At 40.3% G+C, this 71,878-nt stretch overlaps 1 protein-coding gene and 1 long non-coding RNA gene across 2 annotated transcripts; one reads left to right on the forward strand and one right to left on the reverse strand.

The window, feature by feature from the left end:
• The first annotated feature begins 300 nt into the window (after window positions 1-300).
• Window positions 301-52,832, forward strand: CRB1 (crumbs cell polarity complex component 1). The gene is given in 16 exon segments (XM_088799306.1): window positions 301-617; window positions 619-758; window positions 5,416-5,611; window positions 6,585-6,706; window positions 10,642-10,686; window positions 10,689-10,823; window positions 37,122-37,436; window positions 37,439-38,066; window positions 42,825-43,382; window positions 44,864-45,002; window positions 45,004-45,031; window positions 46,177-46,577; window positions 46,579-46,724; window positions 46,726-47,085; window positions 49,556-49,680; window positions 52,519-52,832. Coding segments are annotated over 16 exon segments (3,894 nt in total). The 5' UTR covers window positions 301-315; the 3' UTR covers window positions 52,773-52,832.
• Window positions 31,752-35,698, reverse strand: LOC148758191 (uncharacterized). The gene is made up of 3 exons (XR_016021640.1): window positions 35,328-35,698; window positions 34,996-35,102; window positions 31,752-31,805 (listed from the first exon to the last, which is right to left on the reverse strand). It is a non-coding gene; the product is annotated as an uncharacterized LOC148758191 (long non-coding RNA).
• Window positions 52,833-71,878: the final 19,046 nt, after the last annotated feature.

Raw genomic sequence — 71,878 nt, forward strand, 5'->3', positions numbered from 1 at the left:
ATATTTGTAAAAATCATCGTTAATGACAAAACTCATTGTTAGAACACACACAGCGATGTATGTGTCCCACTAATGAGTTTGTTTGGCATGGCATGAGGAGTGGGAAAAGATGAGTTCTGTAATTTTATCCTCAATCATTTATTTGTAAGCTTTATCGACATTTTTCATTCCCTGGTAGATTCCCTTTACAATAAAAATGACTCCAGGTGCCTCTCCAAATCTTGCCCAAACAATTCAACATGCCATGGTTTTGCAAAAGACAGCAATTGCCCTTGTTTAAACACAGCCATGAATTTGGACAAAGATTGTGAGACCATGACAGATCCTTGATTTCCCAACCCCTGTCAAGGAAATGCCACTAGTGTGAACACCCCAGAAGAAAGGAGCTTTCTGTGCCAATTTCCCCTTGGGTATCATGGGATGACCTGTGAAACCGCCAGCAGCTCCTGTGGCTCCTGTCAGCACCAGGGGACTTGTCCCAAGGACCCTGTGCATCCTGTGTGCATCTGCCCTGCTGGATATGCTGGAAGATTCTGTGAGCTGGACCACGACGAGTGTGCTTCCGGCCCTTGCCACAAGGGGGCAGTGTGCCAGGATGGACACAATGGCTGCTCCTGCATGTGTCCCTGGATATCAAGCCAGGCACTGTGGCTTGGAAGTGGGTGAATGTGTCTCAGATCCTTGCAGAAATGAGGCTACGTGCCTCCACAAGTTCGGAAGATACACTTGTCTTTGTCCCCGAGATTATTCTGGAAAGTGTAATTAGATTTGAATCCCAGATAATGTAATTCACTTTCTGTTTCTTTAATGTAACAGAAGAGGTGACGTTTTATCGCCCATCCAATTGCTTAGGAAAATTAATCACACGATAGAAAGCTTCCTAAACCACTACAAATCCACTGAGTTTAAAGGTTTGTGTACTGTCACCGTTGTTGCTCCACATGGAGCCCTACATTATTTAAAACTCAGATTCAGTCTGGAGGCAGTGGGTTCTCTGGGACCCAGATTTCCAGGTCAGGGCCATTCACGGTCCCAGCTCAAGTGTGACCTCTACTGCCCAGAGCCCAACATTGCAGCCTGCTGGAAAGGCATGTATCCATGGATTGGTTGGGTACATGCTGAGGGCTTCTAGAGCTGGTGTGAACAGCAATGACAGCCAGACTGATGGAGCACGGCACGTGAGATAAGTTCTGATTTTATTAAGAAAGAGGTCACTTCTTGTTTAATCTCTTGAAAATAGCAAATGAAAGTAGCGTGCTTTTCAAACATAGAATCTCGCACACTCTGAAATGGGTTAGTCTGAATGAAACTTTATATATATTTTAATATTAGTTTAGTCCCTGGAAGAATTTTTGTGACAGGATTTTACAGTTAAGATGTTTCTATTTCTTACAGAATCAGCCACAGGAGCTGTTCGCTGTAACAGCTTTCAGTTTACTGTTGCTGTTTTTAGCTACATATAGTTATAAGGATACGGCGCCATAAAATGAATGTTTCCACACAGAATGCACCACACAGTTCTGGTACTTTTTGAAAGTCAATTAATTGTATATATTTAATGGCTATAAGCAAGTAGCAATAAACATCCAAATAAAATATGAAAGTTATAGTCAGTTACCCAGATGTTTTATCTGTGAAGCCAAGCATCTGGAAATACAAAAACATCTGGATGACTGACTGTACTTATCACTTTTCACTCAGCTAGTTTGGCATCATGCCCACACAGACCAAATCGTTTTTGTCTCTATCAGTAGCAACGAGCTACCATAAGAATGATGTTAAATAATATTAAGAGTAATACAAATAAATCTCCCCAAAGTAAATCGTTGCTTGAAATTGCATCTGGGCTTATACCATATATCAAGGTCACTTTGAAGCCAAAATAGTTGAACATATAAATGGAGCTTCAGTACTTAAATAATGGTTTATAACGTCTGTCTTAAGCATTAGGAAGCAATCTGGGTATAGACCTCCGAGTATGGATTTTATTTAAATTAAAAAATAAAATTTAGAAAAGTGTTACTGTTTGAAACCACTGATTTGGCTTTCTATGTTAACACTTTCCAGAAAATATAGATGACTAAAATACCAAAGGACGTAATCCAATGTCATATAGGTAAAGGCACCATGGAAAAGTGGGTTGACAAGGTGGACAGGAGAACACAGGAATAGCAGAAACATTTTCATGTGCACAGGCAAGTCAGTGTACCTTACATGGATTAGGATGAAACAGAAGAAGGCATATGAAATTACCTCCCTCTGCCCCTGCATATGGTAGGTGTTTAATAAGTGCCAGTGGCTCCGTTCAGACAGCACTATGGGAAGTGCCCAGAGAGCACTATGAGAACTACCCAGAGAGCACTATGGGAGGTGCCCAGAGAGCACTATGGGAATTTACCCAGAGAGCACTATGGGAGGTGCCCAGAGAGCACTATGGGAATTTACCCAGAGAGCACTGTGAGAATCTACCCAGAGAGCACTGTGGGAATTTACCCAGAGAGCACTATGGGAGGTGCCCAGAGAGCACTGTGAGAATCTACCCAGAGAGTACTGTGGAAATCTACCCAGAGAGCACTGTGGGAATTGACACAGAGAGCACTGTGGGAATCTACTGAGACACCACTATGAGAGGTGTCCAGAGAGCACTATGGGAATTTACCCAGAGAGCACTATGAGAACTACCCAGAGAGCACTATGAGAACTACCCAGAGAGCACTATGAGAACTACCCAGAGAGCACTGTGAGAATCTACCCAGAGAGCACTATGAAAACTACCCAGAGAGCACTATGAGAACTACCCAGAGAGCACTGTGAGAATCTACCCAGAGAGCACTGTAGGAATCTACCCAGAGAGCACTGTGGGAACTACCCAGAGAGCACTGTGGGAACTACCCAGAGAGCACTGTGGGAATCTACCCAGAGAGCACTGTGGGAATCTACCCAGAGAGCACTGTGGGAATCTACCCAGAGAGCACTGTGGGAACTACCCAGAGAGCACTGTGGGAACTACCCAGAGAGCACTGTGGGAATCTACCCAGAGAGCACTGTGAGAATCTACCCAGAGAGCACTGTGGGAATCTACCCAGAGAGCACTGTGGGAATCTACCCAGAGAGCACTGTGAGAATCTACCCATACACCACTATGGGAGGTGCCCAGAGAGCACTATGGGAATTTACCCAGAGAGCACTATGGGAATTTACCCAGAGAGCACTATGAGAACTACCCAGAGAGCACTGTGAGAATCTACCCAGAGAGCACTGTAGGAATCTACCCAGAGAGCACTGTGGGAATCTACCCAGAGAGCACTGTGAGAATCTACCCATACACCACTATGGGAGGTGCCCAGAGAGCACTATGGGAATTTACCCAGAGAGCACTATGAGAACTACCCAGAGAGCACTGTGAGAATCTACCCAGAGAGCACTGTAGGAATCTACCCAGAGAGCACTGTGGGAACTACCCAGAGAGCACTGTGGGAACTACCCAGAGAGCACTGTGGAAATCTACCCAGAGAGCACTGTGGGAATCTACCCAGAGAGCACTGTGGGAATCTACCCAGAGAGCACTGTGAGAATCTACCCAGAGAGCTCTGTGAGAATCTACCCAGAGAGCACTGTGGGAATCTACCCAGAGAGCACTGTGGGAATCTATCCACAGAGCACTATGGGAATCTACCCACAAACACTATGGGAACTGCCCAGAGAGCACTATGGAAATCCATGTTGACCAAACATTCCTGGGTGAGCATAGGTCACTCTCCTTAAAGTCATGATTGACCAGTATCATTCTAGGGGAGGTAATTTTGTACCTCACAAGTACTGAGTCCTACCAGGTTATAGTTTTAGTGGCTATATATGTTAAAAAATAATTATATAAATAATTTTTCAAGTATTTATCATTTCTGTTTTTCATTCCTTCCTGGAAAAGTGAAAGAGGAATCTATTATTGTATTATTTTACATGGCAGAAATAAAGATGTTAAAACAATACTGAAAAACCATTTCAGAGAGAGAACTGGAATGAGCATGCACGTCTTCCATCAGCCATTTCAGGGCTCTTGCCCATAATGTCACTGATGGAAATTCTTCACAGACAGGGTTAGAAATAGCCAGGCCTCAGATGGCAAGCCATGTACCTGGCAAGCAAATACTATTCTACAACATACCATTTTTACTGATATAAAACTTAATTTTTAATTCTTCTTTTTCTTCTCAAAGAAGAATCAAATTTCATATTCTGACGTCCCTTTTAACTTAGGTGTTTGTAGCATCTAGTCACAGTTGTAAATGGCAGGTGAAGGTACACTATCCTACTGCATTTTCTATCAGGAAATGGGGCAAAATCAATCAAACTACTAACAACTGATGAAAATCCCTCAATATCATTTTAATACATAATTGATTATTTTGGATTATAGGCACAGAAATAAAGATGGTTAAATGTAGACAGTCCCTCTTTTGTATATTTTACAAACTATATGCAAATTTGATTGTGGTGTATCAGATAATATTTTGACACATTCAGCAGGGTAGTTTGTTATCTCAGTGTGACTACTTTTATAAATCTTAAACTTATTTTGCTCAGTAAATAATCTTCATCTACTATTTTTTGGGGGGTAGATATAGAATTTTAAAATGTAACAATATCTTAAAATGAAGAAGCTTCTAATAATACCACTAATTACATTAAATTTAAGTCACAAACTGAAGTAGTATTTTACAACACTACAGAAGATGTGGACTTACAAATGCCTATGTAAAATCTTTTAGCACTTAGGGAAATAAGAGCACACCATATCTGTACAAGAAATGTTTGTAGAAAGAACAAGTATTGTTTTTGTTCTTTAGCAAATACTTTGTATGGACCAGGTACTGTGATAAGCACTTTAGGACAGATTGTATTTATAGTAATAACCCTATGAGGTTATTGCATCTATTGGAAACAGAGATATGGAAAGGTTAAGGAACTCACCCAAAGTCATACAGTTAATGAAAGGCCAAGATCCCAACCCAGGCCATTTGCTTTGTAGTCTGAGCTTTTTTTTTTTTGCTTTTTTTTTTTTCCCCCCTGCTCTATATGACGCATAACTAAACTGCTTAAAAATAACTGAACAACACTGACCAGTCCCTTTTAGGCTTCCAACCAAAGTACAGTTACCAATAACTTTGTCCTAAAAATGACTTGTTTCCACGGACTTAAAAGCTACAAACTGTTGTATGCAATGGCTATTTGTCACAGCCGCTCTGTGCCACCCCTCACACCCGTGCCAAAAAGTTACTATCATTACAATTAAGGAGGAAAATTATTTTTGGTAACATAACACTTGACAAGAGCTTTGGCAAACAAAGCATTGCCAAGTAGCTAGCATATTAACACTTTGCTAAAACTTTTCTTCTGTGTTGACTTTTTGAAAAGGTGTAAACTGTGAGTTGGAAGTTGATGACTGCTGGTCCCAGCCCTGCCTAAATGGTGCAATGTGTCAGGACGCTCTGAGGGTGTATTTCTGTGACTGCACCCCTGGGATCATAGGGGAGCATGGCGAAGTCAACATTGATGAGTATACCAGCGAGCCGTGCCTCCACGGGGGACTACGCGTAGATGGAGGCAACAGGCACGTTTTCACCTGTGTTTGGGTGACTGGCTTAGAACTCATTGGCCGGAACTAGTATTGCAGGTGAGTTTGGAGATCTCACTTCCTTAATTTCAAATTTTCAGATTGCTTTATATTTTGACAAAAAGTTGTAACATTCATATTTTACTCAAAAATGCATTCTTCATTGGTCATCAGTCCAAAGAGTGAAGATTTTCCAAGTCACTGTTGTAACAGTTTGGAACTGTTAACATTACAGACAATTGCGAGCTTTTCAATTCCATGAAATAAGCCTGTTGTTGATAGGGTAGGTGCAAAAGCAAATCTAGAGGTTGTTCTACATGTGATTATAAGGTTGTATTTATTTAACAAGCATAGAAATCAAGTGGTGAAAAATAAATCCTTTAGGAATTTTACATAAACAGTGTTATTAAATTAATTTAAAGCAAGAGAACATAAGTCATCATTCACATAATGAGGGCTTTTCCTGCTTTTTCATAATTTATTGTTTCATTTTTCATAAGGGACCTTATTAATGGGCTCTCCATATAAAACAATGAAATGATGGTATAAGTCATTCTCCACTGCCTTCACAAATATTAACAACTCTATTTATTATTATTTAGTAATTTATTCAGTATTTCTGATGCTTGACATCCTGTGTCTATTCTTTCTATGCACATTCAATTACCACGATAACCCGGTGACATATTTTCAATTTATGGATGAGGAAACTGAAGTAAACAATCATGATTTCCAAATAATTCTGCAGGAAAAATTAAAATACAAAAGCTGTATTGAAGATCAACAGGTATTCATGTGCAAACACATAAATGATTTCAGGCTTATAAAGATAATTTTCCAGCATTTTTTGAGATAAATAGTAAAAACATTCCACAGGTCTCAGATTGATGGACAGGTGAAGAGACAGAATAAAGATATTTGCTCTCAATACGACCAGGAGTTGATGTGATCATTTCATTTTACTCTCCAGATACAGCTGTAACTGCACAGGGACACACTGTGAAACCTTGTTGCCTTTATGTTGGTCAAAACCCTGTCACAACAATGCTACATGTGAGGACAGTGCTGACAGTTACACTTGTCACTGGCCTGGTAAGTGACAAAATATCGTCCACCATTTAAAAGAAATTTTTTTTTTTGGCTTAGAATAGAAACAAATCACTTACAGCAAATTGAAACTAAAAATTCTTATTGTTAAAGGTTTGAAACCAACTCATTCTTCTAGTTATCACTGTGTAATTTAATTGTATTCTTCAGTGCTCACACATACCTGCTGCTACACTATGCATTGTCTAAAGTAGGTTACCAAGCTACCCAAGCACCAGAACCTTCTAAAGGAATAGAGAGGAAAAAAAAAAATCAATGGAAGAATCAATTTCAGAATGATCGTCATGGAGAAAAATTCACTAGAAGAAGTTTCCTTTTTCTCTAACATGTTTTCTTTGACACCTAGAATACATCGAAACCCATGAAACAGTATTGAAATCCTAGGAGCAGGGATCATAATTCATGAAGTCGGTCAACATGATTGTGATGGTCCCATAGAGGATGGAGAATGATATTCCAGAAATAGGAATATCCCCCTAAGCATTTATCATGTAAAGGAGAATACAAGTTAAACATTCATAAGCCAGAACTAAAAATTACACATCAAGGGTAATTCAACTTGAATGTAGCAGTGACACCAGACTCAACAGAAAACAGTCTGTCACATTTTGAGTCATCAGGCCATCTCTTAATATTGATGTGAATTTTGGAAACAGCCTGCTTGACCTAATTTTAACCTAATTCTCCCTGGGATTGCAGTGATAGAAATGAAAGAGCATTTCACCTCTCTTCTTTCTTGGTCCACTGGAAAAAAAATGATAAAATCTTGTGATTATTTAGTATCGAGTTGTTATAAGCTTACTGATCACCATCTCCATCTCCCCATTCATTTTATTGTCTAAAGAAAGGAGAATCCTGTGGTCGAGGAGGAAACCTGGAGACCGGGATCAGTCCACTATCTCCATGTTCAAGGGATATTTAACATACTTTGGTTAAAAATATTTTGTACGTAAAAAAAAAAAAAAAACAGACATGAACAAGGAAGTGAACGTTTCTTCTGCAGCTCAGAAATCCGTGTACGTTACATGTCTTCCCACTTCAGATAATTAATAGGGCATGTCTGTGATCCTTTGGTCATTGGCTCAAATACTGAAAAATTTCCCAAACGTGTCGTTCCACATCCAGGTCACCAACCAACACTCAACATTCAACCGACATCCTGGACAGGACAGCCTCTAATTGGGGTGAGTCACCTCTTAATTCTTAAGTTCTTCATCTGCAAGTGAGGGATAGAAAAACAACTTGCAGTCGTATTGTTGTGGGAGTAAAATTACAAAAATAGAGCCTGGCATATCTTAGGTCCTCAAAACAGGCCCCGACTGCTACATAGTACGTTCTATCACAGGGAATTACGGGAGAGATGGCTTGTCGTGGAGTCAGGCGGTTAAGAAGACCTGCCTAAAAAAAGACAAACCAGGATGTGTTCCATTCAGTCATGGATTCAGGCATGCAAGCCACATGGATTCCAGTGCCAGCTAGTATATACCAGGGATCTGGGGACCAAAAAGACACGGCCCCTTCTTCCAAGGAGCTTAAGTTGTAGTAGGGAGAAAGCAGGGGAATGCGTCTAGCACAATAAAAAGCTGTAATACATTCTATAGAAGGAAATGAGGGGAGAAGAAGTACAGGGATGATTTGACAGAGGAGGCACCATTTTGGAAAACTGGAAAGATTACTAAGCATATCCCAGAAACACACTCAGAAGCTGTGTGACTTTAGACAAATTACTTAACTACTCTGAGCCTCAGTTTCCTCATCTATAAAGCACAAGTAATGATAATATGTCCACCTCATAGAGTTGCTTTGAAGCCAAATCCAGTAATAGATGTAAAGCTCCTATTTGGAGACTAGACCCTGTGGCTAATACATACTGTGTTTACCCGAAAATAAGACCTAACCAGAAAATAAGTCCTAGCGTGATTTTTCAGGATGACATCCCCTGAACATAAGCCCTAATGCGTCTTTTGGTGCAAAAACTAATATAAGACCCGGTCTTATTTTCAGGGAAACATGGTAGTAGTCTATCATTTATTCAAGGAAAGATGAGAGGAAGGAAAAGAAGAAGGAAGAAACGGCAGCAAGCACACGCGGGAAAGAACATGCAGTCGTGGAACTCTGAGTGATTGTTCAAATGTGCTGGACTCTGCAGGGCTGGTGGCAGAGAGATGGGCTGGGAGCAGATAAAACAGAAGCCAGCTCACAATGCTGCTTGTCTGCCCTGCCAACTATGGGACAGGGAGGTGACACATTGGACTTGTTCATTGAAAAAGAACTCTCGGGCGCTTTAGAGGAAGATGATTGAGAGGAATAAACCTAAAGGCAGGAATCGAAAGAAAGAGTTCTCACTAGTTTGAACAAGAGAGAAATCTATTTGCCAGAATGAAGATGAGCGTAGCCAGGGTGCCGCTCAGGGAATGGGCAGCCACGAGGCTCATTTAGGACATGACATGACGTGGGCATAAAGATAGGGGCACAGATTTAGTACACTCCTGCTTCCGACTTTCTTTCTTGGGGGACTGGATGGATGGTGATTTGGCCTAGACAGAAAATTCAGAATGTCTTTGTCCCTCTGCTCACTGTTGTATATAAAGAGAAGCTTTGATGCTGCAAGCTATTCCATGTCGAAGAAAACAGCATCGCTTTCGATCACGAGACCACTGCCATTAAACACAAGGCAAGTACCCACTGTGATCACTGCATAGGGTCCTCATTTCCAAAGTAATTAATTACAAGATGTGTCAGTCACTTTAAATGCTTATCTTAAAAAGTTCCTGTTCCCCAGATAAGATTGGATTTGTTTAAAAAAAAAAAAAAAAAAGTAAGGACCCTGGGGACTTGATTCAGTATCATATTGTTTCTTTGTACAGAGTTTTACAGAAAAACTTGTCAAAACTATTGAATAGAGCCTTGCCTGAAGGGGTCTATTTATACACACGGCTAAAGGGAACAGCAAACAAAATCCCCACAGGCCTCAGCGGTGGGGACTGGACCGGCAAGACTATAAATCAGAACGGAGCGAATAAGATAATGCATGAACCAGAGAGCAAAAAAGGTTTTAGAAGGTTCTAAATGACTTCCTCACCAGGTCGGTGTGTGAGTCTTGAGACTGAGAAGAAAAATTGAAAATAGCTGGATCTTTCCTCCGTAAGTCCTCTGGAGCGCAACAAATGCCAGTTTATAAAAACTGGTTGTGAAACCATTGCTGAGTATTTGTACTTATCTATTCTTAAGTATGAATTCAAAGTATTTAAAAAGTAGATGTTTAGATTTAAGAGACTGAGGATTCCTGGTGGGAGGGTCACCACAAAGGATTGTGGGATCTTGGTCTCACATGTGTTTTCAGTTTCCTTTTTCAACTGTAAGTTTCTTCTTCAGATGCTTGAGAAAGACCCCAAAGGTCATATGTGACAAATGCATTGTACTGGTGAGCCCCAGAATTTATGTTGTTGTTATAATTTAACGTATGACCCTATTCAGGTTTTTATTAAAATTACAGAATGAGCAATCGTATCATATTCTCATTATTTGCTTATTAATAGTCAGTTCTCTAGTTTATTTGCTAAACTAGGATTATAATCTAAATGGTTGATGAATACTATTTGAATCTCATTCAGTCATTTTAACCTGCAGTTAAAATGTTCAGGTTAACCCCAGCTTATCCTGAAGTCCCATTTTATTTCAAGTCCTATTAATCACATATTTAAAGAAAATGTCAGTCGATATATCAATACAAGTGAGTCCACTGCTCCTGCTATCTATGTCCATGGACCCTCCTCCTACGAGCTTCCCCTTCTGGCTTCTTGAGGGTGGCGCAGCCTCTTGTCACGTGGTGCCTGGACGGTGGCCCCCCTTCTTTCTGGCATCCGTTCCAGGGTTGCAGAGTGTTGACTCAACAGCCCTTCTGAACGTGTATCCTGCAGGATACACAGGTGCCCAGTGTGAGACCGACATCAATAAATGCATGAGTGACCCTGCCAGTCTGGTGGGGAGTGTGTGGAGTTGTCCTCAGACAAACAACATGGCCACCTGGCTGGGCCGCCTTCCTCACTCAGCATCCCCGCAGCTTCTGGCTACATGTGCCTCTGTCCACCCGGATTCACAGGTGAGGCCCAGGAGGTGGACAGGACTTTCTAGCGTTTTATGGTAGATCAGGCATTTAACCAAATGGTGTATTAGCAGTAAATCTGTGCTGTACAAACTCGGTTGCTATGGTGCAAAGGGTCCCCCTTGTGGGTATGGAAAGTCTTGTTTCACAAACCATAATTCCTGAAATCATGAGGAAAATGTTACAAATAGGACTAGAAGAGGTATATGAAGGGGGAGAGATTTTTATACATTATACTGGCAGTTGGGGCCCAACTCAAATTCTTCATCTTATAAACTTTCTAGAAAATGTTGGAATTTTTATGTTACTAATTTTTATAGTGGTGTTAGATTTTTGTTACTCACATTTGCTTTTAAAAAGTAATGTACTTATTTATATTTACACTGAGAACAATCATCTACTTTCAAGTAATCTTCCTCAACTATCCTGTAGCTAAAATTGTCCCAGTATATCAAACTTAAATGACTCATTTTCTACAGCATTGTTACTCTAAAACCCAGAGGAAATTTTCAGGGCTTCCTCACTTCCAATGATTATTTGTGTTTCTGTCTGCTTCTATGTTGTGAAAACTTTCAGAAGTTTGGAGACTGTACTCATATTTGGTCATGAATAGGAATTTACTTACAATTGCCTAGATGGCACAGAAAAAACTAATTACAGTCCAGATTTCTATTTTATTTCTTTCTCAATAGATTAAGTGACACCTGAGAAAAATATTTCAGTTGTCACTGGGGATTTCTGAGGAAAGTAAATGAGAAATTAGAAAAAAATGAGGGTCTGTTGACAGTACTCCCTTTTTCAATGTATCAGTTTTGAAGTTTAATGATCTTTGATTCATGGTAATGTTTGCTGTAAGATTGCTCTTAGAAGATGGTATTTCCTTCCACTGTCCCCTTTTTGAGGACACAGGAGAAAGGCCTCTCCAGTATCCATGTCAGGATAAGTAATATTTTTCCTGAAAAACTTCTAGCTTGCATGCTTTTTCCCTTAATAAAATGCATGCAAATAAATCTTTATAAACGATAAAGAGCCTAAAATAAATCTTGGAATACATCATATTTTCCAGTCATATAGGCTGCTAGAAATCTGTAGGTAAGGTTGGGTTCTAATAGCATATAGCTTTTTCTGAAACATATTTATGTATTTACCTCACCCCTGGGATTATTTAAATTTCCTTTCTGTTTCTTATGGTTGCCTCTTTTTAAAATTTCTTTCTAAATTATTTGATCTTGGTAGAGCGTATGTATTTTTGTCAGCTACTTTTAAATCCTTCTTGGAACAAGGTTTGGGGGGATTATAATTTTATTTTAGTATTAAATTTAGGGTCATAAAGAGAAGATTCTATTGAAGTCCAAGGCCATTGCTAATATTGCCTCATCGGATAAAAGGATTTGGTTGAACAACGAATCTGCAAATCCCAACAGGAGAGGCAGTGGAATGTTCCATAAAAGTGTATTGGACTTGATTTCTAAAGATGTGCCAAGAATGACTATATGAGTTTAGAAGTCCTGGCTGCCCCAAATCTTCATGGTGTAATGAAATAGTTGATTTTTTTCACCCATGTGAATCCCAAAAATGGGTTATCATGATCAATTGTCCTCCAAATGCCGATTCAGGATCACAGGCTCCTCACTTTATTTATTTTTGTCATCTTCAAAATGTGGCTTTGTTTTCTTTGGAGGGATTGTAAATAGTACTGTATTTTTCATTTCAGTTCCTATATATTCATTGCTGGTATATAAAAATGTGATTGATTTGTGTGTACTGATGTTGTATCCTGATACTTTGTTGAACTCATCTAGGAGTTTCCTTTTTGTCAGTGCCCATGGGATTTTTCTCCACAGACAATTCTGTGATCTGCAAACAGGGACACTGTTATTTCCAGCAGAGGTTATTTAAAATTAGTGCTGATTCTTCTTTAAATATTTTGGAAGAATTTTCCAGTGAGAAAATACATGCACATTGCCTAGAAGGGGTCTTGGTACAGGAAAATCTCAGCATTTTCCACCATCACGCGTCCCCACTGGGGACTGTGGGCTCATCATTTTCTTTCCAATCCCTCAGACCACGCTTGGTGCAGACTTGGTAACCAATAAACTGTGGGATAAATGAATGATTTTATCATCTCTCTTGTTATTTTTTTACAGGTTTATAAATTTCACTGATTGCTTTTTCGAAGGACCAGCTTTTTATTTCATTGATTTTCCTATTGTTTTCTGTTTTTAATTTCATTGACTTCTGTTCATTACTATATCCTTCTTTTTGTTTGCTTTGGGTTTATTTTGTTCTTATTTCTTCTAGATTGTTGTTGTTGTTGTGTTAATAAACAACAGAAGTTTATGTCTCACAGTTCTGGAGGCTGGAAGTCAGGGTACCAGCATGGTTCTTTTTCTGAGCAAGTCTTTATTGTCCATTCTTTCCCAGAGGATGGTTTGTTGAATGTAGAATTCATGACAGACAGTTCTTTGCTTGCAGCATCTGAAAAACTCCATCCCACTTCCTTCTGTACTCCATGGTTTTAAATGAGAAATCTGCTGTCACTGCATTGGTGTTCCTGTGTAGCTAATGCATCATTTTGCTGGCTGTTTGTAGAGAGAAAATAGGAGAGTGATAGTACCTTCAACTTTGTCTTTAGTTCTCAGATGTTTATTTATTATGTGTCTTGGTGTCAATTTATTTTATTTCATTTTTTCCCTATTTGGGCTTCATTCAGCTTTTCAGTCATTCATCTGTGGATTAATGACTTTTGCCAAATTTCGAAAGTCTTTATCTAATTTTTCGTTAATAGTTGTGCAGCCCTGCTTTCTTTTTCCACTCCTGAGACTTTTATAATACAAATTATGAGCCTTTGGCTATTTATTTTTTCACAGGTCCCTGGGGCTCTGTTCATTTTTTTTTTCCCCCAGTCTGTTTTCTCTCTGTTGGTTAGATTGTGTAAATTGCATCGATCTGTCCTCAGACTCACTGATTTTATCCTCTTTCATTTCCTCTCTACTATTGAGCCCACCCAGGTAATTGCTATTTCTCCTATCGTATTTTTCACCTCTGTGATTTCCATTTTATTCTTTTTTGTAACATCTGTTTGTTTCCTGATATTTTCTATTTTTTCATTCACATCAAGAGAATTTGTAAATGTTTATGAAATCACTTTTATGATGGCTACTTTAAAAGCCGTGTTAGATAATTCCAACATCTGATTCAACTCAAGTGTTGACATCATTTCATTTTCTTTTATCATTCACGTTGTGTTTTTCCTGCTTCTTGCTATGGTGGGTGATTTTAACTTGTATCTGAATATTTTGGATATTATGTTAGGAGACTCCGAGTCTTACGTGAATTTTATTTATTTATTTATTTATTTATTTATTATTTATTTATTTATTTTAATTTTAGCAGGCAATCACCCATTTAGGTTTGGCAAACATCTTCTGGCCTACTTTTGTAGGATGTAGGTCCAGTGACCAGTTAATTTTCAGAGTCTTTGTAGTGTTATTTTGGTATTTTTTTTTCTGGTGCCATAGGGGCTCCCACCGGTCTCTGATGATGATAGAAATGACACATTTTACTTTTTACCAGCTATCACTTGTTAGATTAAAATAAAATTTCCATCATGATAAAAATAATAATTGTATATAACACATTTAATGACAGAGCTCTAGTCAAAGAAACCATTAGGATTGGCAAACATGGCTATGAATTACTCCCTGTTTTTTATTATAACTCAGGATGTGTTCATTACTCTTTAAGATGGGTACAGTTACCTTCCATATTGAAAATGGTTGTATATGGAGCTTAATTTTTCTAACTTTTTATAATCAAAAGTGAAACAGACCACAGTAGAAATTAACTGAGAATCAGAAAACAATGCTCAAGAAGACAGAAATACGAGAGCTTAAGTGGAAAATGAGAAATGGTGAAAACATAAGCGCAGGAGGCAGAAAATGCTGTTGAGAGGAACCCAGCTTCTCTGAGGGAGGGCTAGCTTTCGCGAGGGTTTCTTCTGGGATTTCCAGAAGGCAAAGCAGGTATCTTGGCCCAGAGAAACCAAGTCTCATTTAATGTGATAATTGAGAAAAGTCTGAATATCCATTTAGGTATTTTAATGATTGGAACTGACCCTTGGAAACTCGTGTTTAGACGCAATAATGGTTACTATTGTCTAATTCCTCAAAATCATAAAAAATTTTTCTTTGGCAAAATATCCTCACGTACTGCCATTGACAACTTTGTACCCACTGCTGCCACACTCAATGTGAAACGAGAATGGTGCATAAACATTCAATTGAAAGTTTTACGTGCTTACTTAAGCCCACATAGTCACATAACTTTAATGGTAAGCTAAATAAATCTGTACTAGGAGATGGCCTGTAGTTGAATAACACTGCTCAGTTCATTCCAAAATCAGTAAATTATCTTTATTTTGTACAACCATCCTTGACCGTTACTGGAAGGAATGTTGGCTGCTTCTTTCTATTATGTTTTAGCTGTCCAGTTTGGGGCACTGGACTCAGTTTTAGGGATATAATGATGAAAATACATCATGGTCTCTTCCCAGAGGAAATTGAAAGAACATGAAGGAAAAGATACAGAAAAACACAAGATGCCACAGTGAAGCCATAAAAAGGTCATCAGTAAGGTAGTCAAACAAATCAGGAAGAAGGACCAGTTTATGCTATTTATTCCAGACAGAATTTAGTGGAAATTATAAGAATCCCAACAACTTGATAAGTTAGCATTTTTTAACACAAATGACCATGTTCCTTCTAAAAATTAAGAAATGACCTCATGACCTGTGTGCTTACCCTTCAAGCATCCTGTTCTAACCAACCAAGCTAAATTGGAAACAATTGACTAATGTTTTTCATGTTAACAATTTGTTTCTGTTTATCAAAATATGGTAGTGATAATACCTTTCACAAGTTTCCCAACTGTCTCACAAGCCAAGTCCAATTTTCAGTTCTAACGTTCACTCACCAACTCCAATTAGCATTTATTCCAGCTAAAATCAGCATCTCCCGGGGCTCTGGAACGCTACACTGTTGCCTCTGACGCTGGGTTTATTCCTTCACCCATCTGCTCAGAGGATGGAAAGAACTGAGGAGTGCCGCAGGGGGTCCAGGCTTCAAACCTCAGACAGAAATAGCAGGATTCTTAACAAGAAAAGCCCGGATGAGAGCCACCTGGCAAAGGGACTGCACACACACGGGCTCCATTTTCAGGTTCTCCAGCCTCAAGCACAAGGTGGCTACAAATGAAGCGTTCACTTTTCCTTAAAAATTAAATCTTGTCCTTTGACCTAAATCTAATGAAAATAGTCAGAGAGGGCCAAACACGAAACATAGGAGCGTCGGGCTAATGAAGCCATGAAGTATATGGGACATTCAGTAGCTCCTAAGAAGAGTGTAGGGGAATCTATGCATTTGCTGACTTTCTGTTTTAGGCTCACGGTTCTGAGAGATGCCTTTTTTCCTTAATTACAGTATCAAGTTTGAGAGTCTAGATTCTAAGTAACTTGAACAGATATTAGATGCACTTACAAAACTTTTTTCCCCTCTGTTTCTTCATCTCTGAATGCTGGCCTTCCCTGGGATTCAGTCCTTGGACATCTTCTCTTTTCTATATGCACTAACTCTTGAGGAAATCTCATGTATTCCCTTGACTTTAAATTGTATATACAGGGGGTGCCAAAAAAAATGTATACACACTTTAAGAAAGGAAAAAACTATTAAAATTGTAATACTCAATATATACCGATAACAAAAGGTGAATACAAGTCACGTTTGACTTCTGCAATTATAAGAGGTGCTCAAAGTGGTTACCATCAGCGTAATTTTAATAGTTTTTTCCTTTCTTAAAATGTGTCTACATTTTTTTGACACCCTCTGTATACGTGTTTATGACATCAGCATTTGTATCTCCAACTCTATCCTCTCCTGAACTTCCGTTAACTTTTCCATTTAGAAGACTAAAAATGATTTTCAAACATAACATATCTCAAACAAACCTTTTTATTTTCTACCTTCATGCATTCCAAAAAAAGAAAACAAAACAAAACAAAACACAATAATGCAAACAAATGACAACAAAACAAAGCAACAATAATAACAAAAATACTTCTCCTTCCCCATCTCAATAACGCTAACAACATATTCACCCAGTTTGTGAGGGTAAAAATATAAAGTCTTATTCATTTCTCTCTTTCTGTAATCATGCATTCAATTCATCTACAATTTCCCTGTTCCAACTTTGTTCTTATCAAGGATTTTAAGATTTACCAAGAAAAACTGAAATGCATTATAAGAATTTGTATTTTGGTGAGAAATCCTTTTGTTAAAATAGAAATCCTTTATAGTTAGATTGAACCTTTTTTATGATCTCATGATTTCTTTCTTCCTTTCTTTTTTTTTTATGGATCGTGCCAAATCTGTAGGAGGTATTGGCAGGGGGTTTCCAATCGTGTGTGTCTAAGAAACCACTTCACAGCCTAAGGCAATGTTGCCCTCTCTGCCTGGTTCCCTCTGACATTATCTTTGAGTCCAAGTGTTTTCATTTCACTGCGTTGTGACAAATGTTTTAGTAGCACTGCCCTTGTGGAGTTAGCTTCTCAAGGTAGGGCCACAAGATTCTGTTGACATGTAACTATATTTTTTGGTTGTTTTCTTCTATTTTGACTTCCCTGCTTTACCTCCCATAGTGTGTTTAAAAAAAAAAAAAAGATAGGAGAAGGGTAGGCCATTCTTGGTACACTGAAATTTTCAATACTTTCCGAGTGTGGTACAGATGCTAGCCAACTGTTGAAGACTTTTAAAATCCAGCCAAGCAAAATTGCATGCTCTCCACAGAGAAGTCGGTTTTTGTTTAATTGGATTCACAGTTTAGATCAAGGTCTGTTTATTATTTGACTGTTTTTCCAGGCAGTTATTATATATAGCTGTTTTGTAGATATAGATTAGCCTGATTTACTCCCATCTTTCTCCATTCTCTCTCTCTCCTTCTCTCTCTCTCGTCTCCCTCTGTCTCTCAACTACAATGGTTCTTAATAAATTCATTAAAATTTTTTATGAGGGATTTCCCAATCCAACACTCTGTCAACTCTTCCTGACAAAAGAGGAAACAGACTCACTTTTGATGCCTCTGAGATGCAGCTACGTAAATTTCAGGCTCATTTTCAACACTTCTCATGGTGGCCTGATGACAACAAGAAAGGTCTGAATGAAACATTTCACAGATGTCACAGATACTCTCTACTGCTCAAACTATGTTTCTTTCTTTCTTTAATGCGTTTTCTTTAAAAGCATCCCTCTCAAAAATTACAGTTTACCTTCTACTGAAAAACCACAGGAATCTAGATCTGGTGGTCCCTCTTCCTTTTTTTGCTTTCTTTTCTTAAAAAACATTTACTGAAGTATAACAAACAAGCAGAAAAGCATGCACGTCAAACACTTAGAGCTCAAATTTGTTACAAAGGGAACACACTTATGCATCAAGTACCCAGGTGAAGATAATGATTGAATGTATGCTACTTTTGTTTTGAAGGAGGCAACTAGAGTCAGTGTAGGCAGTAACAGAGACAAATTCAGCCCAATAAAAGGAGTGACTTTCAAATAATTAAAGCTAACTGCAAATGGGACAGGCATCCCTGTGAAGAAGCAAAGGTCTACATGATAGGAATGGTCCATGCACAGGAGATGAGATCATGGGCTGCTGCGTTGAGTGGTAGGTTGAATGGGATGACATCTTTCATTCTTTTCAACTCTAAGAATATATTCTTAAAAAAAATAAAAATAAACTGAAGATCCATGTCCCAGTGGTAGTGTCCAGGCAATTACAAATGTGCATAATTAAATTCTATTTTCCAATTATCAGTGAAGACGGTATTTAGATCTTTAAAAATGGTTTTTGAAGTTCTTTCAGTATGGACATTAAAAGAATAGTGGGACAGAATTTTTTGTTTTCAAATTCGTAGCATATTTTATTGTAAGTAAAAATACTATCAATAAAGTCTGGGGCAGAAGGTTAGAATAATTTTTTTAAGATGCAAGATTTACGGGTGAATTTTGGCAAACAGTGAAATTGTCATGTCTCTTCTTATTAAAGCTAACAATTTTATTTTAACACAAAGATGTTGCCTAGATGATTATAAAACTCATGTGTAACTGCGCACCCGAATTCAACAATAAAATCAAGATTTCAATCTTTAATGCACTTTTTTGTAATGAGAAATATTCTTTCATATGTGACAATTTCATTTTCTGACTTAAATGTTTTAATATGCAATTAATTTCAATAATTTGAAAAAATTTCAATAATAAACAAAAAAAGGCAAATAAAGATAAAAACTATCTAATTTTCTACTTAACACCTGGGTTCTGCAGAGCCCAAGATGATTAAATTGAAGGCAGCATTCCTTTTGAGTCACCTATTAAGCAGATATTCTGGAATAGCATCAAAAGTTTTGGCAAAGAAGAATCATTTTTTGGATAGGAGGTTAAGCAAAGGCCAGGGCCTCGAATTTATCTATTTCTCTGAGTGAGTTTTAACACCATTGACCTGGCCAAACTCCAATCCCATTCATTATATCTTGCCTGTCTCCGCTGCCCTTGAAATTTTAATAAGGGCCTATATTTCTTGTCTTAACCCACTTATATTGCTTGGAGCAGCCATCCAGCTGTGGTCTTTCACTGAGGGAACTAGATTTGTCTGCAGTTAAGGCATCCTTGTATCTTTTATTCCCCCACAGAAGCAGGAAGGCCACTCAGTGAATTTGTCCCAGTGAGAAGATTTGAGCAGCTTAGGCAAGTAAGTAAGAAAATCCAAGGAAGATAATCCAATTTCTCATTGTGCATTCATTAGGAAAAATGATAGAGGCTGGTACCCAGCTGAGCGCTTAACTTCAACCCTGGTTAAATTCTGCAAAGCCCCCAAAGGTAAAATGCTACAAGAAATTAAAACACTGGGAAATTTTATACCCAGATACTTTCCAGATCATCTGAAGCCATTTTTGCCTTTGAATTCTCGCAGTTGGCTCTTGGGAGCTTTGATCCATCCTCTCTGAACACATCACCGTGCCACGTTCCACAAAGCAGCCCAGCAGGACGCACACGGCCCAGGAGCCAGCCTAGCGGTGTACCTGGCACCTCTCCCTGCTGAACTGTCCTTGTGGGGTGAGGGTTGTTAGGATGAAATTTATGCCCCAAAAGCAGTAGGAAGAGGGGAAAGGTTCCTCAGCTCCTCCCTGTTTCTAGTGAAGGATATATGTCCTTTCGTGGTCCCGATACGTCCTCTGACAACCATTCCTGTTTGAGTATTACTCCTAGATCCTGAAAGATCATTAATTAATAACAGCTCTTCATTTAAGCATCTCCTCACTAGGACCTGCCACTGGCTTCCATTAAATGGGTGCTTCATTCTGGTTTTCTCTAATTATCCCCCTTTTTAACATTATAGCCTATGCAGGCAATGCATATTGGAGAAGAGAATTTTTCAGTGATTTTTAAGGAATATATTATAATAGAGAAACAAGAGGAGATTAGACTATGGCTATACTTGAGTCTTTTCCGATTGTCTGCATAACACCTATTTACTCCATATTTCAAACACACCGAGAAAATAAACAAATAGAGCAGTCTACATTCAGTTGCACAGAATAAGTAATTATTTTCTGTAGGGCTTTAACAGTGATATCTTACAAAGGTTTTCTCCATGGAGAATTCATACATCAATTTAATTTGTGTATGTGTGACTAAAAGTGCTTCCTCAACAAACAATTATTTTTTGTCCTTTGCAATAAATTCTGTAGCTGTAATGTAGAAAATTGATTTGGTCACACCAAGCACCCTATAGAAAATGATTAAAGACACAGAGGTTATACACACAGCCTCCAATGTGTCAGATGGCAGCATAACTCATCACAGTAGTGATAATGAGGATTGTTCCTGTCTCACTATAAAAAACTTTCCACGGCCACTTAACTCCCATGAAAAATTTGAGAAATTTACACACTGATTGGGAAAGTAGAACGCATACCAACCACTGAGATAGTTGAACTTAAAAATGTTCTGTACTCTTTAATGTGAGGGAGTCAAAAAATTTATGGGCTTTAGGGAGTAAATTGTTCCCTGCAGATGTGTTTGATGCTTTCCAAACGGCCTCTCGTCCGTTAGGCCATCAGAGGTTTCACTCGATATGTAATTTTCAGGTCTGTCCAGTGTGCCTAGCTCTGAGCTGGGCATTTGTTTATTAAGCTGAGTGAAATGAAATGGTGACAGTGTTCGGAAGTATGGGCTGTGGAGCCAGACTTCCTTGGTGTAAAGGGACATTATTCTCTTGTGTCCATTTCCTCATTTACAAAATATGGCGAACAACAGTAACCTACTTTACAGAGTGTTTGCAAGGAACAAATGAGGTACTATACACACAGTGCCTAGAAGAGGTCCTGGTACAGAGAATACCTCAGTATTTTCCACCATCACGTGTCCCTACAGAGGACAAGTCCTGTGGGCTCATCACTTTTTTTCTGATCCCACAGACCACACCTGGCGCAGTCCTGACAACCAATAAAGTATGGGATAAATGAACGACGAATGAATGGATTCATGAATTCAGTGAAAAAAGTCTTACTTCTTTTAATGCTATGTAGACATTTCAAGGAAGAAAGTAACTCTCAGATGCTACAATGATTATTTTAAGATGGTATGACATTTTCTAAAGAATATACCATCTGTGTATAAAGCAGTCTGTTTCAAGTATCTAATGAACCTGTTTATCAATTATATTCAGCAGAAGCTACAAAACAGAAAATATGCCAAAACCAACATTGGCATTGAAAAAAAAAATTATGCATGTATGTATCTGGATGTACAGTAACACACAATTCTGACCACGCGCTCTGCAAGCATTAAGAGTGGACTTTGTGCCAAACACTGTCACATGCCCTGAAAATATTAAACAGACAGCAATTTCTGCCTTTGTGTAACTTACGTTCTAGGGAAGGAGAAAGACAATAAAATTGCATACGTAGAACTCATTTTCAGGGTACATTTTGCTGCTCTTTTAAACTTCACTAACCTCTCAGCAGGCAGACCTGCCCCAGACCCACCATCCTACAGGAGTTAGAGTTACGTTCTTCTGTCACAGAAGTAGAAAATTGGAACTACCTTGAACAATCTAGACTGAGGTTATTTTTCCACTATTTTGGGTGCAGAATTCTGGATCTGTGTTGAGACTCATTCAACGACTTGAATGGGCCCAAGGTTACATTTTCAGACTTCTTGCCCGCCCACCCCACCCAGGCTATTCCCCCACTCTCGCCTGCTTACCCCCGAACCCCAACCTACACACATCATCCTTGGCTTGTGGAGTAAATGCATCTTCTTTTAGTCAACACTTCACGTGTCTCTATAGCTACAGAGTTTCCATATAAAGCCAATTGAAACTGTTGATACTTAGGAACGCTAAAATAGGGATTACACCAAATTTTTGCCTCGAGATTTTCTAAGCTTCATCTCTATTTTGTCAAACAATCTTGAATACGATGCATCTAGACCAGCTACCCTTTCTGCTCAGCTGCCTCTTGCAAGACCTCTGCAAGAGTAAGGAGTGAGCATGCCCAGAGTTGGCCCTGAGAGCTGCATGAAGGGGCTGCTGCATAGAAATTATTTCTCTATAGAGCTGCTACTTGTTATTCTGTCAAATGTCCTTTGTACAAAGACCCTGTTTAGAAAGTTTAGAGTCCAAAGTGAAGAGAACTTCTTGGACAACGTGATACACGTCTCCCTTTGCTGGACAGTGCGACCTCAACACACTCATGGCATTTCTCCTTCTGTCTTGGCTGCCAGGAAGCTCACCATTCAGTTTTTCCTGAGCTTTGGTTTTCTGGAACATTTATTCTCTTCTTCATATATTCTCACACTATTACAATGCCTTTTTTTTGCATTTTTTAAACTTTGTTTATGGACTACCAGTTTAATTGAAACTTGGGCTTTTAGTGTGCACTACCAAAAGTCCTTTTTTCGTAAACAGAAAAAGAATATATAAGGAAATATATAATCCTGAACGATGACTACTGAACTTTCAAATCAGTGGAGAGTCCTAAGAACTTTTTAATGGACTCGAATAATTTTCCAGGGTCACACAGCTAGCAGGTGGCACAATTGGGACGTGAACCCCAACCCCCAGGCTCTAAACACCCCCAGGGGAGCTGTGCTGCTACCTGAACAGAGAGCCACAGGCCTGGACCCACATTCCCACCTGACAACCTGGCTGCAGCAGCTGGAACTGAAACATGGGGCCACTTCAGATGGTCACTGGGTGTGTGTTTGTAGGCAGTTCCGCTTATGACTCTTGCCTTCATTCTAAGTGTAGAGCACATCATCTTGAGATGGGCCCAGTGTCTTCAATGCACTTTCTATATTCTGTATGGGTCATCTTTGCTTGAAGTTACTTAACATTCATCCGTCCCCCATCAGGCCTTAGTAGCTTCCTGTGAAGTCCACCACAGCGACAGTGAAATGGCCATAAGAATACTGTTGGCCAGCACACAGCAGTTCTACCTCAATTACTCCCCCAAGCATTTCACACTAATTGTTGAGCAGGCCTGGTAATGAGGACAGGTCTGGGCACAGTGATTTTTCTGCTGCCCCTTTGTCCCCACGCAGAAGTCACGCTCACACAGACCTGTGTGCCACCTGTCCTGTCACTGATCTTTCCTCTTGGCCAAAGCTCCCGGATAGAACAAAGTCACAGTATAACTAATCTCCTTCATTAAAGGTGGAGAGACTTTTAATAAACGGGACTTGCTCTGATCTTCAGAGGGCAAGCAGAAACCTTTGAAGGATTTTCTCATCTGATGAGTTTCCACGGAGGAAAGGATCTGATTTAGTCAGCGCCTCAGCTAAGCTCATTAATTCAGGTAACTTGTTTCTAAAAAAGGGAATTTTTCTCTCAAATGCTGCCGTGGCAAACCTTGTGTGGTTTTTCTTTTCTGTATCGCAACTTGGAGCCCTGAGACAAACTGCTACGGTTAATTAGTTGAATGAGTTGTACAATTGTACATTATCATTTGTTAAAATGGTGTTATTGAGTCCCAAATTGTAATTTAAACAAAAGCAGTTGAGGATTGTTTTTCGCAAAACAATGTTTTGGTTTTTTGTTGTTGTTTTTTAATGTAAATAGATAACCCAGGCATTTCTTAAAACTGCTGTTTGTTATTCTCTGTGATATTCTGTCAGGAACGCGTATGTCTATGTTATAGGTCACAAAATTGGGAAGGAGAAAACAAGTGTTCAGGTTTCCCTCCTTTTTCAGCCTTTTTCCTCATATCTCCCCACCCTTCAAGGTGCCAACTTCAATAGGTTACTTGTGATAGTAATAATCTATATTCTGTATATAACATCAATATCAACATCTTCTAATGTCAATAATATACTGACATTAATATTGATATAGTCTATTAATATTAATTACAATAATATTATATACTATTATAAATACACTGCTATTATTAGTAGTAAGAGTATTACTATTAGAATTTTTAGGCAAACTTTAATTCTCCTGGATTGAGTGACGGTGGGTGGTTAAGGATACAAACTTTCAGTTACAAGATTAGTAAGTTCTTAGAATGCCATGTACCGCATGGTGACAATAGTTAACTAGACTGTGTTGCATACTTGCTAAGAGAGTAGGTTTTAGAAGTTCTGACCACACACTCAGAAGGAAATATATGAAGTGCTGGATGTAACTGGCCCTCTGTTGTAATCATTTCACAATACTATACACGTCATCTTGTAGACCTTAAATTCACACAAAATTATGTCATTTATATCTCAGTAAAGCTGGGGGGAAAGGAAAAAGTCTAATCAAAATATTTAATCCCCCCGCCTTTCTTTTCTCACGAAAAAGACAACGCAAGAGAGTCTTTCCTTAATTCTCAGTGATCCAATGTCTTCTTAGATAAATACACTTCCTGCTAAAAAACTATCACATTTTCTAGTTCGAGGCCTTTCTATAGGGTGGCAGGGCTTACGTAACAATAAGGTTATGCAAACATAGTCACTTATCCATTGCAGAGTCTATACATTTTGGAGCAAAAATTGTTTCTAATTCCTAGGAATTGTTGCAATCCTTTCCCCAGAAACTACTTCCCCAGGCAAGAGTGGAAGACAAACAGTGCCACAGTCCACAGTGCAGGGCATTACATGCTGACTGCAATTAGAACAAGCAAGAGAATCCACCTGGGGGCTAGAAACACAGCCCTTTCACAGCCCGTTAGAAACAACCCAATCTCTCTCAAAAGTGGGATTCATCAAACAGCTCACACTCGGCAATTCCCTGAGGACGTTGTTGGAGTGAAAACAAATTTGTTTTTAGTGTGGTATCCTCAGGAAAGAAGCCTTATACAATCATCTGCCTGGTTGGCCTGCCCACCTCCTATAATAACTATTGATCCCACAGGCTAATTTCGCCCAACTTTGATGGAAGGGCAAAGGGTCTACAGCTGGACAGAGTCTCATAAATTTCATGTGGTTTCTTCCGATCCCTTCAGAAGGGTTGTTTAATGCTATCATTTCGAAGAGTATAAAAAAAGCAAACCAAGTTTCTGCTGTGAAGTTGTCACTGTAATGGAAGATGATTACATCAGAAGAAGTTCAAATGGAAACGAATGTTTGGAGTTGCCTTGTAGTTCCGCTGTTAACAGGCAAGGTGAGCATCATCTATAACGCCACAGACTCGAGGCATCTTGGTTTCTGAGAGTTGCAGCCTGAAACTTTATAACAAATTCCACTCTGGGGTGTTTCACATCCAAGCGTCCGACTTCTTGTATATTGCCGTTGAACGGAACCAGTTCCCTGAAGTGTATTGCCATAACGAAAGGCTTTCTAAGAGGTGTCGGTGAGTCACATTGCAGGTGGAACAAAGAAGAATCAAGAAAAATGTCAGGAAGGAAGCAGTAGAGCCTCCCACAGTAACACATACCAGGGCGACAGGCCAAGTTCAAGTCTTGGATAGATCAAGTCAGCATCCAAGAGGGTCCAGGACTGTGTGTGTTGGGGAACCTGCTTACAGACTTCGTGGCTGAGATGTAGACATCCTGGGGCAAAGGCACATTTTATAATAAGGAATGTATTCAAGGAGCTATGAGCAATTAGGGATGAGGGCAGGGGCGGGCTTTCAAGGCTGGTACAGGATCCGGCCTCCTGTGGTACCTGAATCCCAGGGACAGCAACTCAAGAAGCCCGGTTGCTCCCCATCACATGCAGCTAGAGGTGCCGGATGCTGTGGCTCCCACCTGAGGGCTGTCTGCTCTTCCTCTCTGCCACAGTTCTAATTTATCTCTCTGACAATACAAAACCCCCAAACTACATACATACAATTATGTAGAGATATGCCTTTTAATTTAAATTTCACATTAAATATATTTTTGATTTTTATATTTTAACGTATATTACATGTATAGAATTTTCCCATTTGCAAGTGAGGGAAATAGCTGCTTATATCTTGCTCTAGCTAAGGTCTCGGATTGCGTAGCTGGTGAGAAATTGGCAGGTTAACAAGATGATAACTAGAGAGCCAGCATAAGGGTTGGGCTGGGTAGGGACTGACGCTGCAAAGACAGCTCAAATAATTTGCTTGCATAATTTCCATATTTCAACCCTTTCCACTTGAACACGCTCTGAGAAGTAAAGAAAGAGATTACATAGAAAATATTCCAAATGATGTACTTAGCACAATGTAAAAATGAGGCAACTTGAAAGTGTGTATTTAATTATTTTGGAAAATAGTCCAAATGAAAACAAATACATTTCTCAATGATAGTTGCAATGTGAGCTACTCGTAGGTATAATAATTATTTCTTCTGGTGTTACTACTGGATTTTCATTTTCCAAACTCTGCTAGCAATATTGTGGAATGCCAAGATAGGACCCAAGAATGAAAGGGAACAGGGAAATGGGATGAATTGTTTCCTGAAACTACTGCTTCATAAAACGTGGAACATAAAACAACGGTGCTCTAAAGCCTCACTTAAATGAATCAATATGACGACAAGACGCTTGTAATAAAATATAACTTAAAAAAATACTATGGATCAAGTATAAGATGTGCAACTGGACAGAAATTGGACAGATCTTCAGTGGACCAGGGAAGTTGCCCTCTCCAGGAAATTAAGTCCTACTGGAAATGACAACGTGCAACTGCAGCTTTGGGAATTTCATTTTCGGGGGCTGCCACCAGAGAAGCCCAGTAGGGAATCAGGTTACAAATGCAGGTAGCCTTTGAACTTGGCACCTGGTGAAATAACACCCAAGAAGAAGATACTGTGCCCTGGGGAAAATAATATGCATCTATAAACGCATATACTGTGTACTAGCATCCAAACATACACTGGATAATTAAATCGAGTATCTCTATTACAAAATAAATGTAATGAGGGCTGTACATCAAATTAAGCGAACTTGTCTTCCTAGAGTTAAAACACAGATTAGAAAATAGATTAAAATGCAAAAGCACATGCAGAAGAGACATAGGAATGAAGACAAGACAACAAGAGCATTACTTCCTCAATGTTTTATCGTCCTTTCTAGAAGTAGTCATGGGAACCAATATAAACTATGTTTCTTAACTCTAGGTTTGCTGCTGCTAAGTTAATAGCGTTAGGACCCCAACCTCTTCGATGTGCTAGGTGAAAACCCCACAAGTAAAGAGCAAGGAGCCTAGCTGCAGCTCCACCAGAGAACCGGTGGCCAGACTTGCTCAGTAGCTAATGTCTGCAGTGAAACAGCTGGGCTGTTTTCAATTTTCCTTTGTAAATCTAGACGAATGTACCAGGTACCCTCAGCACGACTAATTGCTTTAAAAGTGGTCATTTATTCAAAGGATAAAAATTCATTATTTAAGAGGTGAAACCAATAGGGAAAAAAATACTATTATTTTACTAAAAAAGGTCTAAGGATTTAAAGGATTTAAGTAACCAAACTCCTACTGAGAAAGTGTTGCCCAAATAGTTCAGACTATTGCTATAGATCATGTTTCACCCACTGGAATTTAAAATGTTTGGGCTATGACATATTATTCCAATCACAGAACTTTATAAACTCGACCTCCATTCGCAAGAATGGAATTTTTAGGAAGATTAAGTCACATTGGTCTGTTCTTTTCTTTTTTTCCAAACTGCTTACTCTACAAAACGTTTTTAAATAAGCATTGGGAAAACAGAATACAGATAGGTGAGTATATAGTAATAAAAGGTGCTTCTGTTGAAATATTTTTTCTTTCAAAACTACAAGAATGGTCTCAAGATCAATTTTAAAATCTTACTATATATAAACAGTGTTTAGGCATCCATTTAGAAAATTCCCATAAAATTTATGAAATTTTGGGTGGTATTATGTATATGTATATATACATATATACACATATACACATATATACGTATATATGTATATATAATAGGTATGATATACATATATGTATATATATGTATATCATACCTATTATAAAAGTGCTTATTTTACACTAAGAAAATAAATTATAGTTATATATTAATTCATATAATTATGTTATAATTTATTAAAAATTCTAGTAACATTAACCTTCAATTTGCTTTTTTGCTATTCCCTTTTAAAGAATCTTTCTTGATTTCTGTGTTATTAGAATCACTTTCAATGCAGGAACACTATTTCTGGTCAGTGACAGGACGAGCTGTCAGTCTCTATTTGTCCATTTCTATCCGGGAGGGAGTGTAAACCACTCACAGAAATCCCATTTTATGGCAGAAGAGCACAAATATTAGGGTGAGCTCAAACGAGATGGGCATTTACAAGTCATATCTCGGTGTTTGTGCCTTGGTTAGTTCCTAAGGCAACTAGAGCAAAGACAAGATATGGAGGGAAATTCCTTGTTGCATACTTAATATATTCTGTTTATTTTATGAAGGACAGAATGAGATTTAATCAGTTAGTAAGAAGCATATGGTACGATCCATGGTATAGTGGAGACTTCACGTTTTGCCCAATAGTAATTTCAAAGAAATATTTTGCTGGAGTAGTTCCAGATTGTTAACAAGAAACCTCCATCAACTTATTTGTTTGTTCTGAATGCCATTGTCATTGGTTAGGGACAGTTTAAAATGTCAACCCAAAATCAGGCTCCCCAAAATTATGCATTTTAAATGGGTAGATAAAATTTATATCTAGGAGAGTTTTCTTTCCTTCAGAGTCTCTTGGGCTTTTTTTGGATAAAATATCCCTTTGAAAACCTGTTGAGATTTTAGACCATTTTGAGGTGAACCATTATCAGAATTACTTGGGATGCTTGTAAAAATGCAGATATCCGGACCTCATCCGGATTTACAGAATCAAAAGTTCTCGAGATATATCTCAGGAATCTGTAATTTTTCAACACACATCCTCACTGAGCATTTCTTATGCTACTAAAGAGTCACTAATGTAAATTCTCTCCCAGAACAAATATGATAATGAAAAATCACAAAATATTTCATATATTTTCAAGAGATTGATAGATTTGTGATTTTCGTTCATGGATACTTTAGATATGTATGAATGTCAGGGCCAGAACTCTTGCATAAAAACTAGAGCTGTCTTCCACTGCAACTCTTCTTGTATGTGTGAATGCATGTTTGTTTTAACTTTGGAAACTTATGACAGTATTGGACACACTTCACCAACTACACTACTGTATACACAACATATATATATACTGTATATAAGTGTATATACAACAACTTCTGTATAGTACAGTTTACAGTATACAGTAAACTCTACTGTATTGTATAAGTATACTAGAAAGTAAAGCTAGAAAGAGGCCTTCACACTTTCAAGTCTTATAATGCAGTTAGAGGTACAGTCATTTGCCAAAAAATGACATTTTGGTCAACGACAGACTACACAGATGCAGTATTCCCATAAGATTATAATGGAGCTGAAAAATTCCTATCACCTAGTGACGTCCTAGCTGTCGAAATGTTGCAGCTAAACGCACCATGTGTTTGTGGTGAGGCTGGTGTACAGGGTTTATAAAGTGGCCAGTGGTGGACAACTGTGTCCCAGGTCTTCACATCCACTCACCACTCACTCGCCGACTCACCAGTCCTGCGGGCTCCATTCATGCCAAGGATCCTGTGTAGGTGTTCCAATTGTCATCATTTTTTACCATGTTCTTACAGTACCTTTTCTAGGTTTAGATGCACAAGTACTGACCAATGTTACAGTTGCCTACAGTACTCAGCACAGTAAATGCTGTGTAGGTTTGCAGCCCAGGCGCACCAGGCTGTAACCTATCGCCTAGGTGTGGGATAGACCAAACCATTAGGTTTGTGTCCGTGCCTCTATGGTGATCACACTATGACGACATCGCCCAATGACGCATTTTTCAGACCTGTCCCTGTGTTAAGTGGCGCCTAACTGTGGTCTAGACGGGCCCCCTACAGACGAGCCTGTGGTGCTGCAGGACACTGCATGAGAGAGTTCTCAGGGAAGGCGTTCCATGGGGTAGAGACGGGCTAAGTGGACCCCCGAAAGGAAGCTGGGACTTTTGAATACGTGGGGAGAGGGAGAGAGCTTTGTACGGGCTTGAATTTTTCTTCTACTAAAATGTTTCATCCAGACCATTTATGTAGTGGGCAATGAAACATAATTCTGGGGGAATAAATAAAAGCCAGATTGGAAAGAGCGTATAGACCTGAACATCAGGTCTTACCAGGGCAGTAATTTACCTTGACATTATTTTTGTGGCTGTGCAGAACCAAAATATTGGGAAATTTCTGAGAAACGGCCATCAGCACTGCTGAAGAATGCAAAGCCAGTTCTTACCATGGCAGAGAGAAGGCAGACATTCCATGGCATAGCGACACATCCAGGCCAATACCAAGCCGATTTTCGTAATTCACCATAACTCTGTGTTTAATCACTCACGTTGACAAGAAGAGGGGGAAAGGACTAAGCAAGAGCAGAGCCATTTCTGATGATTTACTGATCAAAGCCAATTACGATAGTTCTGGCTGAACTGGATTGAGTTTCTCTGAAATTACTTTTCAAAGTAAAGACAACAAGAGTGAGCCTGTGCAATGCTGTATTTTCTCATTGTTAGTCCATAAAATAAGTAAAAATCACTTACCTAGATCCACTGAGCTTCAAAGGGTCACTTCTGAAGTGCAAAATCAAGTGAAATGTAGAACTGAAATGCAAAGCCTTTTTTTAGCTATTTTGTCTTTCGTTTGAAGATCTCAGACTACTTTTCACACAATAGACTGAATCGAATCTTCTTCTAGGTTCCGAATTTTTTATTTGAGCTACCGCATGGTTCTGAACAAATGTGAGGTCTACACAGTATGTGTATGTGTCTCTTGAATCATAACTTTAAAATGGTGTAATAATAAAATAGGACAAAGGAATAAAAACTGGAGAGATAATCCCATGCATTATGCTATTCCCATATAAAACCTTAATAAACAAAGTAAATCACCAATAGGAACACCACATTTTCCTGCTACCATTGAGGTTGGGAGTGGCCCACACAAAAGAGCACTTAAGATAACATATTTTTATAATTCTTGTGGTAAATTGTTTTCATCATTTTGCATGAAAATGTTTCATTTGGCATGAAAATATTTCAGGTTAAGTCTAATGAAAGCCCCTGTGAGTTCTCTTATACATTTGCTTGCTTTACTGGAAGAAATGCATTGAAGAAGCCATAAAATGTTGCATGCAATTTTGTATTTAATCGATGACTTTTGTTATTAGTATAAGCTATGTCATGTCCTATGCTGTTTTGCAATGAGGCCTTAAGATTTGCTCCTATTTTCAATATCTCCAAGCTGCTATACGTTTTATATTATTTTATACCAGCTCGTTATATTATTTTCCTTGGAGGCAGTACAAGTATGTTGTAGAAAAATGAAAAAAGGCTCACCTCAGGAGTTAGGCCGACTGGGGCACCAATCACAGCTTGGCTCAGTTTCATCAGCTGTTAAATAAAGATAGAAACACATGCCTCGTCATTTATTGAAATGATGAAATTCTTAACACAGCACCTGGCACAGATTTGGGACTCAATAAGCGTTAGTCCCATCCACTCATGTTACTGTCTGGCACTCAACTATCATTTCTCATCGCCGAAAACAAACATGGCAGCCCCTTCCCCTTTTCTTTTGCTAATTCCACTCCACTGCAAGCTGGGATACTTGATAATCAAGCTTATTTTGATTGCATATAAAATGATAATAATAAATGGTGGACTAGGGCCTGAGGAAATAGTTACCAAACTTTTGCAATCTCCGTTTTTAAACATAGAAACTTCTAGAATATATCTTTAGTCTGGGTTATGCTCTGGATAGTTGAGATCACTTACAGTGACCTTGGGAAAAGAGCAGTTGAACTGTGGTGAACACAGAGAAAATTATGGGAAGCATGAAACCTAACTATCCTCTTAAGTGAATAAAAATGGAGGTAGGCACTATGGCAAGACAAGCGGCATTTCATATGCACCTACACTTAATCCTTACAGCAGCCCTCAAAGGAACTTTTTGCTTTCCCCTTTCTACATATTTTGAAAATTGTGACAAAGTTATAAAGATGTTGGAGCTTATTACATTCAGCATATTCTCCACTTAGGAATTCCCTCCTTGTATTATCTGTTTCTAAATGACTATTCTGCTCCAGCATTTATAGTTACATCATTGTGTTCACACAGAAATAACTACTTAATAGGCTTTATTATGTCCACTTTACCAAGAAACTTCAGCTTTAAGAAATTGGCTAATTGTCTCTGTTTTCGTAGCTGAGTAAGTGTCAAAGCTGGGATCTGAGAACCGTATTTGTCTGAGTCCTAGCCCATGTTTATTCTACTTTATTATTCTGGCTACTTGAGGACGACTAGCAACTTCTCTCCAAGTGGATCTATTGATCAGAACTCCAAACATGTTACCTCTCCTCCCCCCCCACCCCCTTCCCATCCGGCCCCCATGGGGCAGCTTCTTCCTTCAGCCCAAGCGCCCATCTGCCCAAATCCCCTCTACTCTGAGCTCAGCTACCCCGGGGGCCCAGGGAGCAGGACTGTGTCTAGTTTTGTTCGCCCTCACATTCCAGCACCTACACACTGACAGGAAAGCAGGGCCTCAATAAGTCAGATTTAAAAGAGTGGATGAAGAATAATGAATGAAGAAATACACTATTGCAGTGTCTCCCGCGTTATGTTTTTTCTGCCTCATCACTTGGTTTCCGTCACAACGTACCTGACCTCAGTCCATATACGAGTCCATAATAAGGCACATGATACAGTCACCACCCCTCTCGGGTAACATTTTCATATTTTCTGAGGCTTCCAAGAGACAAGGTCTTAACCCAAAGAAATGGCTTTAATGGCAAGAACGGTAGGCCCTGTGGTACTTCTGGGGTCCTAGCAACCGCTCGGCCTGGGCTGTCCAGGCGAACCTCTACAGGTCCTCAGGTCCCCCTCTCTGAAACTGTGAAAAAGGGTCCAGGTACACTTAGCACATCCCACACATCACCGATTCCAATGGTCCTGGTGTATACAATCAAACACCGCTGTATTTAAGACTAACAGAGGGTAGTTATTCTCTGACAGAGGGTGGACTGTAAGTCTGAGAGTGTCACACAGATACTCTTGCCCCAATCCAGGTTAAGTCTAATGAAAGCCCCTATGATTTTCTTAATTTTTCGTTTCCACCCCCTGCATAGATTGTCAATAGATTTGAAGTTATGAATTTCTTAACTACTGTTCCAAAGCAAAACAGAAAAAAATTAAAATGAAAAGCAGCATTTTTCCATCGTTGTGAAGAAAATAGAACCAAGCTCTTATTCTCCATCATGGAAGTTACATAAAATACCGATCGGTATTTAGGTTCTTCCCAAACTCATGTTTCCATGGCAGTAGTGTCAATGTGCTGAGTGGGGTCACTCACTAGTGTGACTCAGAAAGGGGAGGCGCCACATGGTAAATGGGGAGAGGATCTAAGAGTATAATAAGTCTGCGTGGTAAGTGGCACAGGCGGGTCGCACAGTAAGCCCTGCTGGTCCAGCTTGGGGGTAAATAAGTCAAAACTAAGTCCTCACCCTCTACCTGGGAGGAAGAGGTGACACTGAAGAGCCAGCCCACACTTTTGGAGATGGTACCAAATCAGCAGGGACTCACTCTGTCGGCCTAGTGGGTGTTTGGATGGGTATATTTTTATAGAAAAATGTTTGGAGCCAGGACACGTGGTTTTCCCATTTTAATGGCAATACTCTCAGGTAACTCCCTCTTTTCTTATTACTTGTATAAGTTAATTGGTCACCTTGTTAGAGTTTTAAAGATGTTTATTTAGCAACTAATGTTAATGCTATAATCGATATTACCGTCAAATGAAAATTAGAACTTTTGAGTAAGAGAAAAGTTACTCAAAGTAATGAGGAAAGGAAATACTTATGCATTGAGCCCTTGGTCTTTAATTTTTTTCCTTGGATATCTATTTACTAAACTAAAACAATAAAGTCAATTAAAATAGAGAAAGACAAAACTTATTTGTGTATGTTTTGTGGAAATAATTTTCTATTAGATATTTCATTAATTATGACTTTAAATAAAGTAAGAATTATAGCAAAAGTTATTTGAAACCCAATGACATTTATGTTAAACATAAAGTCTATGTCCTTTTTATCCATTAATATAATTTATTCTGATGAAAACATGGGATATACCAGATAGTAGCACTTTTCCATATCACGATTATTTTTGAAATATAATCTTATTATGGAATCAGACACTAAACTAAAAGAATGTTAGAAAAATAAAATGAAGTGATAGTTTTTAGTAAATTAAATAAGTTGACCTCACATAAACAAGATGACAGTAAGCTTCAACTAATCCACCTCATACTAAATACTTCGATATAAATAACCAATTCATTGTCAACTAAAATACCCAATAAAGATGGCTGAGTGACACCGGTAACCCCATACACACTAACTAATCCTTTCATCTCCATGGACAACAGGTCTTGTTTTTGCCAGAGCCAGTCAAATAGCCAATAAAAAAAAGTTTCAATTTTTTCCCCACTTTTAGTTTCCCTGGGTTCGTCAAATAAATATGTCTGAATTTTGTTTCCATTGGAGACGTCAATAGAGCTGATTTTAAACAAGCATAAATTACTGCTTACCATTCTACTTTTAATCTCTAATTCTGTTTCTTTTCTTCAGATTATTGACCTTAATTCAGGCTTTCTCTCTTCTTTTTCCATGATGATAAAATTTAAAACTAGCTTTTCTGTTTAAAGGAAATACATAATCAAGTTATTGTTAATTATTTTGTGAAATATAAATGTGTAACCTTTAGAAATTATGAGACAAAGTACAGTAAGCAATAGTAAAGAAAGTACTATCATTGGCACGTATTTGCTGACCAAGAAGAAATGACAGGGTACTGTACTTCTAAGGACATAAATGTCCTATGTCAGACCCTAATAGTCTTAGGCGTGGACAATTTTAATACCTGTCTAGCTGGTCGTCCTGTCCCTGGTCTCTGCTCACTTCTCTCTGTTACGTATCCCTGTGACATTGATCTGTTTGAAAAACATGTTGGTCTTCCATTTTTCTCCACTGCCTTCAGAAAATAAACAAATAAACAAGCAAATAATAAACACTAAACAAATCATTAAACACTGTAAATTCCCAGACATTCTCCAATTTGGCTCTGTTGAATCTGTTTTACTTGATTTTCCTACATAAATCCTCCATGCCAACCAGACTGACAAACTCACGTTCATCTCTAAATGTCTTATGCTTTTCCACTGATGAGTTTTTAGGAATTCAGTTGTTTTCACATTCCTCTTTGTCAATCTGATCCATACTTGAAAATCTATATTAAATCTTAGAAAGCCTTCCCAAACCAGCCCAGTCTGAAGAGACAATTTTTCAAATTGTCGCAATCCTCCAAAAATGTTTCTAATATATTTACTGGAAAATGTTTGCATATGAGTGGACCCACACAGTTCAAACCCGTGTTGTCCAAGGGTCAATTATCCTACTAATATTATTAAGCCCATTTTGTAGATGAAGAAACAGACACACAAGTGAATGGACCTGCTCACAGCCCCGCTGAGATTCAGATCTATCATTATCAATAGAAGAGCCTTTTGGTTAAATTATAAAACACATCAATTTAGGCATAGAGCTAAATGGCAAAATGAGACATACCTTATAATAACAATGAACAAGAAGGCACTAAAGTATCAAGTGAAACACAGAGTGTCAGATTGGATTTTTAAGAACCTAGAAACCAGATTGTAGATGTGCTCTGGAGTTTAGACTTCAAATTTTCTAAGCCTCGATTTCTTTTGTGAAAGAGAGCTAAGAATATCTGTCTTGAACAGACACATGATGTGGTTGAAGGTGGGGGGAATCACAAAGTGCTCTACACATGCCCATTTTTGTAACACTATCTGTTCACTAGAACTTCACTGGAAAAATGATAACCGTCACTCTTAAAAAGTGTTATATTCCTTCTTGTTACTTTGATCAAATGGATTTGAATAATTCTATAATTAGATATCTTTCTTTGACTTGGAATCAGGACAAAGAGTAAAAGAAAGTGAAGAAACTATAAGCCAGAGCTTGTTATGGGGTAGATTTCATGGTTTATCCGGGATCATGGAGAAGAGGAAATGGGATCTTCCATTCCCCCGAGAAGCCCTCCACGGTGAGTGTTGTCTAGACTATGTATGTCTAGAAAAACATTGGTTTTAGGGATTATGGAGAGCTACAAATAAGGTAGATGGCAAAATCAGTGCTCCCAAGTAGGATAGAGTGAAATCCGCAGCCCAGGACCAGATAAACAATATCCGAGAATAGAATCCCCAGGTAAACAATGTGTATTAGGTTGGTGCAAAAGTAATTGTGGTTTAAAAGGTTAAACACAATTGCAAAAACCGCTATTACTTTTGCACCAACCTAATAGCATTGCTGCCAAGAGCAATCTTTTTCTCTTTTGTCATTTTTACAATATTCAGTGGCACACATATGTCTAACAATGGTAGTCTGAGGCAACCACTATATTGGGCAAGTAATCTATTTCTAGAAGAATTTGAAGTCTGCCATGACTGCATTTCTCTACACAATACACGGAGAATGATAGAATAGACATTGGCTTCCTCAATAACTAGTCGCATTTTATTTCATTACAGTCCTAAACCTGAGTTAGTTCTGTACTTCCACAGGATTATACATGAAAATTATTATTTCTTACCTGAATATATGTAATTTCAACTTACTCTTTATTGTGCAACAGGAATCCACTGTGGAAAAGACATGGATAAATGCTTTTCAAGCCCTTGCCAAAATGGTGGCACTTTTGAGAACTTGCCTGGGAATTATACTTGCCATTGCCCATTTGATAATCGGTCTGGAACATTCTATGGAGGAAGGGACTGTTCTGAGATTCTCCTGGGTTGTACCCATCACCAGTGTCGAAATCATGGACTGTGCATTCCTCATGTCCAAAATGGCCAGCATGGATTCAGTTGCTTCTGTCCATCTGGCTACTCTGGGTCACTGTGGGAAACTGTTACCACACTGTCTTTTGAAAGCAGTGGCTTCCTGTGGGTACCAGTGGCTCAGTAACAGCCATGGGCTCAGTCTGTAATGTAGCCCTCAGGTCTCGGGCTGTTCAGCCAAGGGCACTTCTCCTTTTCAGAGGTCACAAGGATGCTTTTATAATGCTGGAGTTTCTAGGTGGCCACATTCACTTAGGAATTCAAGTCCATAGTACGTCAAAGGCGCTGCTGTCTATTTCCCACAACACCAGTGACGGAGCGTGGCATTCAGTGGAGGTCATGTTTGCACAGAACGCGACCCTCATTTTACTGGATGACGCCTGTATGTCGTGCGTCACGACAGCCCTTCTCCATTCGAGATCAGCAGCGATCAGTATGTGCTTACAAAACTCCTTTCTGGGTGGTTTACCTGTGGAAACGGCCAACAGCAGTGCTGCCCCGCTCAACATCTATAACCTACCACCCACAACTTCCTTCGTAGGCTGCCTCCAAGACCTTCACGTTGATGTGACTCTCATTACCCCGGAGAACATTTTATCTGGCTCGTTGTTCAACGTCAGGGCAGGCTGTGTGCGAAAGGACTGGTGCGAAGGCCACCCTTGTCACAACCGAGGATGCGGCACCAACCTGTGGCTCAGCTACTGGCGTGACCACCCCAGGCCCTATGGAGGCGGGAGCTGAGCGAGGGCTGGGTGTCCAGGGCACTGTGCCCCAGACCAGCCACCAAACCGGCCAGCCTGCCTCTGCCTGTTACCAGACAGATGACCCCTCAGGACATCTGCAGAGGCTGCCTACTGACGGCAGAGACCAAGAGGCTAGTGATGGGCACTAATCAATGTCGAGTGAATTCATAGGATACCAGGGTTTCACTCAGAGAAGAAAAAAAATAAGCCGATAGCTCCTCTCCAAATGAGTTTTGATCTTGGTATTTACAAAATGCTACTACAATTTCACCATTTGCATGTATCAGAAATGTATTGGAAATCTTATTTGAAAGAGAAATAATCTTTTGGATTATTTAGAAACTAGTCATGGAAACTACTAGCACAATATCTACGGCACAGTAGATGTTTAGTAAAGGTTTACTTCCTTGCTCTCCTACTGTGTTTCCCCAAAAATAAGACCTAGCCGGACCATCAGCTCTCCGAAAATAAGACCTAGCTGGACCACCGTCTTTTGGAGCAAAACTTAATATAAGACTGGTCTTGTTTTAATATAATTTAAGACCCGGTCTAATATAAAATATAATATAATAATATAATATAATATAATATAATATAATATAATATAATATAATACTGAGTCATATTAATTTTTGCTCCAAAAGACGCGTTAGAGCTGATGGTCTGGCTAGGCCTTATTTTCGGAGAAACACGGTATCTATGAAATTCTCACTTGCTCCAAAACCAGGCTTAAGTTTAGCATTGTTATAAACCACCAGTTTATTCAAAGGTATATTTTCCAGGGTTGCATTGGAGAAAACAGATATTGAACCTAGGTGTCTTAAGAGAACAAAAAGGAAGGAAAAAAAGAAAACATGGGAAGTAACAACAACAGTGAAACTTGGTAGATGCCATAAACTAATTGATCTCATTTCCCTAGCCAATCCCAGCTTGAAATGTATTTCAAAACCCTTAACTTCCAACATCGTCCCAAAGATTGCTGTTGATAGTGATCAATACATACCTGTTCCTTTTTATTATTATTATCACGGATTGAAAATGTCTGAGAGGTAATTGCAACAGACGGCTTTGAAGTCCCGCTGTAATTTACTCCAAGATTTTAGAGGAACCTGAAGTAGGACAACATCTGGTAAATAGTCTTCTCTGCTTTGTAAGAAGTAAAATTAAAACCAGTCTTAGCCTATAGCCAATTCCATGTCCGAGTGGCTAAGAATTATTAGAAACGATTCTCGGGTCTCCCCACTGACCACAATATTCATTACAAATCAGGGACCTGTGTGACAATGAGATATGGCATCTACCCGCTCTATGTAATATTTTACATGGAGTGGCAAGTTGTTTGGTGATTTCTTTTTAAAGGAGAAAAGGGGAAATTACGTTGAGGCAATGTTCACTTTTTGAAGAAAAATGTAATTGACCCAAGGCAATACTTTTACTACATATTCAAAATAACAAACAGATGTTGACTCATTTTGACTGGCTTCCAAAGGCAGTGACCCACAAAGTTAATACTGACCATGGTGGTGCTGACTGTCCTGGTAATTAGAGTCAAAAGATGCCACTCCAGTGGGTTTCTGGTTTCCTTTAGTTTATTTTTTTCCAACTTGGAATCTCATGAAGGTTTAAACCAAGTTTTCGAATTGGTTACCCACCCCCACGTCCCCCAGTTTCTTTCCCCTCTGTACCACTGGAAACAACCCATGAGTTTAACCCTCATGAAAACCCTCGGCTTCAAAAGATATGTCTGTAGGAGGGAGTTCTGTAAGAGCTTCTCTTTCTGAAAGTCCTCAGTACAAGGTTAAGGAAAATTACATTTTTCATATCGCCTCTTAGGCATAAGATGAAAATATTCTGTATTTGCTGTTGTCTATGAGGAATGTTTGCTGGGCGTTTATCCCCATTATAAAAGATGCTTACGAGCCCTAATGAAAACATGGCATCTTTCTGTCATTGCACATTGTGCATGCAAGAGGGAAGAGACGTTTCTCAAAGCTCAAAAAGAGAGTGTTTCTCAAAGCTCAGTTCCTAGGACTGTCTGTCAGGGTATCTCAGCCCACTTTGTGTTTACTGTGTCTAAGAATATGGAGCTTCCAAAATAATGTTCAGAAAAAATGTGTCGCTGACCTCTTGCCTTCTGGATAATATTTGATTTGTAGATGATTATATCATTTTTATCTTCAGTCATACATCTAGACTTTGAGAATCTTCTCCTCTCACAATTACAGTTTCTTAGATAGAAAAGAGGCCCACTCCATGACTGATTTTTTTTTTTTATACCATTGTGCCTGCCAAGTGTAGTGGCCCAAACCTCTGCTTACACACCTTCAGGAATGGAGAACTCACTCACTCCATCTTGTCAGGAATTCTCCAACAGTTGTTTCTTCATATTGACATAAAATATGATTACCTATAGCTTTCATTCATTGGCAGCATTGTAACACTTGAAGACATGCTAATATAAACCTTATATCCCTTCTTGAGAACACTTACATATTTAAACAAAAGTACCATCCAAGCCATCACTACAATCCTGCTACACATGCCCAGTTTCTGCCAATGTTTTCCATGATGTAGTTTGCAGACATTTCCTCGCTGCTTGCTCACTTTGGAATAAATTTGCTGACCTGGTTCCTAGATGTGCCTGAGGACGCAGAGTGACACTGGACTGTAACTGCCGTCATCCTAGATAATGTTCTTCTATTTTTCAGCCTAATGTTACGCTGACCTTTCAGCAGCCACACTCCATGATTGGCTGGCTCACTCTGAGTTGTTCTCACTCATGCCGCCAATGCCCTGCTTCTTCTGCCTAAACCAATGAGGTACTCGTACATTTAGATCTGAACGGCTCTCATTTATTTCTCATAAATTTCATCTTGTAGTTCATCGACCATTAAAACGTGTCCAAGTTATGCTTAATAATATTTGTCCTCCCTCTTCATGACATATCAGTAACTCGGATGACAATCATCCCTGCCCCCGACAATCATCCCGTGTCCACAGCCAAGTCTGTGGCTTCAGGTGTCTCTTCAAATCACGTAGCAAATCACCACTCTAACTACTCGCTTGTGATTTCTGAAAACAAATGGGATTGCTGGAGAGCTGAGCTCCTGAGAAAAATGCAGACAGCTCTGTGTTCTGCCTGTATTTTAATAGGGCTCTGCAGAGTGACGCTTTCAAGGATGACCGGCAGGGACCCCCTCCAGCCCTGACGTTGGTGATTCTGTGCATATTCTCACACCTCAGCAGCTTCACAAGCTGCTTTCTCTTCTGAAGCGTTTTATCTCAAGTAAAAGTGCTGCCGTGTACTCAGCGATGCTGTCCTCTTCAAGTGGGTTATTGTATCTCACAGTGCACTCTGAAAGCTCCCTGGAGTGGGTGGCCTCCAAATGCAGACTCAGAATGCAGTGTTCCTCTAAACAATCAAGTCAGAGTTTTGAAAATGGCGCCTTTTGTGCAGGAAGCCCTCCCGTACACATAGCTGCTTAAGCAAGTTTTACTGTAGTTCAGCTGACCTAAAATATGTCTTCCGTTTGCCCAAACTTCAGTTGGACCATGATGACATTTAAACATGATGCAATGTGCTCTTGTTTCTGGTTATGATTTCAGAGTGAAAACTTGAAGATAGCAATCTCTTTAAGACAATGCTTTTGTCAGGTTCATCAGTAATTTCTAGGTTGCAAAACCTGAGCACTTCTCACCATCTTCACCATCACCACTGATCCAAGCCACCACCATTTCTCTCTTGAATTTCTACAGTATCTCCACCTTCTTTGGGTTTTGCTCAAATATTACCGCCTCAGAGTCCTTCCCTGATGACTCCATTTAAGATTACAACTCCACTCCTACCCCCAGCTTTCCCTATTCCCTTTCTCTACGTGACTCATTTTATACCAAAGAACCTATCACCACCTGGAATACTTCTTTACCTGCGCCTCGTCTATCCTTCATCAACTGGAACATAAGCTGTAGGAGTGTAAGAACTCTTTTCTTACTCTATCATCCATGCCCTTGAAGGTCAGAGTTTGTTTCTATACTTCTCAAGAGTTTTCTTGAGGTGACACACATCAATAACATGGCATTCCTCATTTCTCTGACCACAGGGAATGCTGGGCGAGTGCAGTACCCAGCTGCACCCTAGTTCTCCGACCCCATGCCTCTCCTTTCCCCCACCAGACCCACAGAAGGAAGGCTCCTCCTCTCCAGTTGTTTAACTGCCTTGCCTCTCATTATTATTAGGAGTACCATCTCAAAAGAGGCTTTGTACATAATTTCCAATTTCTGTATTTTGTAAGGAATAATTAGGTTTAATGACATTTGCTTGAGCATGCTCCCAAATAGCAAAGAAGGGCGCTGCCTAAACAGTGTGTTTACGGATGTTGCAGGAAGAGCTCTCACCCACCACCAAATTTCTTCGACCAAGTTGGACTGCCGTAGTAACTGATAATCCACCCTAAGTCCCACGTTTTAGGGCTGTCAACGAGAGGTCCCCAAGTTTATCAGTGCAGAGAGCTCCTCTTTCTCTTTTATGATCAGTGAGCCTCAACTAGAAACTAGAAACCAAAATGTAGCTATTTGCAGAATAAAGTAAACTCAGACATATAGAAAATCAGGCCAAATTTTCATTCTATTGAATAAGCCTTTCTGAACTTTAAAAAATATGTATGTCTATATATGGGTCTATATTTCACCTTCTGGCCCTTCTTACCTGTGAATCTGAAGATGTGTTTCTTCTTTGTATCTCCTCTTCTGTTTTGACATTGAAGAGTATGTGGCAGGCAGATTTGGCCAAGATGACTCTGCTGGATATGCTGTTTTTTACCTTGACAAGAGTTACGGAGAGAACATCACCCTCTCCCTGTTTGTGTGAACACGTCGGCCGTCAGGCTTATTTCCAGCTTTGGGAAACAGCACCCAGAACCTCCGTGTCTGCCTAGAGTGTGGCAGGCTGGCGAGGCTCAGTCCATCTTCTTCCAAATTAGAGGCAAACTTTGTCCTTAGCGATGGGAAAGTCCACTTCATAGCTTTGAAAATCAAGCTGGATAAAACTGAACTGTACCAGTCTTCACAAACCCTAGGATTGATTTCTGCTCCTCCCGGTACATGGAAAATCCAAAGAGGCAATGTCCTCTACATTGGTGGCCTGCCTGACAGGCAAAAGACTGACGTTTATGGTGGATTCTTCAAAGGCTGTATCCAAGATATACGATTAAACAACCAAAACCTGGAATTCTTCCCAAACTCAATGAGCAATGCATCCCACAATCCAATTCCTGTCAATGTGACCCAAGGTTGTCCTGGAGGCGACATGTGCGAGGTAGGATTACCCATCCCAGCTGTGTCCGTAGTGGATGGCAGAGATTTATTTTAGTAAATAGACAATTTACGATCACCTTCTCTGTATGTGAAGATGACGCGGTTGGCACTCCAGCCATCTTCATCCTTCATCAATATTTTCCCAGCAAGACGGTGGGATTTATATTGTGCCGTAAAAACATGGGCTTAGCCCTACTGGCATCATGGTCTATTTAATCAACTTAGATAACGCCACTGACACGCTTGTCCTACACCCATAATAACCCAATTAATTTAAGAATAATTGCATGTTAATTCCACATTTATTAGTGGTAGCTCAGAGTTTTAACAGAATCAACTCTGTGTTGGAAGATACCGGTAACTTTATATTAAGCGCCCAGCTACCATTGTTTTGAACTTCTAGTAAGTCAACAAGAAAGAAAGAAATCTGGGAGGTAACTTCCTTCTGGTAGTTGGATTTGAAATTCTCTGAAACGGAATTTCTCAGAGCCCACGCTTTACCGTATATATTTTGTATGCTCTCTGAAAAGCTACTTAAATACTTCCATTTGTTGGCTCTGCATGACCTTTGAAAGGAAAAGAAGGAAATACATTTATACCTGTGGGACATTTATGGAGCTCTGACTGTCCTGCCATGCACTGGGCTTGATTTTAAATCTACAAAGACGGATCATTACACAGATAGAACATTATATAGGTGTGTGGCCAGGGTGCCAGGCACTGTTCCACAGGCATCTATTCATTTCATTCTATTAAAGGGCTGCTGCACGAGGCATGGTAACTGTCCTCATTTCCATCACTCACAGATCAGGAAACTGAAGGTTAGAAAGGTTATATAACTAGCCTAAATCACACTAATGGTGGAACCCAGATAAATATAGTCTGAGCTCGCCAGAATTCCTTTTTAAACACTTTCATTTGGGATACTTTGTGAGAAACCTTGTGAGAACTGAAATAATAATATTACGTCTGATTCAGAGGCAGAACAGCCGAGGAGGGCTGATGGCGGTTGCTGTACTGGGACCCGCAGGAAGTAGGTACCAAGCTTCACTACGTGACTTTCTGGTAGCTTTTCGGGGCAACAAGATGGCCCGCAGTTTCCTCATTGGGGAAAACAGAAGCAAAAATCTCTACTTCAGATGGTCATGAGTGTAACTGAAAGTGTCTGGTAATTTGTAAATTACGGAGAATACTAGTAAACCTTTCATAATCCCCTTGTGCTGTCGGAGATCAATTTTGTCCGTTTTCTCTTTCTCACTCACTGCATATCTACTTCTAGTTCTCTCTCTACCCCTTTCTCTTAAAAAAAAAAGTTGCCAACGGTAGCAGTTTTATTCTATTTGTTAACCTGTAGATATACACACTTCAAACTGTCAATACCTAGGAAATTAGCTTCTAAACATCAGAGACACCGGGCTTTCCTTCACTGTTTCCACACTTCGCTACCGGCTTTTCAATGCCTTTGGTTCCTTTTCTGCTCCGTCCAGGCTGTGTCACAACGGAGGTATTTGCCACTCCCTGTGGGGTAACTTGTCTTGCTCCTGCCCTGGGAACACAGCTGGGAACACCTGAGAGGAAGTGCAGTGCTGTGAGCCCAGACCTTGTGCTCCCACGGCCCAAGTGCCAGTTGGTGCCTCAAGGATTTGAACGCAGGTGGAGTTCAAGCTTATCATCCATCCAATGAAGCTGGGCATCTGTTGTTCCAGGAGGCAACCCAGAGGAAGAATACAGATAAAACCGGTTCAGGAAAGAACCCTGTGGCTGTTTCCTCTGACATGAGCAGGAACATACACCGAATGGGGGTAGTTTAATAGCCCAGCTGGGCCTCATGGGTTTCTGGGGAGAGATGGAGGTCATAGCACCACCGAACCCTGATCCTTGATCATTTAAAGCCAATTTCTGAGAAAAGAATTAACCAGCTGGTCTTTGGCTTTTCTTTTCTCCTAATTGGAAAGACAGAGTAAGGGTTAGCACACTGCCATTTGTTAGCTCTGGGCACCAGCAGCTCACACACCCTCCGTAGTCTGCAGCTTCCTCTGTAGAATAAGGATGAAATATCTGCTTTATAGGTAGAGAAAGTATGTGTGTGTGTGTGTGTGTGTGTGTGTGCGCGCGTGCGCGCGTGTGCGCACACATGAGTGCAACTGACTTTTAACTGCCTACTGGTCAGCTTCATCAGAAACCAGGTCCACTGTCAATTTACCGTGTCACCATAGCTCCATGTGTGATTTCTCCGTGCTCAGTTTCTTTATGTCTGAAATGGATAATCAGTGCTTTATTTGTAGGAGCAAATGTAAAATCAACAGGGGCGTGTACTCGGATATTGATGGAGAAGAAATGTATGGGATGGGTTTTGATACCAGACCATCCAGGTCTGGCATTCTGGCTTGATTATCTGTTAGCCACACGACCGGAGAAAATTACTTAACTACTGGAGTCTCCATTTCCTTTATAAAATGGGGATGATGGTGATAACACTAAGCCTGCATCTGGGAATTCTGTAACAGAAATCACATAAAGGCAATGAGCAGATTGCCCAGCCCACAGCACTCAGTGCATTTTGGCAGTGACATGATGGCTGCTCGTATTACTAAAGTACTGCAGACTTTAGTAATGATGGTGCCACTTGGCACTGCTCTCTCTCTTACCATGTTTTCCTGAAAATAAGACCGGGGCTTATATTAATTTTTGCTCCAAAAGATGCATTTGGGCTTATGTTCAGGGGATGTCATCCTGAAAAATCATGCTAGGGCTTATTTTCCTGTTAGGTGTGATTTTCGGGGAAACACGGTAGGTGCTGCTAATGCCATTTTTAATGGACAAAGCAGTGCGACATTATTCAGGAGCAATAGGAAAACCAGCAGAGAACTCACCAATATCATCACCTTCGGTGTCAGGACGCGGGATGCTAACGTGACCATACTGTACGCAGAGAAGGAGCCTGAGGTTCTTAACATTAGCATTCAAGATTCCAGATTGTTATTCCAACTGCAAAGCGGCAACAGTTTCCATAAGCTGAGTCTGACAAGTATGCAGTCAGTGGATGAGGGCATGTGGCACCATGTGACTCTTTCCATGGCAGACCCACTGGCCCGGGCCTCCACGTGGCAGATGGAAGTGCACAACCAAACCCCTTCTGTGACCAGTGCAGTGGCCACTGGAAGCCTTGGCTTCTGGAAGGAGAAGACAGATATTCCACATGGGTGACTGAGCAGCTGACAACACGTGGGGCCTGCCAGGGTGTGTGAGCACAATAGACACCGGTGGCATTTCTCTCTCTTACATTGAAAATGTTCATGGTTTCATGAACAAACCTCAGGAAGAGCAGTTTTTCAAAATCTCTGAATTCCGGAGTTCCTGGCTCTTTGCAGTTAGATGCCTGTAACTCCAACCCCTGTCCGCATGGAGGAAACTGTGAAAACATCTACAGCTTTTATCACTGCTCCTGTCCCATGGGATGGGCAGGGCCACATGGCGAACTCAATGTTGACGAATGCTTTTCAAACCTCTATAACCATGGCAACTTCTCTGACAGAGCTGCCGCCTAACACTGCAGGTGCGAGCCTGGGCACACTGGTGTCAACGGTGACGTGGGTATAGACAATTGCCAAAGTCACCAGTGTGCAAATGGGGCCACCTGCATCAGTGACACCAGGGGCTATTCTTGCCTCTGTTTTGGAAATTTCACAGGAAAATTTTGCAGGTGAGCATAACGTGCGTATAAAGGTTGGTTTTAGAGCTAAGCGCAGCATTCTCCTTGCCAAACTGGAAAGCTGTCTCCTCAGGTAACATATAGGCCATGCTGAACAGGACTCACATTGGTCACGTACAGACAGGATCCCACCTGCTGGAATGTTCTAGAAGGAAGTTGGCAGTGTTTTGACCAGATTTTAAGCAAAATGTTTTCTGAGTCGCCTTCATTAGAGTATGTCTCAGGACCTACAGCCCCAGAGTCTGACAGCCTGAGGCCTCAGGAAACAAATAGATTTATGATAAATGCAAACGCTGAATGTTAGTATTGTTGGAGGAAGCATGACTCCTATCCCTAAAACAGTGCCCTGGGTTATTTCAGGTAGGTAAATATTGTAAAACCCTGAAAAGACTGTTAAAGTATCATTTCAAAGAGAAATCGTAACTCTCAGACAAATAAATAAACATGTTTTGATGGTTTTATCGAACTCATTAATTAATGAGGGAACAAGATAGAAAAACCAGCTCAGAGGACAATCTTATCATATATATATAATATATATGTATATACATATATAGATAATATATATGTATATACCTATTATATCTATTATATACCTATTATATCTATACATTTATTCAATATATATTATCTATATATGAATAAATGTAATAGGTATATAATTATATATATACCTATATATAATTATATACCTATAAATATAATAGGTATATAATTATATATATAGTATATATTTATGCCATAAATATTTAATTATTGTATTATCGCCCATTTCAAAGTATTCCACAACATTTTTTCTAAAACAGCAGAAGCAGTATTTTTTCTCAAACTACAGAAGTAATCACCTCCATTTCATGTTATATAAACAGAAATAAAAATGAATATTTTCTTATTAAGTCACATTACTTCAATATTTCCACATAAGTAGAATTCATTATTGAATTCTTATAACTTGTGCTGCTTTTAAATTCACTAAACAATTGAGTCATTATGGGAGGTGAGAGGGTATTATTAACAAGTAATAATATACTCATATTTTGGACAGAACACCTGGAGTCGTTGGCAACTTGTAGACATTACACTGATTCAGAGGTTGTACCTTGATTTGATGAATCTCCTGGCAGACGTAACATGCAGCCATAGCTATGAGAAGATGTATTATCTCCATAACATTTATTGCTGTTCAGAGCATGTGAAGACAAGGTATGTGTTAGGGTCTAAGTGTTGACATTCCAGCAAGATGTCACTGCTCACGAGTTAACCAACTCATTTGCCAACTGGTAAACTACCTGTCTAAAAGCAAAAGACATTCAGGATCAAAATTAATAGTATTGCCACTGTGACTTTGGATAAGTAAAATAAACATATACACCCCAGTCACTACTTCTCCAGTATTTTTTTCTGACTAATTCATCAAAGTCAAGTTCTCAAAGATTAAAGCTCTCAAAAATATCTTCTAACGAGATTCAAAATTTGTCTCTTAAACATAAGATGTATACAAAGCTTCATATTTGTATTGGTAATTGACCTCTTTCAAAATGGTTAACTTTTTTTTGGCTCTTTTGAAAAGTCCTCATATTTTCTTTTTAAAGTGGAATTGATTAGCTCTTATGAGAAAAGACACACTCACCGTCATGTAGGCTAATTTCTCCATATTAGCTGTAGCACACACAACAGGACAAAATTCAATTCATCTTCTATTTCCTGAATATTAATTAGGCATCAGATACCATGCACATGCACAGTGAATCAAAGGACCTGGGCACCACCCTTCAAACCTTTTTAATCAGTCCCTTCAGACCACTGGGTTTCTCTTGCAATAAAGTTCTGCTTAGCTTCTAACAATGTGCTCTGCCCTGCAGTTTTTAAGGATCCTTTAACATATACAGCTTTGTTGTTATACAAAAGAGCCATGGTCTGAATTCACAAGTAGTTACCACTGAGTGCTGCACACAAGCCTCCTAGACAGCATTTGGCTGGCATGCTACAAAGCTATAAATTGTTAGCAAGTGTTGGCAAGGCAACCGGAGTTCAGATCCAAAGCCAACAGAGAAATCACATGAGTGTTTGGGTGCCAGAGCTCTGTCCTTGCCCTCCTGGCCTTTAAAAGATATGCAGTCTTCCTGCAGCCCGTGTTGGTTTATCAGCAAAGAAGCAACCATCTAGCTCCAGTAAACGTCTTTCAACCCTGACTTTACTGTCACCTATGGTGTAGATCTTATCTCACCAATGAAAACTATGCAGAGATGGAAGATCTACAGCCATGCTTTGTCACAGCGCCCTCTAGCGCTTTACTGAGAAAGTGACTCTTGCATAAGGCAGCACAATTAGCATCTGTAGTTCAGCCAGCCTGAGTGCTTAATTAGTTTGGCACTGACCATATCTATGAACTTTCTCAAAAAGTGTTCTTGAATGAGAGGAACAAGATGAACAGCTGTGGCTGTTATTTTTATCTCTTCAGAGACACCAGATTACCCCCAACAGTTTGTTGGAATAAGACAAATCTCACTTGTTACAACAGAGGAGACTGCGCCCAGTTCCAGGGTGAACTCCAATGCATGTGCCGGCCAGGCTTCACTGGGGAATGGTGAATCTCATTAGAGCTTTACAGGAGAGTTCCATGTGATTCTACGTTTCCCAAAGAAAGCCTTCAACAATTCTTCACCAAATGCAGTCATTGTTGATAAGGAGTTGTCCGTGCCTTCAGACAATCTGTGACCTGCTAAAAACGCAGGCAAATTTGAGATGCATTTATCAGGCTGAAGGTGAGGTCAAGGGTCGAAAGGCTGCATACTCCGTAGCTTTTAGGGAGCAATGTCCCCAAAATGAGTACAGACCGGGTCTCTATATGACATAGATACTAGGTAAATGGATGATCAATGCCTAACCATTTTTTGAACAGCATACCATGCATGCTACACTTGTTATCTTCACTTGTCATTATTTCCGTTTTGCATTTGTGTAACCTGAGGCTGAGAGGTCAAGTGACAGGACCGATGTGAGTCCAGATGTATGCTGCAGTCAGGCGGCACTGCCTTCAGAGACTCTGACCATCTACTGGACATGCTAGCTACATGCATGAATCAATCTTTGCTTGGAACAATGGAAAGAAAATGGAAAAGTGCTCTTCCATCTCATATACCATCACAGTCAGATATACAGATCTCTGGTCAAACTTCCTACAGTGAACAAATTAGAGAAATTAAAGTCAAACACATTTCACAGAGAGATTGGGCCTGAATTAATTTATCCTGAAAGGGCAGTTAATAAAATAATGGGTGTATTTGTACTGTGTGACAGAGTGGATTAATTTGAATATTCTGTTTTACCAGATTCTTTCGGTATCACAGAGGTGCAGCTCTTTGGCCATTTTTACAGAACAGCAGGGAATCTAGGATATCCGTACACCTGCATTTTACCCTTTAACATTCAATGATGAGTCTAGTCCTTACTTCCTGTGGTCGTCTCGAAGTGGCCTGGACAGTCCAATCAAGTGTATGCACAGAAGGATGTATCTGTAGTCATGTGCTCTTTCCACGGCACCAGTTTTCATCACGCGGCCAATTATTAACCCAGGACCATTCAGTGGCCTTTCAGTTCCATATATCACCAAAATATTGCAAATATTTCCTTGTCTGAAATTTCAAACACCTCTGTATTTACGTGCTGGTGACTTCCTACCTCGGTCTCCATTTCTGCTTAATGGCACAGTGCACAAAACTCATCTAAAGCCTTGTATTATTTCTCTCTGCCACTCACACATTGTCCCAATTACAATAAACACTTCCCTTTCCCCCAACATTTATTCCTTAAAAGGAACATGTATCTGTCATTTAAAAATTACTGATTTGAAACTCTGGAGGAAAACAAAGCTCAGAGTTTTCCTTGCTCCTCCAGGAGTCTTTCCATCTGGATAAATTTCTCTAAAGTAGTGAACACACAGTCAGTAGACTCTACTTTCAAAGTCCTTAACCATCATCATTAGTTAATTTACTGCATGCTAATGGATTTATTTATTTCAAATTTTCATCTGTTAATTAACCTCTAATGAAAGCTCCAAAATGTTTCTGACGAATGTGTCTATGTGTGTGTGCACTGTTTAGTTCAAAAAGATGTGGATAAGAAATGGGGAAAGAGGAGCTACAGGAAGACTAGAGAATGCTGGGTCCTCACCCAAGACCCAGAGCCATGTGACTTCCATAAGGTCCACAAATATTGAAAAGCTGTCCTCTAACAAATTGCCTTCGCTTCTGTCTTGTTAAACCTATAACTTCATGGTGTCATCCTGGCAAGTTGTGAATGATGGATGGTCTGAACACTCTGGGCCCCCAGCACAGAGAGTGCTTCTCAAGCCCCTTGCAGTTGTCACGTTTTGCTCAGATCTAATCAGAGAAATCTCCTTCCAGCCCAGAAGCCCAAGCCAGAAAAGGAAAACAAAATGTCTCCGCTACACTCAGTATCCAACAAGATAAACAACTGTTTTTCTGGGAAAAAATCTCTTCTTCTTTTATACCTGGGGTTGGCCCTGCCCCACCCACCACCTCAGCCCCTGCCATTTTGGGCCTAGTGAGTAGGCAGTGACCCAGCAAGCAAGGCTTCCATTTTGGGGGGTGGGGCATAAAAAATGTTTACATAAAACTTCAACATTGTAAGCCGCTCTGTAGAAGCAAGAGGAAACTTTCAAATTGCCTTAGAATTTATACCACTTCTTTTGAAAATTTGGCTTTGGAAGCCATTTTACCTGAACATTCCAAAATGATGCTTAGCTACAAACCAGATAGCAAGTTTGTAGCAAGTTTTCACTTGTTAGCAAGTGAAACCTTCTAATTATCTACTTTTGTCTTTTGTTAAAAAATGGGAGTCTGAAGGAAAATAATAAACCAACCTGTCTCAGAATAAACCATATATATATGGTTTATTCATATATATATATATGGTTAATATATATATATATATATATATATATATATATATATATATATATTTCTTTTCTGTTTTCAATGAGCTTTTCCCTTAGCTTAAGGCACCAATGGATCCAAATCCTGACAGCCTGAGGGTAAGTTAGCTCTCCAGACTCTGGGGTGGCAGAACACAGCCTCACTCTCATGGCTCCTGTGTGCCCCCCAAAAACTGAGCTGTTGGGGGAGAAACTGGTTTCTTCATGGCTCAGTTTTCTCTTGGCTTCTACATATTTATACCTGTTTTCCCGTGTGTGTGCGCGCGCAACTTATTTCCGTTAAAACCAACATTCATTAAAGTTATTTTAAGGAATATCTCCCCCATTAAGCATATATAAATTGTATGGGTATTGGTACGTTACACTTAAATCATTCTGGGTAAATGAGGCCACTTTTTTCTTGCCCCATTTCACAGCCAATCTATTCAACAGGGAGTGGGGTTTCCACTGTTTCTGTTTATTTTCAGGGTGTGAAAGGGACATTGATGAGTGTGCCTCGGATCTGTGCTTCAACAGCGGCCTGTGTCAGGACCTGCTCAATGGATTCCAGTGCAATGGTGAAATTCCCGGCATCAGTGAGTACTGTGAGGCAGACCTAAGCGGCCTGTCTTCCTCTGTCTCTCTCAGCCTCTGCCAGAGCCTCTTCCAGCTTCTCTCTTACCTCATTCTGCGTCTGAACGATGGGCCAGTGGTAGAGTGGGGCCAGCAGGAAGCTTTTTAACTTCCATTGGAACATCCCCAAACCTAAAAGCCATTGAATTTCAGGATAGGCCTTCACTCATTTCAGACCTCTAAAAAAAAAGAACAAAAAACAAAAGCTTGAAAACTATAATAAATTCAAGGATGATTTTAAGCATATCACAAAGACTTTATGAGTATATCCAATATTTACCTATTCTAGTTTTAAATGTAAAAAAAAAGTTTTTCTTACTATAACAGAAACATCTCATTATTGACTGCATTTTGTAGAAAGTTACTATCGTACTTCACACTTCCATATTAGAATGACCATTGCAATAAGAAACCATTTTCTCCCCACTCCATTTCCCTGCGTTGTTTATAATGTGAGTTGCCCTTATTCACCTTAATTCTAAGTCATTCATGTTCTTTGATTCCCATTTATTCATCACATGACAATTTGAAAATTACAGATTAAACTGTTCATATATCCACCCATTTTTTAATACATAGCCTTTCATAGGAAATGTTGCCAGTTCTCTGGTAAGTTAAAAAAATACATAAAGAGAAAGCAGGGAATGACGTGAAATGAAGTCTCTAAAAGTGCAAAAGATAATTTTCTGATATAATTGGTATCAATACTCAAATTATGCCTCATCAGTATAATTTGTGATCTCATAAAACCTTCTCTCCTCCCATAAAATGCCTGATAAACCCTTTCTCCGTTTTTTTCCTGTAATACTTTCCATACAAAAAGAATAACTTATGTTAATTGCTTATAAATTTATGAGCTTATTGACATTTCCATCAAATGGACTAAATTCAATTGCTTCTCAATGCATAGTTGATACAAATAAGTGCTACTGTATATGGACACACCAAGAGATACATTATAAAACATGAATTTCTTGGAGGCATATTTTTCTAAAATTTGCAAGTAAATTTATCCTCTTCAACTATCTTTCTGAAAAAAAGCAACTCTATTATAATCGAAATATATTTGGCATTATAAAATTTTTAAATAAATAAATACCTGAAATGATGGATCTAAATGATGGAAATAAAAAATGCAAAAATTAATAAACTCTTGCATAGCTTTAGGAGTATATATAAAATAATAACTAGAAAGTAACTTTATTTGCTCATATTTCTATTGCTTCCACGGGCATGTTATCATTTATGCTAAATATCGTTGTGTGGATATAGCCTTCTAAAGAAGACATTATTTCTGTTCATTTGAAGGGAAAATAATTTGTTCCTCTAAATTATTTTAGAAAGCAACTCCAATAACAATAGCCTGCCAAATATCATTTTGTAAATGTGTTTATATCCTTAGGATCTGTCGTGGTTTGAAAATGTGAGAGTAATTTATTTATTGGGTGATATCCAATACTCATTTAGTCCCAACTGTTTTTAACAAAGTTGTTTTTCTTTGGAAATGACCAAGGCAAACCTAAAGATAACATTCAAACCCAAAGGACAAAATAGTGTCCTATAAAAGCAAAGGAAATATATTCCATTTTACTTTCCAAGAGTACTAGATGATTTTATGCAGTGGATTCATATCCTGTGGCATCCTGGCAGTCATTTCCAACTGGGAGCGACTAATTTTGGCATCTTTCCTTTACATTCCCCCACTTGCCTCACACTCTGGCAGCATGTGCCATACTGCGATCTCAGATGTGCTGTTCCACAGTCAGATTTTGTGACAGAGACGTGGGGAAAACCTTCCCACCAACATGTGCATTCTCAAATATTTAAAGTAGGCGCAAACTGGACTCTAGCCAAAGAGCACATGTAGAGTTTCCACAGTGACTCCCTTTTGGACATACCTGTAATTATACATTCACAGGCCATTCCACATGTGGTATGTTCCCTTCCTAGGACATAGAAGAGTCACTCACAGTCTCTTTCTCTGTAAAGTGCTGATGCCTCTGTTGTCACTGTCATGGTCGATTGCTTTTCTGTTTTCCAAATGTCTGGCTCAAAACAAAAATGCTGTCCCTTTGTCTTTATTCTTCTGTATTTCCAACTGCATTGTGTGTGACTATGGCTTTTACACATTTGCACAGAAAAATAAAAACTTTGTTTCTGTATCTGTAGACTTCTCATCCTCTGATAACTGTCTTCATTTGCCCTGACTGTCTTGCATGGTAAGACATCTGCAAGCCAGCCATTTCTCTCTCTCTCTCTCTCTCTCTCTCTCTCTCTCTCTCTCTCTCTCTCTGTCTCTCTCTCTCTCACACACACATCACATCATGAACTCAGAAGCACCAGTGGTCATCTTCCTGAATTGTGCCCTCTCCCCAGATGTGACACTACAAGTAAACACCTGTGGCCACCAAGGTGCAGGCCCCCTGCCCTTTCCCTCCCTGGCAAACTTTCCTCTAGATGGCATTCTAGAATTGACGCTGTGCCTACGTGTTCTTCCTGAGGTTTACATTGCCCCAGCCCAAGCTAGCCATACTTCAACCTGACCCCAAGAAGGGCCATGTACCTAAATGACAGAAATTCACACAAATGCCTCTAGACCGAGCTTCTAAAACATATCCCGTATTTAGTTGAATTTAAAAAATCATTTTGTCTATTTTTAAGATTTAACATGTGAACTAAACTATGTCTCTGTTATTGGCTGTGTCTCTTCCCTGTGCAAGTATACCTAGAGAGTGGTTTTTATAGACTAGGACAGTAGAGAAAATACAGAGGTTTGGGGAAATGAGTGCTTTGGCAGCATAGAGACAAATTCCATTGACACTACTGAGATCGTACTCTGGGCCAGGCGCTGTGATAAACCATTTTTTTAAATATATGACTTTGTCAACCTGAGGGCCACCTGAATCTCTCACCTTCTAAATTCTCCACTAAATTGTGTTTAAAGATTATTTTGCCATTTCTAGGTTTTTAAATAAAAGTTATTCAACTTTAAGTTTGCAGAATTAAAATGGAAATTTTTCTGGAAATGGTGATACGTAAAATTTGAGTTTAGTGATTTAGGTAGAAAACCAGTGAAGAAAAGAAACCTATGTTTTTCAACTACCAAAATTATTACTGATATGGACTATTTTACTTTTGTACTGCACTTTTTCTTATTTATTATGCAAATGCTAAATGAATCCCTACTATGTGCCCTGCCCCTTAGTAGGTACTGGGAATACAATGATAAATTAGATGGGGCTGACTCACCATGAGGTGAGGGTCTCACAGAGGATGTAAGTGAACAGGACAGTTCCTGGGTCAGTGCCAGGATGGAACGAAGCACCTGCCAACGAGCAGATTTTACTTCTGGGCACCACATTCCAAGGACAACATCCATGGCTCCCGGGGCCTAGAAAAAGGTGTTGTGGAGACAATACGACAATAAGGGGATGTTTGTTTTCTCTAGACAGAGAAGACTTAAGGAAAGCACAAAACTGCCTTCCCATGTTTGCAGGGTTATCACAAAAATGAAAAAGTAGATTTATTCTATGTTAATACAGAGAGCAGACATAAGACAAAGATGTCAAGTCAGCAGAAAGGAAAACAAGTGAACATTAGAACTATTTAATAATGTAATGCACTAATTTGCACCTAGGTGAACTGCCCATGAAAACATTCAGATGGACTCTACGTCATCATATGTCATGAGTATTGAAAAAAATGTTTGTCACAGATTGAGATGCATGGACGTGACGATCTTAAGCATCTATGATTAAATGAAGAAACACCACTAATGTACCCTGTCTATAGAAATTCTTGAGATCATTGCTTCTGCTACCATGATAGCAGAATTGTAGGCTAGGTTTGTAAATGACATTTGCATTTGTAAGCTGAGGAAAATGTGACCCGGAAGGCTGGATAACTGACCAAGCTCACCTGATAGTTGGAGGAAATGAGGATTGGAAAGGACACCTCTGGGTGTTTTTAGTAACACATTGGGCCATGTTATAGGGAAGAAGCTTTTGAGAAGGAGTAATTTCCTTAACAATGTATTTTTACATACAATAATGTATTATGCTGCTGCCTTCGAAACTGAAAGCCGAACACCATCACCTCTGGCCCACTTACCCTCTGAGAGGCGTCTTCATCTCCCAGAGCAAGGACGGGCTGGACCTAGATGCTTGTCACTGCTTCGCACGCAGACCCACGCTTTCCTGAGCAAATCTTCAGGTCGGCCTCACTCCAGTCAGTTCCAGGCAAGGTCTGCAATTGAATCAAGGCAATCGCCATTAAAAAATAAATACATAAAAGAATGGAGCAGTTGAGAAAGTTTCTATGAGTGGTGCTTTTCTTTCTTAAATTTTATGGTCAAATAATGATGTCAGAAATACATTGCATTGTAAAATGTAAATGCTAGCCATCATCAAGAATGGTTTGGAAAACCAAACAGGAACTCTTCCAATTCTGCCCTGAAACTTTGATGCCTATGGTTGGTTGCCACATCTCTACAAGGAGGTGACACTGCAGAGATGACATCAAGGGAGGTGACAAGGGTCACAGAACATAGGGGATTGGAGAAGTGGGCAGACACGTCTACTAACAAAGTTACTCTTCGGCTAAATGAAAGAGTCTGAACATACGTGTTGATTACCAGATGGCCTGACTAGTCTGTTCAGAAAGTTTCAGAATCCCAGGGTGGGAAGCGTTCTTTGAGACATAGTAAGTCTAGCAGGTGATGGGGAACTCGCCTTCATACTCATAAACGTATGGAGTTCATTAAACCGAGAGAGTAAAGCATAAAATAAAAGTAAACGCAGCAAAGATGTGGAGTCATTTGTGAATGACAGAGTCATAATTGTTTCTGAGGGCCGCTCTGAATTCCAGAGGCTGATGGCAGGGCTGACACCCAGCGGCCCACATCTTCAGGCCCCTGTGAAGGACAGAGCACTGGCCAGTGGCACAGGAATCATCCTCCAGATGGCAAACTCTGTCTTCTCTCAATTTGCCCTTCAGGAAAGAGGCACCCAGAATGACAGTCTCTTTAAATCACAGTTTTAAAAAGCGCTGTCACTTATCACTGAGTTTCCACTAATTAGCATTCAGGGAGGAGTAAATATAGCACTGACATAAGAAACAGTTTTCAAATGTGATGCAGTCCCTGAAATCAGGTCTGAATCAGTTCACAAATCTGTTTTCCTTTCATCGTTTCACATATTATTAAGAATTCTGCTTCACCGAGTATAATTAATGCTCTTCATTTTTTTAATGTGAGGTCATTGCCACTGGCTTCACAGAAATCACGTAACGTAGACTTTCACCTTCAGAACCCTTTTCCTCTTGTGTCTAAAATAGAAGGGAAACAAGCAATGTGGGGGAGGGGGGCTCCTGGGTTGCAGGTGTTTCTGAATTTGGCTGACCCACAGACAACTGTGAGAAATAACCAAGGCGGAGTTTGTCACTGACTTGACTAGTTAATCAAATCAAACAGCTTTGCATTTGTCCTATTTCCCCAAAAATAAGACCTAGCCAGACAATCAGCTCTAATGCATCTTTTGGAGCAAAAATTAATATAAGACCTGGTCTTATTTTACTATAATATAAGACTGGGTCTTTTATAATGTAATGTAATGTAATGTAATGTAATGTAATGTAATGTAATGTAATGTAATATAATACCGGATCTTATATTAAGTTTTGCTCCAAAAGACACATTAGAGCTGATTGTCCGAGTAGGTCTTATTTTTGGGAAAACACGGTACCTGTTAACTTAATCTCATCATCTTTCAAAATCTCCCTGAAGTGATCATTGCCTTCCTACAAGATTGGATTTAGTGGAAACTGGTATTTAAATTAATTTATTTATCCATTTCTCTGACCATTTATTGAAGTTCTGCTCTAGGCAAGGCTCTGAGCCGAGCATGGTTGAGCGACTACGATATACACAGAGGATAAAGAGCTTGGGTGAGACAACTGGGTGACTTCCATGTTTGCCTCCACCCACAGAGCTTCTCCAACTTTGTAAATCAGGAGGATATTTGAAATGTGCCTATAATGACGTATGTCGGTTATGAGAAGGATGACCATATTATTTATTGTCCAATGGGAATATTTTGAGAGTGAAGGGAGCACTGTAAGTAGTTATGCTGGGACAACAGCCCAAACTGGGCAAACTGAGATAAATCCTAGTTACCAGCCCCGCCCCCTGGAGAATTCTTTGTGTGTCACTTGACACACTTCATTCTCTTCCAAATGAAGTTGAAGTCTATCACAGATCATTTCAGAAATTAGGAACAAACCAATGCATTGACCAAATGACTCAAAGCAAACCAAGAAGTTGCTTGCATTTTGTTAATTACAACTTCCTTGAATTACTTCCCTGGTGTCTTTTTTTTGTTTGTTTTTTTTTACTCAAAAGCACTTTTGGGGTCAGTCCCTGCTAGTAAAAACAGAGTTGTTGTCAACCAAACTGAAAACTGCTAGCATGCAATTGAATGTCATGCTGTTGTCTAGTTTAACATGACCTGAATTTAATTTCTCCTATTTTTTGATATTCTGGAGAATAATGGAGTGTATAGATTTTTATAGAATATGGATTTTCTTCCTGAGTGACTGATACCTTTAGGAAATGAGGCTACAACTCATTGAATCCATTGTGGATCATTTTTGTGGGAGCAAATGGAATGACATGTAGAAAACAAAGTACACTGTAGGGAACTTAATATCTGAACCTTCATAAAAAATAAAAAGAATTCTTTCTAAAAGACATAAACCATGGCTATTATCTGTTTCTCACAATTGAAATTACTGAATCACGGATTATTCATGTAAACTACAGAAATCTATTGGAGACTAATTGTATACAAGAAGGAAGCAAATAAGTTAAAGCATATAATCACATAAGTTAAATGTAGCTCATCCAAAAATAAATAGGCCATTTACAGTGAATTGTACTTGGTCATTTGGAAAGTACATTTGGGATTAGTTCATTGTCTACCTGGGTTTAATTTAGTTCTACACATAGCTTTGAACATTTATTACTTCCACCCACTTTCCCTAATATTTCTTTGATTTATCCATTTCTCACCATTGCTCACCAAGCTTGGCTCAGTGCCTTGCCTGTGGATGTCAGTAAAACTATATTATAAAGGGAAACTGAGGTACCACTATATTCATTACTCAAAGTGGCAAAATACATGTTAATGCCTGACAAATGACTGAAATCACTCCAGCTGATATCTAAAACTCAGGACAAAAGTACATTTTAAAACTAATATGTTCCTTTGAATTTTTCAGTAGCCAGCATTCTGCCCCAAAGTTATCAAAATTAAGATGAAAATGATAGTACATATTCAGTACAGAAAGTTAACGTGTTTTCCTGACCAAATTCGCAGAATGAAAAGGCAAGGATTGGTCATTCGTAAGGACTTTGGTGACGATAGTGTCTAAGGAGAAGTGAGCCCCACACTGTGTTTGGGGACCGTTGCCATCCAAGACCCCAATGCACAGAAACTCTATCATTCACGTTGCAGTGGAATTTGATAGAAATTGGCTCTTTCCTGAACCAATTCCGGAGGACGCTTCGATCCATACGAAAACAAGCTGTCTGTCCCCTGTACATGATCCTATAGACACACAGGACACTCGGGGAGCAGCCCTCCAGGGTACATCAAATCCCTCTTTACTTTTAGAAAAGCATTACATTCTATCAGAGTGGGCAGGGCCCCTCAAAATAGTAGTGACTGGGAGCGGAGTGTAACTTACTCTCAAGGATGGTTGAATTGTTAAAACCCATGTCCTTTCAATCTATCGCCTCTAAAGTCAGTAAGAGCCGACCACTGTTGTAAGTATTTAAAAAAAAGAAAAAAGAAAAAACAAGACATTTTAAAGGCAACATTGCTCGTTGCTATTTGGGCCTTAAATCCTCATTTTATTCTTCGTTGCTGGTCAAACACACGTTCTGAAAACTTGCCCATGAAGCCTTCCGTGCCCTTCTCCCTCACCCAGTCAGCATGAGGCCTCTGCAGGTGCCCACACCGCCCTCAATACGCCTCCGTCATACATGTGCTGACAAGCACGCTAATGACGGTTAGTGTCTGTGGAGAGCTCACTGTCAGCCAGGCTGAGGTCGTCACACACGATGTCTTATGTACAGTTCACAAAAGCCCCCACATTTAGGTAATATCATTGTCCCGACTTACTGACAAGCACACAGTCAGAGAGAGGTCGCGGGCCTTCTCCAAGGGTATCGGCTCAGAGGCTGCTGTACAAGCCTCCAGGCTGTGGGGTGCGTGCACCTTGGCCCACAGGTGACCCTACACAAGCCTTAGTCTTAGGGCTTCGTCCTGCGAGCCACGGCTGGTGACCGTGCCCAGCAGAGCAGATGCGCAGAATTTCATGAAGGAAGGAATGAATGAATGAATGCTATGTGGTGTGCACAGGGGAGGAAATCATGACATTTTTCACAGAGGTGGGGAGTGGCCAGGAAAAGTTTCACAGGGGCGATATTTGATCCAGGTCTTAAAGACGGAACAGGAATTTTCTTAGCACGACAAAAAGCACATTTCTCCTGGCATGTTTTTTTGTTTTGCTCGATTGTTTGTTTGTTGCCAAAGTGTTAATTAAGCTGTTGTTCACTGAAGAAATTAGGTCACAAATAAAATGGGGTGCCTGTTGTTAAGAGAGCCCAGAAGGCCCTGGTTCTTACTCATGTAAGTGCTGCGTCAGCTTTACCGGTGTCTGTTGCCTGGTGGATGATTAGTTCTTCTTTGTGGAACGTTGTATATTCGCGAGGCTTGGGAGGAAAACCTGGAGAACTCGGCTGAGAGCCCTGGGCTCCTTGGGGATCACTGAGCAGGCTTAAGGAAATGAGAGGAGGAAGGGAATTTATGGCATGGCCCCAAGAGATAATAAACATTAGACGGGGGGTTGAAGAGGCCCCAAGCACCGAGAGAGGAGAAACGGGTGGTGCCAGAAGGAAAGGGGGAATCTAGGAAAAAGCGAGAAGGGATCACAGGGGAAGGAAAGACCCTACAGCAGCCACGGGAGCTGAGTGACATGGATGGAAATTTCTGTATTTGCCCCACGAGCACCGTTAATAAGACCAAAGCTGATCATTTTTCATGAGACTGATTGTCAGAAAAGCCTTACAAAGAATTTCCAAATGTTCTCGGCTCTCCGAATTCAACAGGGCCTGAGGGCATGTGCTGCCCACTGCCACCCCCGCGCTGTCAGCTCATAGCCCCTCTAAGCCACCTTTGTCAACAGTAACTGCTCCCGAGGGAAGAGCTCTCATTCTGGGCCTCTCAGCAGGAAATCGTGTTTTGGGTGTTTTGGTTTTTCATATGTTCACATGACACTGCAGATTACTGCCCATGTCCAGAACTGAGAGAATGAGAGTATCTCCCCAAAGTAGCCATTCCATCCACACTTTTGTTTCCACATGATGTCTGACAAAGGGTAGGACAGAGGGAGAGAGGAAGGAGGCCAGGGAACCACTGCAGTATAATAATATACAATCCTACTATAATAACTTCAAGGAAACTACAATCTAGTTTCAGATCCAAAAGGAAACAACAAAAACCTACGAGGCATCCTGCAAACAATTTACCCCTAATTTAGGGCACGGAGTCAAAGCACAAGATGAATTCACAGAAGTTTGGTCACTGAGCTATGACAAGAGGGGCCGTTTTCACGGCAGAAATGGGAATTCTACAAGGCCAGGAAACATGAGAAAGATTATTTGGAGAACAGAAAGTGGGGGAGCATTCAAGACAGAAAAACGGTCAGAAGTCAGCCTGTAATAGTGGGGGAAAAATGTGGATGGTGTAGAGAAAGTGGATAGCCCTGACTGGAACAGGTAGAGAAAGCTGGGAAATAAAGGGATATAACAGTGGATAAGTTAAGGGGAGCCTAGATTATGGGTTACATTTCCCAAACTTCTGTTAAAATCCAGCCAGAGAAGGAAGAGTCGTTCTATAATTCCATGATTTAGGCTTGTGCCCTGTTTTCCTCTCCACTATTTCCTGTAGGTTGTGACTATATGTGGGTTTCCACTCAGCTTCTGACTAGAAGGGAATTTACACCAAAAACAGTAGCATCTTTCTTTACTAATCGTTTTATCTCAGTAATGAAAACTCCCCCATAATCTTCTTAGATTTATTCTTTCCTATTGGAACCCAAACCAATACAAACTGTTCCGTGTCCTAGAAATTCTTTTTCTTTTTATAATGCTGTACAGGCAGGACAGTTTTGTTGAGATTTTTTGGGGGGCGGGGACTAATTTATCAAAGGCACGTATTCTTTAATCCGATTTTTGATTTCTGCTAATTAAAATTTTCTCTAGGCATAGTTTGTTACTATGTCTTGCTCTAAGTACCTTTTTTTCTCTTAGAGTACATAAAATTAAGAAATACATTTTCTCCTTTAAAAACATATCCCAATTTTTTGTGCAGATCAATAGAAAATGTACCCCACACCCAGCAGGAGGTGGTCTGAACAGTATGTGGTTACTGCGATCTATTTTCAGCACTAAGGGAGCCAGAAGATTCTCCATTCACTGCCCCAAGAGACTTATGGCTCAGCGCCCAGTTAACCCCATGGCTCAGGCCTCTTGTGACCAGGCTGTCAGGGTGCCTGTTCTGCCCAGAGCTGGGCCTTTTCTGCGATGGAGGGATCCCAACACCACAACTGCCCACCAGGCAATGCCTCGGGTAGTATGTACTAACTGCCTATAGTACCACTGTTTCCACTTCGCAGATGCAAAATCTATGACCCCAACAAGGTGAGCGACTTACTCAGTCACGCACTTCTTCCAACCTCAAGCCCCCGTTTTATCCTCCAATGCACAATGTTGGGTTTCCATTTCCTAATTTGCAAAATGCAACACTTGGAGATTGTTTTTAAGCAGGCTGCCCTCCCTGAAAATTCAGAAAATTAGAAATGTGAACATCCCTTCATTGTAAAATGGGTATGTGAAATAGGTACCATTACACATAGGTTACAAAAACACAAGTTTTTCATGAAACAAACTATGCCCAGGGAACGCTGTGGAACTTTTTAAAGAAAAGCTCCAGGGAACAAATGAGGAGATCGTAGAGTCCACTCTATGCCTCTAACGGGATCCAGGATGTATTCATTTTTCCTATGAAGTCCTTTGAACGCTGAAGATATTCACAGCCGGCAGTATGTACGTCGCCCTGATTTCCAGATACTTGAGGGGAAAGGTTGGGTACGTTTGGGCCGGCATAACTCCACTGCCACTTAATAACCAATATACATGCCCTTCAGTTATAGAAACCAATATAAGCCCCTCGATTTACATACTGATTTGCAGAACCTTAAGTAGTGACACTGACCTTCATATTCACCTGTGGGTGAGCTGAAGAGGTACAGGTCCTGTGTAACTGGATGTAATTCGTCTTCTGCCTTGAAACATGACTGGTGCTGTATTTCACGGGAGTCCTGCTCTGGCTGGGGGGTACAGGCCGTCCCTCCTTTTGGGGCAGACACGTACCTTTGTGAAGAGGCATTCTGGGGTGTAAAGAGCCTGGCATGCATTGAGAGCCGTGACGGGACACGTGTGTCCAAATGGGCAAAGTTTGTGAGTGAGTGGCCACCTGTTCAGACGTTCTGTGAGGGAAGAGGGGGCTGTGCCCTGGGTGCCAACTCACACAACACTGGTGGCTCGAGTGGGCACGACGAGGACACACACTTGCTTAAATTCCGTTTTTGAGAATATGTGCTCGGATGTCTCATCCCGGTGAACACAGACGGCAGTTACACACTCCCACCAGCTCTCCTCGGTGGAAGTGTGGTCCAGATGGGGCCAGGTGTCTGGACCGACAGAGTCTTCCTGTCGGCCGGTCAAATACAGCAGGTAACCATGATATATCGGAGCTACTCCTCGTTTATGCTAAGGGCCTTCTTTGTACCTGGGTTCTGCAACCATCTCGTTGAGCAATTTGGTCCAGCAGACTTTGAGCACCTATGATATGCTATGAGGTCTGAAGTTAACAGAGGAGAGAAAGATGGCGTACTCTGTTTGAATACAGCTTTCCAAAGATAGAAACATATGGACCTTGAAATCCTACCTTGAGACAGAAGTCTAGTATGCCATGAATTGTAGGAGGCCACGGCCAGGAACATGCCGATTCGAATTTTTGCTACACAAGCTAGAAGTCTGTTCCTATAAATAAAAGGAGTTAGGCTTTGTCACCTCTGTACACATGTGCTGCTTTCTTCCTTGATTTTCTATGTGGCAGTGGAGGATAAACTTGTTTGCATCAGACTTTTTATAGGTAACCAGGTGCATCTTGGAGACCTCTGTCACCGTCCCCCCACTGGCACTTACCGAATTCTGACACCATAAGTACTACTCACATACTTTATCAGAGTGAAATATGTGTGCATGTTTCCACATAAACACTGTTGAGGTCATTTTTTTTACATCTACAAGAAAATAGGGGCTCCTCCAGAATGGTTTTGAAATTCAATGTCTTAAAAGGAGTGTGCAAACAGCTCTGCAGTGCTCTGTGTTCGCGGAAACCTTACATCCCTGGGCGGGGCTGGAATGTGGACGTCCCCCTCAGTTTGCCCCTAAACCTTCCCCAGTGCGCTGAAACCATCCGGACACCTCCCCTCAGGGACAGCAAAGGAGCACAGTGTCTGGGGACCACGTGTGCAAGCAGCATACGGTCTTCCAAAGGATCAGTCCCCGTACTTAGCAAGTGGGTGCACAAGCTTTAATTATGCATCCATTTCAAACTTTACACCCAAGTCAGATTGTGCTGATGTTAGTCAAACCGATTCAAGGCACTGATTCAAGAACCTGCTGATGGAGTGAAAAATAGCCGGGAACTTGTTAACAAGAAGTACGGTTATCTGCATCTCAGCAGACCCTGTCAGGAATGTGCTGAGCTCAGGCAGCCTGCAGCCAATGAACGTCTTTCTTTGCTTCCCGTTCGTATTTACAGTTGGAAGTGATATGTGGCTGCTGTGCAAGTCGGCACCCAGAAAGGGTGCCGTTGTTTCCATCCATCCCCTGTTTCCTGACACCGAAGCAGGAAGCAATGTAATCACCACCTGATAACATTGTGTTAAAACCAGAGGGAGCTCTCGGCTGTATGCAAGCAACAACCCTGGGAGATACTCTGCATTGTTTCTTGATAGACCTGTTGGGGTGTTAAAACCGTAGGACTGGAAGTTGTGAATGATGGGTCCTTTTCTTTGTTCTCAGGTGAACTGTTCAGGGTCTAGGCAGGCACTGTTTATTGAGACAGCTTACCTGCCAGACATCTACTGTATGCAAGGCACCTTCCTGGAACTCGCAAAGCAAATCCTTGCACCCGTCAGCCTTCTTCATTAAAGCTGATGCTCAAATGGCCCTAAAAAAGAATGACCCACCTCAATAAGCAGGGAGGCATGGCTGGTTATAGAGGCAAGAGACGGGGGACACAAAGTAAACATTATTGCTCACCTCTCCATATGTAACCATGTCAAGTGAGGGTAATGCATTTGAAATGGAGGGCCGGTTGGGGTTTCCCCCCACAGGGCACTCTACCTGGGACGCGGCTGGGCACAGCACAGCCTGTCAATGTGGACTCCAGGTCTGCTGCTCACTAGCTGTGTGGCTTCAGAGAAATGGCTTACATCATCTTTTTTTTTTTTTTTTTCCCTTTTCAAAGGAAATTTTATTTGAAACCTCAGGGGGCAGCCAGATGGCTCAGTTGGTTAGAGCAAGAGCTCCCAACAACAAGGTTGCCAGTTCGATCCCCACATGGGATGGTGGGCTGCGCCCCCTGCAACTAAAGATTGAAAACGGCGACTGGACTTGCAGCTGAGCTGCGCCCTCCGCAACTAGATTGAAGGACAACAACTGATGGGTCCTGGAAGACCACATCCAAATTTAAAAAAAAAAAAAAAAAAAACACCAAAAAAACCAGAGCCACTGTTGGGATTCAAAACTCCCTTCTTTGTCCCCTGAAGATGTAGTACAGTGAAATATTATTCAGCAATAAAAAAGAATGAAATCCTGCCGTTTGTAACAACATGGATGGACCTGGAATATTAGGCTTAAGTGAAGTAAGTCAGACAAAAAGACAAATACCGAATGATTTCACTTATATGTGGGATCTTAAGAAAACAAAACAAACCAACAGAAACAGACTCGTAGATACAGAGAACATACTTAAATCGTGTTTTTGATAAGGGCAATCAACTCTCCATCCCTAGACTGTTGTGGGGATTACAACGAGATGGCATACAAAATGCCAGGAACATCGTAAATCCCCAGATTTTAATTGCTTTTTCCCATTTCCCTTTGCACTACCTCTTACTTCCAAAGTATTTTAACCTCATTGGAGAAAACAAACTCTATATTGAAGATTTATTTCCTGGGGAGAACACAGACATAATCCAAGACCTAGTTGTCATTTTTGTTGTAGAAACAATATATTTATCCCAGGTTACTGAGACAAGGAAAAGATGCATATATATATATATATATATATATATATATATATATATATATATATATATATGAAGGAATTTTAATAAACAAGAAGAAGGAAACCACTGCACAGGGGACCAAGTTCTAAGACCCACTTCAGAATGAAAATGCCTTTTCACACGGAGGGGACGTGTTGTCAGGCCTGCCACACACAGAGCTATGCTGCCCTGAGCCGAGGATGACGCCCTCCTCTCTGCATGGAGCTGCACCCCCAAAGTTAACTCGCAGCAGAGGGTTCCTTTTACACCCACGCTGTCAGCGCAATGTAAATGCGTCCCCACCACACTGAAATGCTGGGGCCGTGTGTTTAATCTGTGCTGTGCAAACAGAGTGACCCTGAAAAGAACATGAGCGCCGAGCATGTCTGCAGAATTGGCATCGTTCCTTGTAAACAGAACTGGGGAGGATTTTCCAAGACTAGTGACTAATCACAGTTTTCTTCCTGAGGCTCTCAACACAGCCCTTTCCCCGAGGACACGTAATCGACATGGTGGTGGAATAGAAAAGTTATAGGCCCGAGGGACATGTTTTTTTTCCTAAAGCGGGGCGAGGAGTGTTATTCTAGGGTGTGGGAAAGAGAGGGAGTTGTCCTCAACCACAGAATTGAAGAGGCTTAGTTTACAGTTGAAATTCTCAGTTCTAAGTCTCTTGGGCACTTAGGAAACAACATTCCCCTACGTTTCAGATGATTTAAGTTCATCATGGGAATATCCTTTTGGCAATTACCTCAAAATTCAAGGAAAAAAAGAACATAAAATAGTTGACCCTTGATCAACATGGGTTTGAACTACATGGGTCCACTTATATGTGGATGGTTTTCAGTAAATACAGTAAATGTATTTTCTCTTCCTTATGGCTGTCTTCATAACACTTTCTTTTCTCTAGCTGACTCTGCATAAGACTACAATATAAATACGTAGAACAAAGAGAAGATGAGTCAATTCACTGTTAGGCGTCAACAGTAAGTTTTTTGCGGAGCCAAAAGTTTTGGGTAGATTTTCCACCGAGAAGGGGATTCGGTGCCCCTAACGCTCAGCGGTAATTCAAATGTTGATATGACAGAGCATAGGACCACAGTCATCAACAAAGATTATCCAGAAAAAAACTGACATTTTGAGACTGTCAGTAGCAAAGTATAGAACTAAAATATAATCCAACGCTTTAGCTGGATTATCTCATTTCGTCTTAAACAGTCTTTGAATTGGGTTGGAAACAGAGACGCTGAGCTTCATTCTGTTCAAATAGTGGCAACAGGAGGTGCCCTTCAGTGAGTTGTCCCGTGAGCCTTTTGTAGAGAAGGAGCAGAGGTCTAGGCATCCCTGCGTCCCTTCCTGTCTTGGGCAAGGACTTCCAGAACCATTTCAGAAGACGATGCAGACATTTTGAATGCGATCAGTACTGCGTGCTTAAACTAAGAGACCCAAAAGTCTCAAGTAACCATCTCAGCCATATTGTCTGTTAACTCTGGGCTAACCTTACACCTGGAGGTAGGGAGGGCAGCTTCCGTTCAGCAGTGGCTGTAAACTAATAGGAAAATGCTGTTAGCCTTGATTTGTGTCCCTGCAAGGAAGAGTACTTTACATTCCTCAAAACTAATGGGAACACATCCTTTCCCCTCATTGTGTTTTTGGGCATTTAGGTGGACTATTAGCAAAGTCAAACATAAGGTTTTTGTTTTTTAATCCTACCAATTTTAAAGCCTGTAGACTTTTACCAAATGACTTTTGGAATTTGAAAACCTGACTTCTGAAAGAACCCATTAGTTCTAAAACGAAAAGCTCTTTTTAATAAATCTTCACATGGGAAGGTGTCTATCTTGGCCGGTTGTAAGGTACCTTGGTGTTTTAAGTTGCTATGGCTCCTAGATTTTAGTGATGTTCCCTTTGGAAATGACCAGCCTCAGCCTCGCAGGATTCTTCTCTGTTTAGACCGCCCAAGTCTCAAACGATTTTGAAGAGAGAAGGCTGTGCGGGGAGAGGATTCCCATTAAACACGTTATGTGTCTTTCGTCTTCCACTAGGCCGACTTGCAACTGAAAGTCTGGTAATTTGATGTAAACTGACAGTGACAACAGAAATAGTTACTTCTGAGGTTATTTAAGAGAAGGGGCAGAAGAGAGACATTCATCAATGAAACGCTGGAAGAAAGGGTTTTTATTTCTCTGTTTGCTTTTTAAAATAAGAATAGAGTAAATGGCACAATAGATTCTATAAACAAGTCCTCCAATGACAAGCTGTCCAAGTTAAAGTGATAGATTTGACATGGGTGGCTAGATGCCACACTTTATCACCTACATGAGGGAAAGCCAATTTGAGTTTGGTCAATAAAATCCAACCTCTAGAGCTGGGGTGGGGGGGCACAGCTGGCGTCGTGAGGCAGGGCCTGGTGGTGTGGCATCCACTGTTGCTGGGACACCGCAGAGTTGGCACAGCTGCCCTGTGGGGGATGTCTAACATTTAAGCTCGATTTGATTAATAAAACGCATGTATGTCAGAGGGGACGGTGCCCTGGGCCCTTCGTGCTCAGGTAACGTAATGCAGGTCTGAGGTAGAAGTGGAGTGGGTTATTCAACAGCTGGATTTACTGCTGTCCACAACTGTTGACAATTAGACTACACATGCTGCAAGTTAGGGGTTGCCAGGGTATCTCATTATAGGAGGCTGTTTTTCTCAGAGGCTGGAATCTCTGCTGAATTACTGAGGGACTTGTTTGAATGGAGACTTGGCCCAAATAGTTTTCTGATAAGTTGGTCATAAATCCTCAGTAAAATAAGCTTGGTGTTCTCAGCATATCTGTTGGCTTTTTGATCATTTTTATGGCTTTCCTCTTGCTGGTCAAATTATCCTTCTATGCTCCGAAAGCTCTTCTGACATGGATTAAGTCAACACAAACCAAGGGACCTTCATTACTTTGGCAACTGGTTTTGATTTGGGGGCGATAAATGCAATGACACAGACTAGACTACGTGTGCCAAGGGGCTATGTGATAAGCCACGAGGGTGTCAGGGATTTGGCACTGTTTTTCTGACATAATGTGAGAATAAATTAATAGCAGCTTTGACCCACTGCAGACAGTGAGAAAGAAGAAAGAAATCTGAGTGCGAAAAGAGCCAAGGTATGGCGTTTGGGTTAAGAACAATGATGCCAGTAGGTCATGAGAACATCCATGTGTGGCCACTGTGTACCTGGCACTGGGCTGGGCACAGGCGGGCAGGGTCAGGGCCAAACATCTGAGGAAACAACAGAGGATGTGACCCATGAGTATCTTAGTGTCCAGCAGGCGCAATAAGACCATGAATAGAAACGAGATTGACAGGGCAATAAAAGCAGAGAGGGGAGAAGCGTCAGCAAGGTCTGGGATAGCGAGGAAGGGCTGGTAGAAGCGGCAAGACCTGCAAGTTTGGGGTTAGAGGAATTCTTTTCAATAAAATGATCATGTTTAAAATGACTACTTTTGCAACTTTTTTAAAAAAATTGAAAACGAAAGAAAATCAGAAAAAAATAAATAGTACAATAAACACACATATAGCCTTCACCCAGGTTCTCCAAGTTTTTAACACTTTGCTACCCCTTGCTTATCTCTCTCTCTCTCTCTCTCTCTCTCTCTCTCTCTCTCTCTCTATATATATATATATATATATATATATATATATATATACACACACACACATTTTTTGCTGTGACTTTAGAAAGTAGGTTGTAGACATTGTAACACTTTACTGCTAAATATTTCAGCAAGAATCTTCTAAGAAAAAGGATTTCCTTTTAAAATCACAATGCTAGTATCCAAAAATTTATCATCTCATATACTATTTATGTTCAGATTTCCCAGTAATATGCTTTGTCCCAATAATGTCCTTTATAGATATATTTATTTATTTTTTTGGATCCAGGATCCAATCTGCATTTAGCTGCTAGTAGTCATGTGATTTTAGTATCATTAAATCTCAAAAGTCCCTCTGCCTTTTTAACTCATTTTCTGAAATTCTCTGCTTTTAAAATTATGTTTAAAATTAACTGACCTTAGCAATCGCCTTCTAAAATGATAGACCATGGTAGAGGTGAGATGTAAAGAACTCAAATCCTTTTGTGTCTTACAAAATCCAGGTTAGTTAGTGGAGGATGCTTGGCATGTAAATAGAAAGAGAACTAAAAAACAGGAAGCCAATATGCTTCTAGGAAGGGGCATAGGTCATAAGAACAAGGGAAGGACCAGCAGAGAACACCCTCCTGTGACTCTGCCCTCCACCCCCACGCCCTTCACTAAGGGGAGGAAACAGAGCTTTCCTGGAATAGCATCCAGGTGGGTTCACGCCTGGGCTGGGGAAACACTTTCAGACGAGTGAGCTGCTGCTCCCCATTCTATAGCTCCATTCACGACGCCAAGCACAGACCCCTCCAAAAAACGTGCTCAGACAGACGGCAGATGGCCCAGCACCACAGCCACACTTGTCCTCCCTGCCACTGCATCATGGCGCCACCTTCTGCCTTAAACACCTTTCTTTACCTCATTCTCCCAGCAACTTCCATGGAGAAAATTAAGGATGTCAGCAAGTCCCCCTTCCTTCTTGGCTTTCCCCCCTCTGTACTCACCTCTAACCTAACACCTCTGCCAGGGAGCTATGGTTGTTTAATCTAGCCACTCCAGCCCCCCAGGCACCACCGCTAACGAGGGATTTTTTAAAAAGACAATGACTATGCCTTGGAATTCCGAACGTCCAGGACCTA

Source organism: Rhinolophus sinicus, chromosome 6 (genome assembly GCF_057876585.1).
Source record: "Rhinolophus sinicus isolate RSI-liver-muscle chromosome 6, RSI-T2T, whole genome shotgun sequence".
Classification (NCBI taxonomy): Eukaryota; Metazoa; Chordata; class Mammalia; order Chiroptera; family Rhinolophidae; genus Rhinolophus; species Rhinolophus sinicus.